Source organism: Branchiostoma belcheri, unplaced genomic scaffold, assembly GCF_001625305.1.
Source record: "Branchiostoma belcheri isolate BF01 breed outbred unplaced genomic scaffold, Haploidv18h27 scaffold3, whole genome shotgun sequence".
Classification (NCBI taxonomy): Eukaryota; Metazoa; Chordata; class Leptocardii; order Amphioxiformes; family Branchiostomatidae; genus Branchiostoma; species Branchiostoma belcheri.
The window spans coordinates 5695479-5764219 of NW_017803909.1; the positions used below are offsets into that span (position 1 = coordinate 5695479).

The window sequence follows — 68741 nt, forward strand, 5'->3', positions numbered from 1 at the left end:
ATCTTTCTCTCTAAAAGCTGTACTGAAAACTGATGACATGAATTGTAAAGTGAGGGTAACCTTGGATGACAGGACAGTACATAATTATAATGGAGTTATTTCAAGCACTTTGAACTGCAGGTTTGATCTGAAATTTGACAAAGTGGACATTGGTAAATATATAAAGCTGTGTTACTTTTGTCTGAGTTGCAGGGTAATGTGTAACAATTCAGTCTAACAGAAGAAAGTCTTCTCAGATGTTTTTATTGCTGAAACATGATAAATCATTATAATAAAAACCACACACAAGTTTCTAGGGAAGTATGGAAGGAATTCAGCATAGTGTAAAAATTTAAAAACAACAACTAACCCTTCAGTGTAACAAGCAAGGATGCTGGTCCTCATTGACCTTGACCCCCAAAGGCCAGCCTGACAAAACAAACCTTTCAATTCAATATATTTACATATAAAATGACTAGTGACACTAAGTACATAACATTGTATTTACATTGTACACAGGGTTTGCTTAGAAATTGTTTTTTTTATTCTTAACCTTCTTCCTGCTATAAAGGTAGTCTTTCGGTTCTAACTTAGGCCACACCAATTTAACTTGTTGCTTCTCGGATTTTTTCAGAAAAAATATGAAGCGACAGGGCGAAAAAAAAAAACCCAGGCCAAGGCACCCCATGATAGCCGGAAATGTTACAATATGAGCCGAAATGTTACAATATGAGCCATGAAGTGAACATACCAGGTTGGTTTATAATTAAAACAATAGATTTGGAACTTTTAATGAAACAAAATTGCAACAACTAGGAAGAAAAGGACCATTTGGGCCAAAATATGTCTTTCATTGAGCATTTTGCAGTTGATTTAGAACAAAAAATTTTTTTTTTTGCAAATCAGAAAAAAATGGACAGGGCAAATCCGAGAAACAACAAATCAAATTGGTGTGGCCTTAGCATTTATCACTATAGGGTTAAGCAGTAGTGAGAGGGTTATTACAAACAGTCCTGGTCATCGAATATTTGATCTCGATCTGCTTCTCCTCCCATGAGTAGCAGACGGCTGTCTGGAGTCAGGGAACGGGAAGGGAACCCCAAACCTCGTACACATCTGTCTCATGGTCATCTCATACTCCTTGTTGAGCTTGGCAGATTGCTGTAGTGCGTACTTCAAATCTTCTATCTCCTCAAAGAAACCCTATGTGGAAAAGAATATGCAGCAGTTCAAAAGAGAAAAAGACAAACACAGTAAAAACTAGAATTCCGAGATCTCATACCTCCATGAAATATGATCTTGATATGTAAATGTAAATTTCATCTTTAATTGTGCAATTGACCTCTGCATTAACATGATATATGCATCGTGATGTATGTTAACTTTTGGTTAACTTACAGATGTCCCAAGTATGACATTCTCATCATTCACCATTACGAAATCATAGAATTTTTGCATTAATTATGCAAATTAGGTCATCATTTGCATAATTAGTATCTGTTGAAGTTCCGCCTGCCATAGGTTACATACATTACATGTATGTAAGTAGTATAATGTAAAACACTGTAATTATAGAATTTCCTCATTAATTATGCAAATAAAGTCCTCATTTGCATTTAATTATGTACATCTCTCTCTCAGCTACCTGCACACCAAAAATAATGAAAATATGTTGTTCCTGTCTGGACTTATTGGCTATTAAACATTTCGCCAGAAAGTGCCCTGCAGTTCCAGAACAAGCTGCTAGGAAGCCCAAACTCATATGACTTCTTCCCAAGCACGAGAGCTACCTTCCATCAAAATTTCATGACCCTAGCATGTCCAGATCACGAGATATCAAAACCGGAAGTTGCGCTGCAGTACCAAGGGAAGCCACTAGGGGGACCAAAATTTAATCATTTCTAGTTTTCGTCACACCCTACCAACACACTAAGTATGAAACCAATCCATCCAGGCGATCTTGAGTTATCTTGTTGACCAACAGACAGACGGACAGATAAACGCAACTGAAAATATAACCTCCATGACACATTTCATGGAGGTAAATATTCATGCAGGTAACTAGAGAACATCCGCATATCTATATACAAGGTAAGCTTACGCATGCGCACTAGAAAATGGTAAACAAACTTTTCCAAATAAACAAGTAAACAAATACTGTACACTGGTATCAAGGTTTGCTGGCATCTTAAATTTACATGTTCTGCTTATTCAAATATACGAGAGATCAAAGTCCCCCTTTTTTACAAAAAACCATGACATTTTCTATGTTAGAATACCCATCATTCTTTTCGCGACTGTACTGGCGGACTGTCATGGCGGACGTCGGAGCGACACCTGAGATTGAAGAAATGTCCGAAGAAGACTCAGAGAGCGAATACATGAGCTGTAAGTTGCAAAACATTCTTACATACGCCATAAAAAATCTTTACTGGTGCTAATTGAAGTCCTGGAGGTAATAATAGCTGCGGGGAGGTAATCTCGGAGAAAACAACAGAGTCTACAGAATTTCTTGCGATCAATAACTTTCTGTTTGTAAATGGTCCTGCACAAGTATTTACAGAGCTTATTGGTAATGGGTGTGGCTTTCTTCAAACACAGCAATTGAAACACTCAATATTTGTTCACACATAGTCCCATGTACTGGCAGTCAACATTTCAAGTGTTTTTTTTTTCAAGTAGATTTTGCTTGTTTTTCCTACAGGTCCAGTCCGTCCAGAAAGTAATCCAGGCGGTCCCATCACTATTTACTGGCCTAATGTTCCTCAGCACCCTATAGCTGATGAAAACGGGCCTCCGACATATGAACAGAGCCAAGAATGGGATAGGATGACCGGTCAAAGAGGGACACAGCATGAGGGCTTTCCATTTACAGATCAACCTAGTGGAATCCAAGCACCCACCACAGCCCAAGACCCTGCCAGAGCTCAATCACCACCAGCTACTGCAACTAGTGGCCGAGCATTGCCTCCAGGAGGTAACCTGTTATACTTTTGGCCCCAATACGGTCCAATATCCCATAATGATTACATAAAATCCCTCCCTACTTTACATCATGGAAGTTCAGTTAGCCAGCCATTTGGTCAGTTCAGAGGAAGGTGTCATTTTCCAATAGATAAATAGGAAGTAAAAAAAACTAGAGTTCCTCGATCTCATACCTTTGCCAAATGATGTTAGCCTTTATGACTAAGAAATTATAGATTAAAATCCCCCTGATTGTGCAAATAGGATCCTATATCGCAATAATTATATCTGTTGATCATATTCTACACCAGAAGACAGTCTTATCTTATCAATGCATGCCATTATAGCATGTCCTCATAAATCATGCAAATGAGGTCCTTATTTGAATAAGTTATCTTTAATTATGTTCACCCTCACATAACTTTCAAATATCCCAAGTATGAAATTCCTCACATTACCAATATGTAATTCTAACATTTTCTCATTAATTATGCAAATTAAGTCTTCATTTGCATAATCGATATCTGCCTGTATTTCTGCCGTTCTGAATTACATATGTCACAAGCTTGAATAGTCCTATCATGGAATGCAGCTGATTTATAGAATTTCCTCATTAATTATGCAAATTACATTGATATTTGCATAATTGTAATATCATTATGTCAAGCATCACTTCAGCTACCTGCATGCCAAAAATCACGTCGATCCATTAATCGGTTCTTGAATTATCCGCCTTTAAACATTTTTAAACTAATGCCCCTGCAGTTCCAGAGCAAGCTGCTAGGGGCCCCAAACTCACGTCACTTGTTCCCCAGCACAAGAGCTACCTACCATCCAAATTTCGTCAGCCTAGCATGTCTAGATCACGAGATATCAAAACCGGAAGTTCAGCTACAGTACCATAACAAGCCGCTAGGGGGCCCAAAATCTAATCAGTTCCACGTCTCATCAAGACCTACACACCTACCAAATATCAAGACAGTCCATCCAGGCGTTCTTGAGTTATCGTGCTCACACACACAGACACATGAACGCCTCTGAAAACATAACCTTCTTGGCGAAGGTAATGAATACTACTTCACACAGTATACAATATTGGTCCTTCCCACTTGTTGCACATGCATACAAAGGCATCTCAGCACTCTTGAAAACTCTCCAAAAACCCTCTAAGCTCCCTGAATCACTGTGACAATAATACCCATAGTAGTGTTTAGGCCACACCAATTTAATTTGTTGGTTCTCGGATTCGCCTCTTCGTTTTTTTCTGATTTGCAAAAAAAATTAGATTCTGGTCCTGAATCAACTGAAAAATGATCATGTTTTGCCCCCCAACAGTTGAGGAAAGTCCTTTTCTTCCTAGTTGTTACAGTTTTCCCATCTATCATTGCAGTGGTTTGATTAAAAGTTCAAAATTCAATGTTTAAATTTTAACCCAGCCTTTTGTGTTGACTTCATGGCTCATTTTGCAGCATTTAAGCCTATAATAGGATGCCTAGACCTGTTTTTATTTTATTTTTTTTCGCCCTGTCGCTTCATATTTTTTCTGAAAAAATCCGAGAACCAACAAATTAAATTGGTGTGGCCTTAATGACCAAATCATAACAGTTACTGTCTATTTTCAGATGGCATAGATGACAACAGTCCATTGGTGAGCATCTTGAACAATCAGGACCTGCTCAGCAAAATCACAGAGATGCTGGACCAAGTCAGCAGTGGCAGGAGGAACTGGACAGCCATAGCTAGCAAATATGGCATTGAGTATAACAAGTGTAAGAACATCGATTATATTTGTCGCTATACCGGTGGTTGCACAGAGGTTGTGATCACACGTGTGGTTTCTTCCAACCCAGAAATCACTGTAGGAAACTTTGTTGAGAAGCTGGGGGAGATTGGAAGGAGTGATGTAGTAGATGCAGTGAAAGAATTTTATTCGCATGAATAAAATACTGTTGCTAATACTGAGTTTGCCATGGTAAATGTGCATCTTTGTTATGTATTTTGTATGAGAGCATTAGTCTATCATGTTGCTCCTGAAACTGCACTAAATGTGCATCTTTTGTTATGTTATTTTGTATGAGAGCATTAGTCTATCATGTTGCTCTTGAAACTGCACTAAATGTGCATCTTTTGTTATGTTATTTTGTATGAGAGCATTAGTCTATCATGTTGCTCCTGAAACTGCACTAAATGTGCATCTTTTGTTATGTTATTTTGTATGAGAGCATTAGTCTATCATGTTGCTCCTGAAACTGCACTAAATGTGCATCTTTTGTTATGTTATTTTGTATGAGAGCATTAGTCTATCATGTTGCTCTTGAAACTGCACTAAATGTGCATCTTTTGTTATGTTATTTTGTATGAGAGCATTAGTCTATCATGTTGCTCCTGAAACTGCACTAAATGTGCATATTTTGTTATGAGAACAAAGTATTTCATGTTACTCCTCAAAATGCAAAGAGATGTCATGAATTAAGCAAAAACAAGCAATAGCTACAGTAACTACTTACAGCATCTAAACCTTTCAGTTCACTCTTGAACTTCAGGTTTTCCTTGTTCAACTTGTCTCTCTCCCGCTTTAATTTCCTAATCTCCTGTAAAAGACCTGAAAAGGTGGTTAAAATAGTAAAACAATGACTTGGGGAATAAAAGAAAAACTTTGAAGTATGCAGAACCGTTTTCTTTTATTCTGCCTCCAGCACATTCATTCTGTATAGGTTATTCATTTTATATTCTGTTTCATTCGTGTTTCATTCATGTATCATATTGACTTTCTGTATTGTTTTTATGCATGTGCAAATGAAAATAAACAAATAAACTTTCAGCCTGCTAAGGTAGCCATTTGGTACCAAATTTGTATTGGTTATGGGATTAGCCAACAGGAAGAAGGTTAAACCAATGAATAGGAAGAAATGCCAATCACATCCCACATGTACAGGATAGATATCTGATAGAATGGTGGAAAAAATTGGCCTATAATAGCACAACTAACCAGTGTCAGTAGGTGATGGTGTTCTCCTATAGGGGGATCTACTTCTCTTCCCACGAGCCTTTGGGGCCTTGCCTGGTGGTGCATGCTGGGATTGCTGCAGCCTCTCCACCTGCTGGTTAGCCTTCTGTAGACTCTGCTCAAGTTCGTAGATTTTTAGCTGCATCCAAGAAAAGGAAAGAAATTTGATAAAAAAAATTTACAACGCAAAGTTCTTTTCTAAAAAATGCTGGCTCTTCTAATGTTCTATCTCGTATCTTTGCCTACAGATAGTTTCAGTAGTTCTTTTTACAGTATAACTTACTGTTGCATACTAGAACTTTTGAGGGATCAATGTTGAATACTCACATTCAGATTTGCTATGGCCTCCACATGTTCTGCATTTGTTTTCACCTCCTTCTCATATCTCCTCAGGAGGGTGTTGTGCATGGCAAGAAGTCTGCAAGAAGCACAAACACACAAATTAAACACACCTTGTTTTTTTGTTTATTCACAAAAAATGCCAAAACCCATTGTACTGTAACTTTACATGTACATGCACAGATCCCATATCATATACGCTTCAGTCTTCATTGTGTGGTCACTGCCTTAGTTTTAGTGGTCCTAAAGATATAATGAATGTACATGTAGTTTGACTCACTTGTTGACTTTGTCTTCATCACCCTTGGCCTGCTTTCCTGCAGGTCTGCTGGTAGTTGGTAGGGGTCTCTGTTCCCGCTTGGACTGCCATTGGGACTCTGTCTGGCTCTCTGCACTGTAGGAAACAACCCAAATCTTTTATATCTACCTAAGTCAGGTGACTGTGGATTTATGCGTGAAAACTCATCACACCTCAAGTCTAAAGTAAAGAACTCATCACATTTATCGACATTGAAGAATATAATGTAGGCAGTAGGCACCCATCCCAGTGTGAGTGGATAAACCTACGGTAATCAGTCCAGTCTTCACAAAACATAATTGTGCCTTCAAAGTAGGGAATGTATCTGTATCAGTATAGTCGGTATAACCGCCCTTCGGTGTAACACACCAGCTTCGCTGGCACTCGGCGTGGCGGCAGCTAGCTATACCACAACAAACGACTTGTTACACTCTATCTTCCTGTATCTGTATCAGAATGTAGAGAACTAACAGTTATAAAAAAACAAACAAGCAAACAAACAAACTATCTATTACTGCATACTTCACACACAGTGACACAGTTACAGACAGTTACATACAGTAACACGTACAAGTTACTAGTACTTAAGAACTTACTTCCTGGTAGTGACGTAGTCCCTGAGCAGGGTCTGAACTCTGACCTGGTCCTTCAGCTGTCCCAGCTCCTGCTCCAGGCCGCTGTTCTTCCTTCTCAACTTCCTCACCTGTCTGGTCAGGTGCTGGTTCTCTACTGTCAACTGTTCAAGATAGTCATCGTCATTATAGATGATGTTTTGCATTTCACCATATGACAACCAGTCATACTCAAAATTCTTTATTTCTGCAATATGCAACTGTTATTCTGTACTTGTTTGCTCAGTCTGCACTCGTTCACCTGCATACATTACATGATTACAATAAATTAGTGTAATTATTATATTTATTATTGTAATTACTTTTCTGCAACCCCAAACTTTTGCTCCAAGCAAGGAGCTTTCCCTATAACTTACTAGAATATGCTCCTTGCTCCAAGAAAAAGTATATAGGGACCCCAGAAATAAAACCATTCGAAACACATGAATGTAGCAGTGTAGTTTTACAGTTCCTACCATTCGTACAGTTTCAAACTGTACGAATGTTGGGAACTGTAATTACGTAGTCTAGCATAATTGTTGTTAAGGATCTCGTAAATCGTAAATCAAGTCATAAACACCTGTCCGTTCAAAAAAGTAACCGCTTTTGTTCTACTTGATATCGGTCCGACGTTACCTTGTTGCAGACGTGAATGCTTGGCATATCCATACTGGGGCACTTCTCTGCTAGCTCTGGCACTCTTGGGGTATAAGTTAATATCTTATTAGACTAGACAACACCTATGATACTACATAACCTTTCTAAACCGCGCGGTGGTTTCTCGATTTACTCTTTCCCCCAAAAATTGTTCTTTCTTCCGCCATTTTGAATTTGCCGCCCAAACGAGCTGCCCAGTGAAAACAACTTACTGCCATAAATTTGTCATCGTTACTTCGCCCTTTCCTGGTCAAAGTTTGTTAAAAAAAATATTTGTATCTCAGTAAATCAGTATTTTTATGTGTTTCTATCAACTTGATTTACGTGTCTGTATCGATCAGCATTGTCGATTTTTTTTAGGCAGAGCAGAAGAAAACCAAGGACAGCTTCTTGTATCACCTGTCCTGTTGGACGACAAAATGGCGACTCCAGTGAAAGTGGCGAAGACAGAGTCCTGGGATGTCTGCTTTGACGCCGCCGTGGAGGTGGCCAGAAAAGCTGGGGAGGTGAGATACGGTCTTTGAGAGAGATATGAATAAGTTGTTTTGCATATTTCGTTGCCTTTATTGTTGTAGCTCACCTTGAAAGTCATTTTATTGCCTGAGGGGTGGGAGGGCGTTTCGTAAATGCGGAACTTCTTTTTTTTTTCAGCATGATTGGGAAATCAAACTCATCATAATTCTATAATTCTATTGCCGTACCCTTACGAAGACTGACTTTGTTAACATGTAGTTTACAAAGATTTAGGATCAGGAGCTATCCGGGGCTATCAAAGATACAATTATTGGAATAATTCATCATTTTGTGCTTGTTATATAACGTTATAGGAGATCAGAAGTGCCTTCAGCAGTGAAAAGCGTATCGAGACCAAGTCGTGTGCTGTGGACCTGGTGACAGAGACGGACCAGAAGGTGGAGAAGATGATCATCTCCACACTGAGAGAGAAGTTTCCCACCCACAGGTGAAAATACAACTGTCAAATTATAAAGCAAGACATGATGATCCTTCTAACAATTTGCATGGGAAAAGTGTCAAAGATGATTTCTCCAGAAAGGCGATTCAGCATGTGATAGTACTTACTTGGCAGAGATGGCACAGTGATCATGCTGTCCACCTCTTCCAAGGTAGAGTGGTTTATTTATCGTTTTGTGTGCCCCTCTTTAGGGGCTACTATTTTTTGTTTGGTTTTGGCCAGACATGTTTTGTTAACGACTCACAGGGGCTTTTCCTTTGACATTGGGCAAGCATGTGTAGTCTTAATTATGATCCTCCTTATTGTTGTAAATGTGATGATGATGAGTGAATTGCATGTAACCTCTATTACCCCTTTTCTACCAAGCTGGCCCAGTGATCACAGAGAGACAGTACAGCAATAAAAGATTTAACTGATTGCTCAAGAAATTCGTTCCATGAATGAAAAACAATAAACACATTTGTTTGTTGTCATGTCTTTTAAATCATACTCTCACATCTTACAGATGATCATAATTCAGTGTCCAATTCTGAAACCAAGGGTCGCCATACGGTCACAGTTCAAGGGCCTTAGACTACATGTAACTTAGACTAGTTAGAGTGGCTCTTAAGGCTTGCTCGGCACTGACTAGTAGCATGCAAAGATGTTGTTGAGAAGACTGAAGAATCCCTGTCCTTTTGTATCAGTTTCATCGGTGAGGAGTCGGCAGCGGCAGGTGAGAAAGTTGAGCTGACAGACAACCCCACCTGGATCATCGACCCTGTGGATGGTACCACTAACTTTGTACACGGGTGGGTACAGCTGTGTTTGTTTGGATCAGTTCGACATTTGAGAACAAATATAGATCAGAAATTCTCTAACCCACAATGTTTAAAGTTTTCAAAACTTTCAAGTTTTAACCATATTTTTTTTACCAACTTCAGGTTCCCCTTTGTGGCTGTGTCTATTGCCTTGTCAGTCAACAAAGAGGTAAGGAACCTTTTGTCAAAGCACTAAAATGTTTAAAAGTTGAATCTCCAAGCAGATTTTTGAAAGAGAAAAAAATGAGTTTCTACTGGCCAGTAGTCAGGAAAACAGAGCATTCAATAACACCCTAATTGTTTCTCAAACATTATGTTGTACACATATGTATACTCTTAATGTCACTAAGTATGTTATATGGCAGAAGTACAAGTGGCAGTTCTCACTGTTTTTACAAGTATGTCATTGACTAGTTGGAGGTAAGTTTTTAGGGATCACTGCTAACAAGGTATTTTCTTTTTTTTTCTTTGCATGTTAGGTTGTGGTTGGTGTTGTTTACAATGCCATTCTGGACCAGATGTTCACAGGACAACTAGGGAAGGGCGCCTTCATGAATGGGAAACCTATCCATGTATCTGGACAAGAAGGTAACCTATGGCTCTCTTATTTCAGAGAAATAAATTTCAAATTTTTACTTCCAAATACTATAGTTATCACCAAGAATCCCACGTGTTGTATTTTGTCTAAAACTTTTAAAAGTAAAAATTCTCTGTTTTCCACAGAACTTAGCCAGTCCCTGCTTATCTCAGAATTTGGGTCCAGTAGAGACAAAGAAAAGATGGACCTTGTCTTCAGTAATCTGGGATCTTTTCTTAACGAGAACAACTCAGCTCATGGGTAAGTCTGTAGCATGGTTTTAGGAACATATTTTTAGATGAGACATTGTCTTCCTGTGTAACACTATGTATGTCCTATCTTTGTCTTGATACAGTATAACATGCCTAAGAAATACATCTCTTCTTGTATTGAATATTGAGCATAGCGTGTAAAATATGGTATTTCATCATTGATTCTAAACGCCTGGTCACATACATGTTTGTTGTACAATTCTTGTATGCTTGCAAACTGAATGAATTCTTTTGAAAGTCATGCATGTATCCTCTAAGATTTAGCTGTCTTGTTTTAGAGCCTTGCAAAGATAGCACCAAATTTCAAACAGATCCCCACTGTACTTCTCTCTACAATACATGTTGCACATAATAGCACCATCTGTTTTTCTGTTTCTGTTCACCACTTTTCCTCAATGTTAAAATCTCTCCTCTATTTTCTGTGTCCGGTACCACAGGGTACGGTCCATGGGTTCCGCTGCACTAAACATGTCACATGTCGCCTGCGGTGGCGGGGACGCTTATTTCGAGTTCGGAATCCACTGCTGGGATGTAGCGGCGGGGTACCTAGTAGTAAAAGAAGCAGGCGGGGTTACTTTAGACACCACAGGTGAGGATCATCTTTTTTGTACGTTTGTTTTAGGTGCAGATTTCTTGGCTCAGCGGCTCTGGATATGTGCCAGATAGCCATTGGTGGAGGAGACATGTACTTCCAGTTTGGAATCCACGTATGGGACATCGCAGCGGGGGCACTTATTATTAGGGAAGCTGGGGGAGTAGTGTGGGACACCTCAGGTAGGAGGAAGCTGGTGTAATAGCAGTATAACTTAAGCTGTGAATAGGAAACATTTACGTAATTTTTTTCACATTTTGATGATTTGTCATAGTCACTAGTATTCTTTTGACATCACCTAGCGTGTAGTTATGTTGCATCTTGCTAGAGGGCACATTTTCGTCCAAATATTAAATGAATGTGTAAAAATTGATGATAACTCATGATTACTCTCTTCATCATGTACCTGTTTGGTAGTTATTTTGTGAAAGCTTAGGAGCTTACTTTGATTTGGAGGAAAAGATTTTTAATAGATTCTAACCATGCTATTTTTCTGTGGACTATTTTGCAGCAAACCATGGAATAATGGAATATTGTCACTACAAAGTTTAAAAAAAACTAAGAAATAAAAGGCTTGAAATGTTTCAGATTGAATCTAATCCCATTTTTTTTCACCTGCAGGAGGACCATTTGACATGATGTCCAGACGTGTCCTGTGTGCCAGTAGTGTGAAACTGGCCAGGACGATAGCAGAAGGGCTGACACAGATGGAACTAGAACGAGATTAACTCAACTTTAATATAGCCGACTTTTGCCCTCTTTACTTGTATATGGTGTCGTAGGTATCTTAAGTTGCAATTCTCATGGGACATGCAGTTTTAATGGATTAATTTCTTGGACAAGTTAAGGAATTATTAAAACATACAGAATTATGGAGTGGTAGAGGTTCTTTATTATATATATATAATAACAATGTCATTGTGTAACAATATCATTGGTACAGTTATAAGAGAACACCTCAGGAGCAAAATATTTAGGTGCTGTATTGCAAAGCATCATTGATATCCTAGACTTCCACCTATACATGAAATATACTATAATAGTATGTTATAATAGTATATTAGCCCAAAATGGTAGGAAGTTTTACTTTTTACTATAGAGTTTCTTATAATATCATCCTCCTTACTTCTTTTATAAATGAAACTGGTAGGTAAAAGTTGAAAAAACAACTTCTATTATGATAGCACATAATATATGGAGTAATATGCACAGAAATTAAGTGAGACTATGTTGTATTGGTAATAGGTAATTGTATTGTGATTATTGTTGTCTTAACAATATTATATGCTATCCCCAAAGTGCATCATACATTATCAAAGAGTAGGAATGATTTGGGTAATAAACATCTTATGACACCATATCACACACATCGATTTGATTGGTGAATTCATGCCCGTAGCCAGGGGGGGTTCGGAAGAACCCCTCCACAAGGCTCAAAGGTCTACTTTTTGGTCCACTTTTTATGTAAAGGTCCACTCTTTGGTCCACTTTTATGTAAAGGTCCAAGATTTTTCTTGAAAAGTTGGACTGGAATCGTAGAAAAACTGCTCCCTTTGTCATTGAATAAAAATTTACCTCTGATTTTTTCTCGGAAATCCTCTCAAAAATGCACGAAATGCCTTTTTAGAAGGTTCATTTTTCAAAATTTTCCGGGGGAGCATGCCACCGGACCCCCCTAGGAACCTCGCGCCTTCAGCACTCGAGGTCCCCTCAAGCAGCGGGAAGAACCCCCCATTCAAAATCCTGGCTACGGGCATGCCTATACATGTATCTGAGCTGCACATTTGTAACACAATACATACTAGTAGTTAAGTTCCTGTTGAAAGGTAATTTGGCATGTGCAGAGTAAACTTTGGCTTCTACATGTAAAGGGACCTTTTCACATCAGCAAAACTATTTGTTTGAATGCTGAATCCTATACATGAGCTGCATATTTGTAATTATAGTACTGCTGCTTTTCCAATATAAGGTAATCATTTGGCATCTGAAATTTGGCTTGAATGTGTAATGGCATTTTTACATCAGAGGAACAGTAGGTAGAAATTCTACTTCTTTCTAGAAGGACTTCAAATTGAAAGCTAGATGAGTAAAAAAAATCCCAGTTCTGAAATAGATGTGTGAGTCAGAGGGGTTTTTATGATGTGCAGGCCTTGATTGGCCAGTATGAAAAGGGGATTCCCCTGATCCTGACGTCACTATAATTTAGTATAAAAGAGGTCAGACCAGCAGTCACCTGACTCTTTGCTGTTGGGCCAGTCTTCAGGGAGCTCACCTACGCACAACAGATTCAAGGTAAAGTCTCTTTACCTCTGCAAATAAGGTTGTGTTTTATAGGCATTGGTTTGTCAGTGAACAGGGTAACAAAAAAAAGATATTCGTATATGTAGCCTTGCCATAACAAATTAACTTCATGTGAGTCGACTTGGTGCTTTTGGTGCCCGATTGCCCACCTGCTACATTCATTTAAATGCTTGGAACAAGGTTGTTCTTAAGCACATTTGGCTTTTTCCAATCGTCTATTGGTTAAACGGTAGGCAGCAAGGAAAAGTTTAAGGGACAGAAAAGGAAGTGGGGAATCAATTTATGGGCAAAAAAACCCCAAAAAACTCACAGGCCCAGGTTAGGTATGTGATAAGTGTAAGAGGAAATTTCCATGACGTAATAAAAAGAACCTGATTCCTGATTGGTTACCATCGTTGGGGATTCCCCCGATTCAGACAATAAACATGTAATGAACCAACCTAGCTTCCTTCGCAGACTTGTGCAGTGGCGGCGTTAATTTATTCGGGGATCCGGATCGACGCGAGTAAGCCCCTGAGGGTGTTTTGTGCGTTGTTGTGCGGCGAGAAACTCCCTCGTCAGCAAAACTCCCTCTGCATCATAACTCGCGTCGCTCACGAAAAAATCTTAACGCCGCCGCCACCGCACAAATCTACAGAGGAGACTAGAGCCAACCGTCACTGCGCTGTTTCGCTTTCACTTTTGGGCTGTATTGTATATAAAGTTTGCAAAGCAGTATGGTTAATTATAAATAAGGGGAAGAAGTCTGTCATCTCCGATTGTCTTATTTTATGAGAGTATATAGATCTAATAAAACTTTCAAAGTGTATGATTCTATATTTTCCTCAAGTAGCTCATCATACCAAAACTCATACGTGTTATCCGCATATCTGTTGACAGGCCTAGGCATTGTTGGTCTTACTTAAGGAGACACATAGCCATCCCAGTCCTATCGTTCGACGATAACAACGCAGCTCCAGGAAACGTAGTGAAGATGGAGTGCCAGTGGGATGAATGCTTCGATGCTGCCGTGGAGGTGGCGAGGAAAGGAGGGGAGGTAAGAGGATAGCTCTGAGCGACTTTAGCCTTAGAAATTGATGTTTGTTGTTGTTGCTGTCCATGCCCTCTTGCCATCATAACTGCCAGTGCAATCTAGCCTGGGTGTCATCCTCCGTAGTGGTAGTTGCCGCCCGCTCCCTAAGGCTACCACCTCTGTTTTTAACGTACAACTCATTGAACGTAGAAACAGGCTCATACACTGACTGAAATGGCATGGGTCGTCTTAGGCCCAATTTAGACATAGGTTTCAAGGTGTCGGGACTGCCGACATCTGGTCAGCGACGCTTTTTTCGGTGTCTAAACACGAAATACATCAATGCGCTAGCAGTAACATCCAAATGTTTTGTACTACGCGTGGTAGGAAATCAAAAGTGCCTTCAGCGGTGAAAAAAGTATCCAGACCAAGTCCAGCGCCACTGATCTGGTCACAGAGACAGACGGAAAGGTGGAGAAGATGATCATCTCCACACTGAGTGGAAAATTTCCATCTCACAGGTCAGACTGTTGAACTTGTACTCTTACAACAGGAGATGACATTAGTGAACGAAACTGATGTTTTCCTATTGGTGCAAACAAATTAAAAATATGGTTCTTAGGTCATTGTTTATCCTAATTTGAATGCACCTATGTTATAACACGTACAAGAGAAGTATCTCAAGAAAAAAGAGGAGGAGAGTAAAAAATTCAAAATTTCTATTGACTATCAACAGAACTAACAAGGGTTGATAATTTCATACATGTAGTAAATGATGAATCGTAACTAGAATGGCGGTGTCATTATACTAACTTTATCCATTTAACAGTTGTTTTACTGTTGTGACGGTACGTTGTAAAGTCATTCTCAAGTATGCTTTCATTTATCAGTTTCATCGGTGAGGAGTCTGCAGGTAATAAAGTGGAGCTGACAGACAACCCCACCTGGATCATCGACCCTTTGGACGGTACCATGAACTTTGTACACGGGTGGGTACTGCTACATCATTAGCCCTATTCCCACTAGCTAGGATGATACTAGTATTGTCCGGATCGAGCCGAATTGACTCGTTTTGATCTGGCTCGATCCGGCTCAAGGCTGGATCTAAGCGAATCAATTTGGCTCGATCCAGACAAATTTATCCTAGAGGGAAAAGGGCCATAGTGTCTGCATCATTTGTCCGAGTGTTGATAATTTGCCTATTGATGGTAGAGTACTGCTACCACTAGCAATTAGAAAATTAACGGTTATCGCATGTTTCAGGTTCCCGTTTGTGGCAGTGTCAATAGCGCTGTCGGTAAAGAAGGAGGTAAGTATATACTGTAACCATGTCAGTAAACAAAGGCCTTGTTCACCCTAAATTGCCTGAACCGCGATTCGGGTAACTCGGATTCCTCACGTCTGGTCTACGGGCCACAGATCCCTTTCAAACCGTGCCCGATCACTAGTCCCCTAATCTACACTCATTGTTGTTTGATGAAAACACGCAAAGTAGCGTGTTATCAATGTCAGAGCGTACCTTGGCCAAATGCCGGCGTGGTCCCGCCATGTAATATCCATGTTCCCTATAATTTACTATGGCATTTCTACGAGAAAGGCTGTTGAAAGTCAGTGGCATTGAAGTTGTGTACTTTGTATTTCAGGTTGTGGTTGGTGTTGTTTACAATGCCATTCTGGACCAGATGTTCACAGCACAACCAGGGAAGGGCGCCTTCATGAATGGGAAACCTATCCATGTATCTGGACAAGAAGGTACTCAACGATCTCTTACGGGACATGAAACTTCTTTCAGAAAATATGGCATTCGTGTGTGAAAAAGAAGGAGCCATTTAGAGCGTAGCAGTATCAACATCAAATTTTGTGTTTGGATTTTCAATTTTTGGCAGGGAATATCCTGTTTGTTTTATAAGATTTTGTTTAAGTTTAAAAATGCAGAATTGAAGCTACATCATATTCTATGTTGTTAATTCGTGACGGTGGCGACTACCTCATATTCTGTGTTTATGTACATAGGCAGGAAGTGGTCTTCTCTTCGGAGCTTGCGAAGAAGAAAATATACCATTTTCCACATCACACTTTGCAGCTTGCACATACTGCTATGAAAGTTTCTTCAGTGTTGCTTTAACAAGGTGTATTTGTTTCTACTACAGATGTCAAGAAGTCCATGCTTATTGCAGAACTTGGGAAAAGTAGAGCTAAAGACAAGGTGGACAAGGTCTTCAGTAATCTGGGGGCGTTCTACAACGAGGACAAGTCGATCCATGCGTAAGTTTGCAAAGTACGCAAGAAAAAGTTATATAACTCAAGCAACTGGATAGATTTTGAAAACGGTCAGATGTTGCATTGGCTACTTTCGACAGTGACGGAATCTGTAGTTGAACAGGTATTTATCCAAAAGGTATGAATTGGTATGTTAAGTTTGCGAACTTCACAGTTTATGTTGGAAATTATCATCTTGATGTCACTAATGTGGCCCAGTGATAAAACCTTTTTTTTCTAATTCCAACATGTATCTGTATCTGTATCTGTATAGCCGGTATAACTGCTTTCGGCGTAACACACCAGCTTGTGATCACAAGACGTAGTGACGGCACACTCAAGTTTTTTTTTTAACTTATATTAATGCCGCCACCAACACAGGGGACCATACAATACTCATTTTCACATGAGCATAGTGAGGAAAGTCTTTCCCAAGGGCACAAGATCGGTGCCACGTCAGGACTCGAACCCGGGACCTCTTGGTTCCGCCGTGGTTGCGCCACACGACGCCACAAAACCATTGCACCGGGTATAAAGAGACAGTGCGCTTGTGATAACGTTACAGTCCGTAAAGGTTACTACAATTTTTGCCCTCAGGTGCAGAGTGCTTGGTTCTCCAGCTCTGGACATGTGCCAGGTAGCGAGCGGTGGTGGAGACGCGTGCTACTTATTTGGGGAGTACGGAATCCACGTGTGGGACATCGCGGCAGGAGCACTTATTGTTAGGGAAGCCGGGGGAGTGGTTTTGGACACCACAGGTAGGAAGGAGCAGAATAACCTTCTCCATTGGTACTGCATATGCCAAAAACTAATAGAGAATCGGTAGCCAAGGGGCTACTTCAATGTGCTTAAGGTTAATGTGTTAGAGGAATAAAACAACTATTTATGTAAGTTTTCTCAATATCTCATCTAATTATTGTGAACCATAGAACATTGTCACTACAAAATTAAAAAAAAAACACAGTAAGAAATAAAACGGCTTGAAATGTTTCAAACTGAATCTAATCTCATTTTTTCACCTGCAGGAGGACCATTTGACATGATGTCCAGACGTGTCCTGTGTGCCAGTAGTGAGAAACTGGCCAGGACGATAGCAGAAGGGCTGACACAGATGGACTAATTCAATAGTCACCGTTTCGAGTTGCCCATATCTTGAAAAAAATCTTCACATTGTAGTATTGTTCTCAGCAAATCTGGCAACTTTATCATTTTAGTTAAAGGTGGATGTGATGTGTTTGCTGTGCATATTTAGACACTCAAGATACACGTTATTTCTTTCACTAGCATACACGTTTATCTGGGTTGGTAGATCACGTTATGGAACAATCAAACTGTTGTATCGAAAATGCCTACGTCGCCAATTTTTTTTAGTTGGAGAACAGCTTTATTGTTCCATGAAATACAGGTGTATTTAGATGCCATGACTAACATGACAAAGATACAGAAATTTAGATGTTATTGTATGTGTGTGAGGGTGTTTTTGTGGGTGTGTGGTTGTGTTTAAAGCGACTTTTAGTATATACAGTCTTGGAGTTGACAAATTGCTGATAGCGCGTAAAAGTTTGTAGTACGTGCCTTAGTTTCTACTAAGTTCCACATGTAAGTGTTGTGTGCGATACTGTAGCTATAACGTTACGTGCATACTGACATGCATGAGTCGTCAGTAGCTGATTTTCTAGATTTCCAAGATGTATAAAGAAGTAAGTGACAATATTATATATCTGAATCTGTGAATTAGAAAAAGTGAATGCTGAAAGTATTTTGTTGTGAATTCTGTGCCAGAGGAAAGATCGGCTATTGTTAGAAATCTATTGTACGCTCGTATCGGTACGTTTCACTATCAGGAGACATTTTGCTTCCTCGTGTTCTATTGTGTCTATGAAATTAATGTCTGTATGGATACATGTATATAACTTCAGTAAGCAAGGTTTGTAACCGGTTTGTAGAAATAAAACTTGACGGAACTTCCTTACATGTTGTTGTTACTATCCATTGTAGTTGGGGATAATGGGATAGTCTACGTACCCATAACAATAGAGCCATTGAACCACCACCGCTGCCCCCTCCGCACTCATCCCCGGCCGATACACACACAACTTGTTGACGTACGATTGTTGGTGATGATATACGTCATACGCCGGGACAACCAAAAGAGTACAAAATATCTATACAACATTGATCACAAAGATATGAAAGAATCGTTCTGAAACGTTCCGGGGCAGTTAGTGGCGAAAACTACACCATACAATGAATGAATGAATAAATACAATGCGACGAGAATGCTCGGTCAAACTTAGACTAAGTTGTGTTGACCGTTGACGTGCCCTAAATGAACTTTGGTTTGCTTGCATAGTTTGAAAGTCCATCGACCGTCGTGCAAAACGTTAATCATCGGCAAGTCGATTTACTTCGGATTCACGACTATCTTGCTGAATGTTTTGCATGGATAAGAGCTTATTGTGACTGTTCCACTGCCAGGTATGTGTTGTGTGCGAACTCTTGTGTAAGCGCCATGCGCGAGCAGTGGCACAGAATGACGTCGACATATCTATGTCTATGATAGAAAGACTTTGGAGGAAATTCGCTTGTAGTACTATTTCAGGACAACTAATCTAGTCGTGGTGGCAATTCCTTGCAATTTGGTGCATTTCCAAATTTCAGTTGGTTCATTGTTATAAACAGCAGAACATTTTTGAAGTGAAGTGAAGGGAAGTGTGAAATATGTGCATGTGATGTGCACAGCAACATTGTCATAAGAAGCAATTCTAGCCTGGATAAACGTTTTCGTCTCTCACAATATCGTATGTTCTGAATATTTCTGTGGTACGGTCCCAATTGTTTCTTCTGTAGTAATAGTTACTGTAGTAGTACTAGTATATAGTAGAAATATACTGTGTTACCCCTGTTCTGGCCGGTAGTTTGATCACGGGTCCAAAGGTTTGTGTCTTAACCGCGTGACATGTACAAAATGTACATACGGGTTCACACGGGGCAAACCCAGCCTGATATCTAGGGTCAATTTTGATACTACTTGGTTTGAATTTACCACTCTGTGTAACAAGCATTCTGAACTGTTAATGCCACATCTAAATACTGGATGTTTTATAGTAATTAATATAGTAATTAGCTGTTCAAGATTTTTATTTAGCTTGTGTTGAGTCCACACAGATTAGGACACCGTTACGATGAGTGCTGGAACGGCCGAGGAGGGTTCTGCATCAAAGGTAAAGTTGCACCCAAACTATGGAAAGTTGAATATTTCGTTCTTATTGAGTACTTTTGGCTGGAATCTTAGATATTAAAAAACGTTAAAAGTGTACAAGACACCTGATATCGCAGATCATAATCGTGTGAGGTATAAAAACCCTGCTTGTATATTTATATTCTGAACAGGTATCCGGTACTGACAATACCGGTTTCACGCCACCATCAGATGACACAGAGCTGCACACTGCAGTTAACTCTGGGGACGCTGATCACGTCAGAGTAAGTCACAAACTACACATATCTAAAAACCCCATCATTCTTTTACTTAGACGCACTACTACAGTCGGAGACTCTCAATAAAGGAGGTTTGACATATCTTTGTACATACAGTTCTTACTCTCACGAATCTTTCACTGCCTCATTGATTTTGTATTGTATGTAGGCTAATTTCGTTGTACCCACGTATCTGTCTGTATGTCTACATGTAGTTTAAGACCTTACGAAAGTCGCTTTACTTTTGCTGTAATGTGTCAATAAAGTTCTATGTGTATGTATTTGTGTAGACGCTGTTGAGTCAGCCAGGGGTTGATGTGAACGCACAGGGAGATGGGAACTTCACACCCTTACACCTGGCAGTCATTAACAACGATGCCTCTATAGTCAAACTTCTGGTAGGCCCGTAAGGCCATGTTGATTTGGATGACATCCTCGCGCGCATGAATTTGTCGGCCATTTCCAAAAAATGTTTTCAACCATACTGTAAATCGTAGAAGACAGTTGCAAAATGAGCAAATATATCCCGTAAGTTGACAAAAAAAATATTGGAAAATGATACCAATGTCGTAGAATGTAAAAATCAAACGAAAAAGATGAAAATGTAAAGAAATGAATTTGAAGAGTAGATTTTTCGCCATACCATACTGTCGTGTTAGTTGTTCAACAAACTTTTTTTTATTCGCACCAATGTGGAGTTTTGGGATTCCCTGAGGATGTTATCCATAAAATCAAATCAAGGTGGCCTAACTGTGGATACAGATTTCTGATACTTAATATATTTATGGTAATGACCCATGATTCAATGTTTTATTGATTTAATACTGATGTAGGTTCTATTTGTTTGTTTGTTTACTTGTTTTTTTATAAGTCAACGTTTTGACATGATGACGCTCTTTGGCAGTTGGACAAGGATGCGGATATCTACGCTGAAGATGCGGATCACATGTCCCCCTGGCGGCTTGCACAGGCAGCGCACTGCTCGCTGCAAATCCTCCAAATGGTCCTGAAAGCAGCAGCCGACCTTCAGGGTGACGCTGTGTACGTTTCATGATTCTGATACGTCTAATATCACAGTGGTGTAATGTATGTGTGTTATCTAAATGAAATACATTCACATTTTAGTTTCCGTGACGTCACATGCAAGGATGTTTTTCTATTCAAATAAAATTTATAAATCTTACGTGCAAACTTATCTACCCCTCCGCTCTCAGTAAGATTAGAATCAGTGCCCATCCCTTGGAAATAAAAAAAGGGCAATATATGAAAATCATTTCATCTCTAATTGTTCATTTTATAATGATGTGAGAAACCGAATTTTTTACCGTCGTGTCCAAAATGCACCCCATACTTTCCCACTACCCCCCACCAAGAGAAAACAGTTTTACTACTAAAATAAAAGAACCCGCATATCATACACAATGTGTGTAAATTCGTCTCCCACTGCCTCAAAAGAAGAAGTCAAACCAAACCAAACAAAACTAGTACATTGTGTACCACTTTCATTATCTATCTCTGTTGTTCCAGTGATTCCAGCCTGGGAGCGACCTCGCCCAGGAAGGCGGTCCGGGCGACAGACTGCGGCTGGGCGGTGATGGAGGTCGCAAAGAGCGGCGGCAGGCAGTCGGTGGAGAAGCTCAAAAGTCTTCTCGAAACCGGCGGAGACGTCAGCCTGTCTCAGCGGGACTCCCGCGGCAGGACAGTGATGCACCACGCGGTGGCGAACCCAGGCGCGCTGCAGTTTCTACTAGAGGTGAACAGGATCTTAGTTTTTTTCTTGAAAGTTCATGTGTGTTGGTAGAAGTCATTAGGAAAGAAGTTTGAACTGCAACATTCAACACAAGAATTTGGACTCACCCAAATTGTCGACTGTACAACTCCAGTCTTTTCAAGGAATGAGCAATCCACTGCTTTTGTGACGTCACGCAGATAACACATGTGACTCCGTGAGCAGTGGAACATACGTTGCAGAAAGTCTGTGGCGCCCCCCGTCTCTGTTAAGGATCTTAGTTTGACCGAACGAGAATAACTGAACTCTGCGCATAAAGCAATAATACAAGAGACTACAAGTAAAGCACAAATGTAGACAATCGGCATCACTAATTTACATGTGCATGTAAAGAAAAGTCACAAAAAGTCATATTGTAGTACTGCGTAGGTGTTTTGGTGACAGAAATTGATTTGTTACAACAGAGCGGGAAAACAACGGATCTACTGGAGGCTCCAGACGAAGACGGCTGCACTGCTCTTCATCTAGCCGCTGAAGGAGGCTTTACCGATGTACCGTCAGGTTTCCTCATTATTTCAACTTCAGCTGATGATATTATCCTGATAACATTTATCTAAAGAACATTTTCATATTAGTGTACATTTCAAGTCGACGTTTATGAGGATTCTGTTTTCGTGCCGTTTCAAATTTTGCAGAGTGTGTCCCTCCTCCTGGCAGCCGGAGCCAATCGCGAGGCCGCTGACAGGGTGGGACAGACAGCGCTGCACAAGTCGGCTGGGTACGTAAGATGGGGTTACGTGCACGTGTATATGAAGTCAATGCCATGACTAACATGGCTGCATGTAGGTCTGACATGATCGCCAACGATTAAATGGCGTGTACTTGCCATGTACACTTACTTTTGGGACTGTCTGCTCAATTCAATTCTTTATTATTATACATGTATCAACATTGCAGACATACATGTAATGTTGCCTGAATGACATTGATTTTTACAATATCAAAATAAACACATAACATTACATTGCGTTACATACATATATACGTACATATATACATACTTCTAATATGAACTGTACGTCGATATCCCATTCTGATTATACAGTCTGATTGTAGAGTCTGATGGACTGATGTAGGAAGTTCTGACGTCTTTTGAGGGTCGACTTCAAGTTTGTTGGTACTTTTCGTGGCTTCGCAGGAAATGCTACGGTTGTTGGTTGAAAATAGACATTGTCAGATTGGTATTTTAAGACTGATTGTACTTTTTTGGTGTCCATATCAGGAAGGGGCATGACAACGTCGTGGAAACCATTCTGTCGTTTGGAGGCACGACGGAGGACGACACCGGGGACACTGATGACGTCACAAGACGTCTCGTCAACGCCCTGGACAGACAGGGGAGGAAACCCCTCCACATGGGAGCGGAGAGGGGTCATGAGAAGATAGTCCGCTTCTTGTTGGAGAAGAACACGTCTATCAACAAGTAGGTCTATCAACATGTGTGCATTTTAATACAGGACAAAAGATACAAAAACTGGAAGCTCTGCTGCAGTACCAAGGTCAGCCACCAGGAGGCCCAAAATTGACCTTGACCTTTGTTGCCTACCCAACACCTACCCACGTACCAAATATCATTACAATCCATCCAAAGGTTCAAAAGTTATGCTGGTCGCAAATGTCCGGAAACACAAACATACAGACACACATACAGACACGCCAGAAACAATACCTCCACTTTTCATGGAGGTAATAATCTTTCTTATATCCATTTTATCACTGAAAAATGCAGAACCATAGACGGCCGAAGCCCGCTTCACCTGGCGACAGAGAGCGGCAGTGCAGAGACCGTCGAAACCCTGATTGCTGCTCACAGACAGTCCCTAACTTGGACAGACAAGCAAGGCGTAAGTCTCAGTCACATGGCTAGAAACGAAAAAAATCTCTTTGGATCTTTCTATTCTTGCTCCTTTTCCACTATCCGTGACACAAGTATCATGAAGGCATTTTTAGGAATGAATGGGATACACATGCACGTACACGATAGATACGTTTTCAAAAGGTTCGTCGAAGATCACCAAGGCACAGCTTCAAGCTGAGTTTTTTTCAAGGGATATCAAGGCTACTTTTCCCAAACTGTCTGTTGACATGTTCTAAATAGGATCTAGCATATAGGCGGCTCCAGATGTCTTACTGGGGTTTGCGTTGATGGACCAAAGACGTCAGTTAGCTAGAAAACCAGTCTATCAACATACTGATACCGTGTACTGATATTTTGCTGCCGCAAGGTTTATTATCACATGCATGGTTTATTTTCACATGTTTTCCGGCCCTACTTGACAGGACACGCCTCTGCACGCCGCTGCCAGGAGGAACCACGCCCACCTCATCCCCCTCCTCCTTAAAGAAAAGGAAGGTCTGGCCAGTAAGGAGAACGCCCAGGGGCTGAACGCCTTGGACGTCGCCATCGACGAACGGTCTAAAGACGCGGCGGCAGAGATGGGGAAGCACAAACTGTAAGTGCTGATGGTGCGTGAATGGGATTAATATAGGTTTTTAAGAGCTACATACTATATCTAGTACTGTGCTATGGTCATTATCTGGTGTTAATGACCTGCCCTGAGGTGTATACATTGTGTTATAAGGCATTACTATAACCACCGAGTTCAAGAAACTAAAAGTGGTGAGTATGGAGAATAATCGCCGGTGAATAAAAATAATGCCAGTAAATTGAGCCTTCTCAACGGTACACTTCATCTTGCACTAGCTATTTCAGCTTTCGTACTTCAATGCCAATTGGAATTCTTGAAATTTGTGGGTAACATTTAGTAGGCATACTGCTTAATTATGTGTGGTTTGAACGACGCATGAAAAAACAAAACAGTAAGAAAATTAAATTGTGGAACTGTTGACTGCTGTTTAATAGTAACTTGACTCTCACACGCCGTGTTTACCCATATAGGTGGGACACGTTCCTGACTTACCCACAAACGAAACGGGGAAAAGACCAGAAGCCCCAGATGTACCGGATGATCAAGGACATGCCTGATGCAGCTATGGTGAGATGTGGTCTACGTGTACCGTCAAAGTTTGTTCTCTCTCTTGCTTCGAAAGTAGCCATGACATGATGTCTTCCTACTATTGAAGTAATGAAGAAATATCAAACTATGCAATATGTGGCATGTATTAATTTCGGGTAATGTGTGTTTAACATAGTATCTGTATTCCAGAGCTTCATTGATCGCATGGTGGTCGAACACAAGGAGGATTCTGAAGACAACAGTGACGCGGGAAGGGTAGGTTTGTTGTCTTACGATCTTGGACTACTGACGAAATAGTTTCAGGCTATTTAATAGCGAATGCATTATCCGTACATAGCCAGATTGGAAACATTGCGATGAGGAAAATTCACATGACACACATGGTTTTCTCGATTTTCATCGTACCACAATAATCGATCGCATTATTTTGTACTTGTCAATGTTTTGCAGGTGTGGAAGTACGACTTCATGTACCTGTACACACGGGACCCGCGAGATTCTCCGTTAGAGGTGAGATACTGACCCCAGAAAAACACAGTATCCTCATTTCCTTATATACAACGAGAACATTAACTGACTTCATGCAGTTTACATGCAATAGATAAATGAGAAGCCTGTGCCCAACATTTAATAAAGGCTTCACCCTTTAGGCGTTGTCAACATTGATATACCAGGCTAGTTAAGTGTTTTTTTTATTTCGTACTATACAGGCTATGATCTGGTACAAGCGATGGCAGTGTCTGGAGCATCATGTGGTGGTGAAGTTTCTCAAGTGTAACTGGTAAGGCCACACCAAGTAAATTTTATGGATGACGTCCTTTGGAGACCCTAAATCTAATGCGAGAGGGCGAAAGAAAAACAAGAAGGGCCCTAAAAAACAAGATGCCTAGATTAGAAATATACTATGAGACGACAAATGTTAGGACACGAATTGAATGAGGTGACACAGTGTAACAAGCAAGAAGTCTTTTAGTCATCATCAAAACAGCAATAAATCAGGTGGAACCGTGGGCAGTGAAAACAGGATGGTAATAGACACTTTCTTCTACGGGTTTCACGTCAATCTGACGACTTGCGGCACTGTCGTGACTCTTTGGTCATAGTTACAGGAAGCGGAATTTCTAGTTTTTTTTTCTAGGAACAGGCCAAAATCAATGCGCGCGCGGACGTCATCCATAAAATTTACTTGGTGTGGCCTAAACATAACATACTCTACTGATTTACATAAATGAAATTAATATGCATAATCATGCAAAGATTGATCATAAAAATGATGGCATACAATCGGCGTGGCCTAAGCTTGCCAAATAATCCAGGTAAATGTAAATGGGGTAACTAATTCTAGCAGCTTGTCCCTTGAAAAGTTTGATTGTACGTTGCTGTATGACGTTTTACTACGGCTGTAGTAGACAGCTTATCAGTATGAAGTCCACTTTGTTCAGGCAGAGGTTTGGAGTGTACACCTTTATGGCCTACCTGCTGCTGTATATGATCTTCATGGCGATCCTCACGGCTACCGTGGCCATCGATGCGTCAGACACGACGTATTTCGAGACGCACCCTTCTCTGACGGTCACGTTCGACGGAACCTGTCACGTAAGTGTCTTCACCGTTGCCAGTGGTCACTGAACTAGAAAGGTAACATTTGCAAAGCAAATGCGTAATGTTCACCTTCGCATATGGTCTACTCTGTTAATTCGTACTCAAACACATATGGTGACAGGAATCTAAGTCCCTCCTGTTATAAAATTGCAACATGATATAACCCAACACTACTTACCATGGTGACAGACGTCTGGTTCAGGTCATTGACCATACTGGTTTGGAGAAGAAGAAGAAACTGAGCAACAACAAAACGTTTTCCTTCGGTAAACATGATAAGTTAAGCGTAGCTATAAACGCCAATGGTTTGAGTGACCAACGTTAAAGAAGAAAGTTTGTTTTTCAATTTCCTACTTTCTACAAATACTTAATACGAGTACCTAAATCATGGTTTATTCTCATTCCTACTTCTGACACAGATTGTCTGTTTCAATACGATCGCCGTCCTGCTGATGAGTATGGGATACATGGTCAAGGAAATGTATCAGATCTACCAGAAGGTTGGATACTACATTCGTATCACACCGATCTTACACAAATGTAGTAAAGATTGATTTTGTTTCTTTCCAAAAACCCAATAAAAGACAAGACAATTGTGTTGACTGCGTTAACAAGACTCTTATAAAGACTTTACCACAAACACAGTAAGGCATGACATGCCCGCACAGAAATAATGTCATTCTGGTGTGGTGTTGTATGGTGCATTCGTTATGCATACAACGGCGTCTGTCCAAGGTGCTGAACTGGTTATCAGCTAAGATGTCCTTCCATACTCAGCGGTTTGTTCACACAAGTCAGTACCAAGGACAGGTCTACCCATGTTACGGGTAGAAGAGTACATTGCATTGCCTATTTTAGTGTGCGAAGGAGAAACAGGCTTGGAGTCACATTTCCTGTATTGTTTATTTATCCCGAAATGACCATCTCTAATGAAACCGCTTCTCCATTTTTTTCTCAGAGACTGCACTACCTAGGCTGGAGGAACGTTCTCCAGTGGGTCCTGTACCTGAGCGCCTTCCTGTACAGCCTCCCCGTGTCCACTCCGCTGGACAGCTGGAAGACCGAGGCAGCCACGGTCGCTACCATGTTCGGTTGGCTCAACTTCGCCATGTATCTTCAAAGGTACATGATTCAGCAATAAATTTAGTTGTTGGATCTTACCCACATTTGACGAAATTGTGAAGACCACGCGAATACAGGTATGGTGTATGAGGTCGTGTGGCGTAACGGCAGAGCGTGCGGATCGGAACCAAGAGGTCCCGGGTTCAAGCCCTGCCATGTCACCGACCTTGTGCCCTTGGGAAAGGCATTAGCCACAAGAAAAGGCAGCAGAATCAGCTAGTTGAAGATATTTCCCTCAAAATGAAAGAAGAAAGGAAGAAGAAAAAGAAGAACACAGTGCACATACGAGTTTCAGTAGCGAAAAAGTCACACAACAAAAGTAACAAAACCTGTTCTACCGTCCTAAAAGTTTGCATCTGATGAAGTTTACGTACCACTTTGTATATATTATTCTACAAGGGTGCCAGTGTTTGAGACCGATGTGTACATCTACATCCTGCTGATCGGGAGGATCTTTAAGTCCCTGCGGAGGGTGATCCTGGTGTTCCTGTTGTACACGCTGGCCTTCGCCACGTGCTTCTACTACGTCGCCTCGAAGGCTGACCTGCCAGACTCCACGGTAAGTATTTTTTGTGGTCCACATACGACTTTGACTTTTTAACGCAACTTGGACGATTGCTTCTTAAAGAATTCCCGAAGTGCAAGCTAGTCTAAGCTGACGCGATATGCTTGAATTTAGCGTGTGATGTCAAGAGGACATCATGTATTTTTTTAGGCCATGACCTAGGCCTCTCGGTATCACAGCCACCTGGTTAGCATGGAATAAGATCAACCACCACAGCGTAAACAGTGTTTAAACGCGTGCTGATTATGTTTACCGAAGGAAAACATATTGTTTTTGCTCTGTTTCTTTTTCTTCTGCCAAATAAGGTCAATGACCTGAACCAGACGTCTGTCACCACTGGTAACTAGTGTTGGGTTACATCATGTTGCAATTTTATAGCAGGAGGGATTTAGACACATGTCACCATATATATGAATATGTTTGAGTAAGAATTAACAGAGAAGACCATATGCGAAGGTAAACATTACGCATTTGCTTTGCAAATGTTACATTTCTAGTTAGTATGCTGTATTCCCGTGGAAGGAGGCACACATGTTGTTCAACATCTCTCTTGGTGCCCGTTTTATCGTGACACTACGAAAATGTCGTCAAAGATGATAACTCCTCAAACGTTTTCCTTGGTTTAGGCTGCTGGTTTCTCCGGGTTTACCTCCTTCTCTCACTCGTTCTTCACGACCCTGGGGATGGTGATGGGAGAACTCAACATCCAGTTCTTCCTGGACAGACAGAAGCACTCCGGAGTCACCCGGGTCCTCATCGTCTTCTTCATCTTCCTCATGAACATTGTCATCGTCAATCTTCTGGTAAGATAATGTCACAAATCTACATCAAATTGATACAACATTCTGCACGAACAAGAATGCGAAAATGAAAGGGGTGCTAGTGTAACGAAAATAAAAAGACACTGCTACAATGTCGCTGGAAGACAGACGAAAAATGTCCAGACTATGCGCGATGTACAAAATGACTAATATTAATGAACTGGTGGATGTATCAACCAATAACTATCTGATACCAGCCCAGAAATGAACAAGAAAAATCATTCCCCGACTTTTTCTATATTTTAGATCGCCTTGACTTTGGACGCTGTAGACATCCGTGACGTCAGAGCCAGAGCTGCATTCAATCGGCGAATCCACCAGGTTATATTTTTAAGTCCTGACTGGTAGAATATGCCTTCATTCCTAGTTAGCCCCGATCGGTTTTGAATTAATCAATTGCTCAACATTTGCCGAAGACTGTCGGAGAGACGTTTATGCAGTCATATTTTGATATATCAATTTCTTTAACCGTGCGCAAAATCTAATACTGCCTTTCGTAGTTTAATACTCCGTGACCCGTGTTAAGTGTATTAAAATAAGACTGAAACTAAACGGAAAATATATAAACTACCACCAGTTGACACACAGCAAGAAAACGATTTCCTTGCAAATTGTATAAATATTCAGACACTTAACACAATACATTTGTACCACCTCCAGGCAGAACACATGCTGGACAAGGCGTCCGGGTTCTGGTCAGCCTTTGCTGACCGCGCCAGAGTGCTGACATGGATGGACACCAACCAACCCTCCTGTATGGACAAGGTAATGCTTGGACAAATAAGCGGGGCAGGGTGTGCTTTAGCTATAGGATTATAAGGGCATCCATTGTTTGCAGGTCATGCAGTATATTCAAACGTTCTAGCATAACTTTTTGTAAAAGAATGTATATAAATAGATTTAGATAACCCCCCAAATTTTTACCAATGAGAAACACGATAGCACTGAGCCTTGGGGGCTGGGTAAAATTGCCAGTACGTGGCCAGACCGCATATCATGTAACGTAACATGTAACGCTTTTTCTTTCCTCAGACGAGACAGTTTTTGGACATAGCCGATGATGAAGGACAGATGGAAGGAATTGAGCAAAGGTAATACTAAATGTGGATTGTCCTTTGTATGATAGTGAAAGAATCATTCTTTTCGATTATGTGTTTAAATTTTCTCATTTTAGGTATTTCAATAGTATAGGAATTTTATATTCTTTACAGTCTATAACTAATTATACAGCCACCTACATTTATACAATTACCACGAAGCGACAGTACATGTGTATACTGGACGTTTGTATATACATCCAGATACTAGTACATTGTATATGATTGTTAACATGTGACCTTTGCTTCATTCTCTAACTTTATGCTATGAATGTATTCAAACATGAGAAACATGCTGACAAAGAAAATAAAACACACAACACATGAATATATTATGTATATTCATACCCTTATGAAATGTAGAGTTGTTTTTATCGCTAAATTAACATCTCTTTGATATTGCAATGTATTCCAAAGCCCCTCGGGAGAACAAGAGGACGTCCGGCGGAGGTTGGAGGACTTGGAGGCCGCTCTGAAGGCCGTCTCAGTACAGCTGACGTCTATGGGGGAGATGCTGGCCCAGCAGACTAAAGCGCCACCTGTTGTAAAGTCTGAGTAGTGCACGAAATAGTGAGAGATACTAGTACATGTGTAGTGTAGTTAAAAGTAGCACACGTCAAAAATCAACACAGGAAATAGATTTATTTCTAGTACAGGGGTGCCAGAGTATACAGTACAATTTTACGGAATACAGTACAATCGTATTATACACGGTGCAATTTTGCGGAATACAGTGCAATCGTATTAGTACAGTCCTAGTGCAGTTTTACTAGTAAAAATTGCACTGTATACTAGTAAAATTGCACTGTATACTAATACGATTGCACTGTATTCCGTAAAATTGCACTGTATACTAATACCATTGTACTGTATTCCGTAAAATTGCACTGTATACTAATAAAATTGCACTGTATTCCGTAAAATTGCACTGTATACTCTGGCACCCCTGTAGTAGTTTACCCTGGCCTGGCAGAAAAGGACCCCCTAACCACACTGATTACTATGTTAGCATACATGATTTGGGTTGCGTTTAAAATGTTGGAAATCCGAATAACCAAAACGTCTAATGTATTATGGTGCAGTTTTGACCGTGGCGTCTAGGGGGCACAAATCTGAACATGTTTGCGTAGGTAAGCTTACCTGTCTGCTGTTTTGCTGTTTTATAAACGTTCATTTTGTGTTAAAATTAAGAAATGACGATTGTATGACAGATTTCTATTGGAAGTAGAATTTTCCGGATGTATTTCTACTTAAGAAGGACGAAACGAACATCTGTTTTATTCAACATTGCCTAGACTTTGACAGAAAACGCGAGATGTATCATTTGTAAAACTATTAATAAATGTATCATTAGATCAATAAAAATCAATAAAAACGTCAGCAAATCCGTGAAACAATAATCAGTAGATGTTGTTTTCGTAAACGCCTTCCTTTATTTCTCTGATTACAGCATTTATTATTTTACAATCACGTCATGTGCATATTTGATGCACATGACGTCGTGTATATCCTTTCATTTTTCTTAGTTTACACACACAAAAATGCACAAGGTACATCTCAAGTTGTGCTGTGCGCCCACAACACACACAAAAGGCGGGGACATTTCCTTTCATTCTTTTGTATCGAGCACGTGCGGGGGAAAGGGCACAGCGTCACTGTCTAGACCATTAACCCGACCCGCGTACCCATAAACGTGAACGTGTGACTAGTAATATCGAACTCTGAGTTTGCCCCGCCCACTTCCAGGTACTAGTAAACAACCGAAGGGAGAGCGTATGTGTCATGACGTAATTTTAGCTCCGCCCACTACCAGGCATCAACCAATGGGAGACCGTAGAGTATAATAATATTAACACAGTCAGTGGTTTTGACTATATTAAACTCAGACTTGCACAGCAAGAGTCTCCATAAGTCAGCCACGGTAGAGAGGGGTTTTAGGGGAGCTTTTGTATGTTCTGTTCGTCAGAGTTGATTTAAATTTTCCCCGGAAGCTGGACGCTATGACGGCCCCCTGGCACCACCCGGGGATCACTAAGGACCAGGCGGAGGGGCTGCTCGTGGCCGCGGGCATGCAGACGGGCAGCTTCCTGGTGAGAGACAGCGAGAAAAGGGAGGGGGCCTACGCACTGTGCATTTGGTAAGTCATCAGTCTGTGTGCAGTTATTGACCCCCTAGCATCGACTCCTCTTATATAAACATGTAACGTTTACTATATCATATCGCGGGAATGTCAATGTAAAAGTTTATCCCACTGCATAACGATTCTATAACCTGCGCAACAGAAACAAAGCATTCAAAGTAGGGTTTCAGGTCACTTCCGGGTTGAGTCAGGAACTCAGCTCTAGAAATTCTGATAGAGGAGGAAAATTTTGATACTCCAGACATTCATGTAGTCACGTTGGAGACTAGACACTCCTTTAGTTGGCATTTTGTGGGCCCTGCCCTGGGTAGAATATTGTCATTGTTTTGTAGACAATTCAACTTTCAAGGAGGTCATTGGACTCAGAGCTCTTTGAGTACACGTGATATATATTCATAATTACAACCCACATAACTGTTACACTCTAATTATTTGCATGTAAGGGATTAGATGCAGTAAAAGTATACATATTTGGACATTGTAAAATGGGCTATAAAATTATTTTAATTTGTATTTACATTCCTGCTAGCACAGTAAACAGCATATGAACTCTAGAATGTTGATAGATTGTTGTTATGATATTTGGTTGTGGGTAGGTGTCAACAACAGAAGGGAATTTTAAGTTTGATCATGGGCCTCCTAGTCACTTCATATTGATACTGCAGTAGAACTTCTCGTATCTCGAGTTTGCATGATCATGATTTAATGTCAATATGCAAATTAGGTACATTTCCATAGTTAATGAGATGATAATACTAGTAGTTTGCATGGAGCTGTTTTTGTATGTATGTGTGTGTGTGTGTGTGTGTGTCTGTGTATGTTCACATGTACATGCAAATGCCTTATGAAAGTTGCTGTACTTTTGTTGTGTCAATAAAGTTCTGTTATGTCAATAGGCTAGCCTGGTGACCAAACCTACTTAGTACTTTAGCTTCCAAGCCTCATTAGTTCTCTCCATAAGTAAGGAAAGAGACTCGGCAGCTAAAAAAGGCTTTCAACAGACATAATAAATAATAATCTTAGCCTCATCCCAATTCTATATTCATCCAAGAAAATGACAACAGACAGAGGATTCTTGACAGGTTATAACAGGTTTTTTGATCTTTGAACCAAATTGTTGTTTGGTGATCATGTGATGACCTTTATCTCACCTTCCCAGGGACGAAGGTCGTGTGAGGCAGTACCGTATCCTGCCAACGGGCAATGGTTATTTGCAGATCCAGGTGAGACACACCTCTTCTTATCAAGTTTAACCACATTAATGTTTGGGTTGGTGGAAAAAGCAGTCCGGTCCGATTGGCGGAAAAAGCAGTTCAGTCCGATTTGGGGGTGGAAAAAGCAGTCAACGCCCCCTAATTACAAATATCTGCCACGCCGTCTATTATTGTTTATGTTAAGTATTGCTCGCATTCACACAGTTGTCTGCATTTGCATAGCTGTATCCAATGAGCGCACTTCACGCCATGACATGCGGTAACACATCAGCCATGACATGTGGTGCACTTTTATCATATTTCACAAGGGGGCGCTACTATATGCTACAACAGGACTGCTTTTTCCACTCCCCAATTGGACGACGCTTTTTCCGCCGATCTGACTGGACTGCTTTTTCCACCAACCCATTAATGTTTGGGTTATAAACAAATTGAGCCATGGTTCTTTTATATAATTTTATCATCTCAATCTGACCATATGAATGATATGAAAATACCAGCTTAGAGTCAATGCCATCAATTATTTCAGGCATCTGGACAGAACATCGAAAGAGTTAAACATTGAAACAGAAAACTGTTAAATGGTACTTTCAAAGAGGTTATACCTCATTGGTACTTTCGAGTGAGTACAGTATTGCAGCGGCCACAATATTGTCACATTATTGGCCATGTGGTCACTTGTACAGGTTTGACAGTGCTGACTTCCATTTTACCCCAACTGTTGCAGGGTCATGCCAACAGACAGTACCCCAGTCTGATGGACCTGATGGAGTCCTACAGAACAGACCCCCAGGGTCTGGCCTGCCCTCTCCTGTATCCGGTTAAAACCGGCCAGGAGGCAAGCAGACCAGCTGGAAGGTCGCCAAATCCAGTCATCAAGCAACCACCCAACATCAGAAAAGGTGCTAATTTGAATAACTAATTTATTTTATTGCAAATACTGTTTAATAGACGTCTCATCTCTGCTACTCAAACTCTGGAGCCACAAGTGTGGTCTAGATAGATACAAGAGTTTATAGCAAATATGCCTGAGGGCTAATTGCAAGTACAAACAGCACTTTCTTATCCCATTGTACATTTCATACAGGTGATGATGATTCCACAATGTACTTCCCAATCATCATCATTCCCACCCGAGGCTCTGAACAGTGTGGTCTTGAAGGCCGATTTGTTCTCAAAGTCTCTGCCATTGGTCTGTCGTTGCTTGATCCGAGCACCGACCACGTCCTGTACCTGTGGCCCTTCCGACACATTCGCAGGTACGGACGCAACGCGGGCGCTTTTCTGTTCGAGTGTGGGAGAAAATGTGGGTCTGGGGAGGGGGACTTTGCTTTCCGCACCCCCTGCCCTAACGACGTGTTCCACGCCGCGGATAACCTGCGGAAGAAAGTGTTTCTGATGAGGACAACTGTCACGGTGAGCCCTACCGAGGCGGCGAAGCGCTGTAAGCTCAAGGGCGAGTACACGCTTCAGGTGTGCTCCGAGGGCATCGTCCTCCTGAACTGTGTCACAGAACAGCTTCTGTATGATTGGCCGTACATAATGATCCGTCGGTATGGGCGGAGTAAAACAGACTTCACCATAGAAGCTGGCAGTAGGTGTGCGTCAGGGGAGGGCACGTTCACCTTCAAGTCCAGTGTACCAGAGGAAATCTTCCAGCACGTGGACCACGTGAGAGCCCACCTGTCGCGGGCGAGGGGCAACGAGGCTACGACTCATGCGCCCAAGGCCAGGGTAAATTGAGTTTTAAAAAAGTCTTTGAGATTGAAATCTTAAAAGGCCACACCAATTTGATCAGTTGGTTTTGGGATTTACGATAGAATATGAAGCAACAAAAAAAATTAAAGACCATTTTGTGATAGACTGTCTTAAATGTAGAGCTAGTACCAACTTGTATTAAAAAAGAGGAATAGTATTCATGTGCACTTAGTTTAAAAATGCTTTATTTATCACAATGTTTTAAATAATGACTATTTGATGCATGTACTGAATTTTTTCCCATTGAATTTCCATATTAGCAGCCAACAAGCCTCTACCAGGCATCAAAAGTGACTGGGACGAGTAGCTAGAAATTGGCCAAATAGACAGATTACACGGTAGAGCTGCAAATGTACTCCTTTTGTCTGTTTGGCCAATTTCTACTGTTTCCAGCCACTTTGAAAGCCTGGCAGAGGCTTGTACATGTAGCGAACAACTTAGGGCATCTTCCAGAATGTTTGCTATCAAAACTAACCCATCTCCGACTGTTTTTACAGAGTAATGAGTATGTGGATGTTCCGGGGATAACCTACGCAGAGTTGGCCAGCTTTGGCTCCCAGCCCAGGGCTGTTGGTGCATCGCGTACCCAGGGGCTGTCCTACGCAGACCAACCTACAGAGTACTCCACTATTGTATTTGACTAGAACATCGTTTCACACAATTTTGTATACTGTAATTCACTTTATGTTCACTGAGAAAAATGGACATGTTCACAGAACTATATATTCACGGTGGCGACAGGTGCAGGAAAAGGAAAGTATTTGTTAACTGTAATGATAAGTTCACGGTACAGAAGTGACAGTGAAAACAGTGAACATAACAGTACAGTGAATAAATCAGGATTTACAGTATTCATTAATCAAATATCAAGGACTTCTGTGCAATCAGAGAATAGTTGTTGCTATCACCAAGTGTCTAAGTATTGATACATTTTTGAAACTTACACATAATAGTTATATTATTACTAGAATTTTGTATTTTTACTCCAGACAAAAAGTTGCAATTCAACAAATAATCAAATTAGATGTAGGATGACAAACACAAAATTGCACAAATTTGCGCAAACATGTTTTTGAAATGATAAATATGATTGCACCTAAAAAACAAAACATTGGTAATGTCAGTATGTTGATAGTTTGTGCTGTCAAAGCTTATTCTGTGACATTTAACACCTATTTGGTACCATAAAGGAGTTTTTACTTTGAAGTTTACTTTTAGGAGGCTTTACATACGCAAGTATCTACATATAATATGCATAGTATTAAACATGTGACTGTGTTTCTTATTACATGACCCAAGGCTGTTTTAGCCAAGAATTGATCAGTTTTGTACAATGTGTATTGTTGCATTTCCACAGCAGATTTGATGCTGTACTCTAATGACAACAAGAGGTCTATTTCACTTTCATCATGAGTCATAACTGTGTATTGGTGATCTTTGACATTGAACATGCATCTACAACAATGTAGTTGGCAAATGCAAATTCTCTACACCAAATGTTGAAGTTGGGTGCAGTAGAATTGAATTTTGTCCAGATTACAGATTTCTGTAAATTTTAGTCAAGTTTTCTCAAATACTGCAAGGCTCTTCCACTTTTCTCTTTATAGCCTTGCACATGCATCCTCTCCCTATATGCAATTTTTGAATGTAATAACCCTCAAATGCATAGTGCTTATGCCTGTACATGTTGAAGACATGGCTTACAAGTATATATACAGTATCTGTATGTTGAAATATAAACTTTTATGTCCATTAAAATGGGGAACCATCTTGAATTGTCTGAATCCCTGTCTATCAATGACTTTCTTTGTTTGCAACAATTCTTTGTACTCTCCAAGCAGAGGTTTGGGTTTTTAAAAAGAAAGACTGATAAAAAATCTAAAAACACATAAGTCAAAACCCCAAACCTCTGCGTGGAGAGTAAATTCTTTGCTTTTAATTGAAGAAGCTAAGTCAACTTAGTTGTTTTCACTGATACCTTCATTCAAAATTGCTGTTTAGGAAAGTAAATATCTTATTTGCAAGCGCTGTCCGTCTCCGGCAAGTAAACTTCAAAAGCGGTGGATAGATAGAACCCGCCGGGAAAGGGCGTCAGGCCCTGGACCCATGTCTCTGTGTCAGTTATGTAACTGGCGGTGTCCTCATGGTTTAAGACATAGATAACTCCGTCTTTGACCCCGCATCCTTTGTCGTAAGAGATGGATTCAGTCGCTGGATGTTCTTCAAGCATGAACCACTGCTTCGTGCTGACGTCGTAGCAGTCTACTCCGGGAACGTGCCCACCTAAGATGTAGACTACGTCATTCACGCAGGCCATGCAATGACGGTCTCGTTCCCTAGGTAACTCTGACACAACCTCCCACTCGTCCCACACCGGGCTGTATTTTAACAGAGAGAACGTGGACGTGTCAAAGTCCTCAGAACTGATGTAGATCTCGTCTTTACAGACCACCGCCATCCCGTAGTCGGTCGCAAAGTTAGGGAGCGGTTCTAGAAACGTCCACTTGTCCTGCAAAGGGTCGTAACGCTCTACACTCTGTACTCCGTAGTCAAAGTGGAAGCCACCGATGGCGTAAAGTCGTCCCTTGTATTCGACGAAGCCGAAGAAAGCCCTAGCCTCGCCCATGGAGCACACTTCGGCCCATTCAGCAGTGAGTGGGTTGTAGGTGTAGACGGTGATTTGAGGGTCCCCCAGACCTGAAGCATGCCCGGAGCGAGGCTTGCCGTGCCCGCCTGCGATGTAGATGTAGTTGTGTATAGTGGCCACGGAGAAACCTCGACTGGGGATGTCGTCAGGTTTACAGGCAAACGTGCTCCAGCTATCCTGCGCATAGGGAACCGATACAAGCAAACTTTTACATCACTGAGCAAAGTCAATAAGGAAAAGCGTTTTTTTTATTAATTGCTGGCTTTGGTATCCTAAAAAGGATGCTAAGAGTGAATGAATCTATGACGACGCTATCTATGTACTTGGCAGCTATAGGGTGACATGTATTCATTAAACTTTTATCATTGACTTAACTTGTGACTTAGCAACAGCACACATATTTGACATATAACGGAGACAATGGGAGCATAGAAAATCCAGCCTTACCTTATTCTCGTCGTACTTCATAAGCTCTCTAGGCCCTGGCTCTGGCCAGAACACGTATCCGTTGTTGACGGCTCCAAGATACTTCCGATGTTTAAATCTCTCCCGCAGTACCTCTTCCTGCTGTTCCGGTAGCAGCCGCTTGAAGTCCTCAGTGCGCAGGAACTTGTAATAGTTTCTACTGATGATGTCTCCCGCCACTTCCTTGAGCTCTATGGCATTGTAAGCGTCGGCAAGGATGTACAGGTGTATGCAGTTTCCCTTATTCACCTTTCCCTTCATATACTGTAGCAATGGGTGGACTTGGAGGAAGTTAGCCAACTCTAGAATGTAGTCTAAATTCTCGTCTATAATGACTGGCTCGGGGGAGTAGAGAAAGTCTAGAATGATTTCAAAAGCGTCGGCGTCGAAGCCCTGAAGATCGACGTAGTTTTCGAGGCTCTCTCTCATGCCGCACTCCAACATGGCGTCGAAGTAGCCACAGGTATGAATGAGGACGACCTTGTGCACGCGGAAGGTGCGTGATTCGACCTTGACCTCAAGGTCAGGGTCACCGTGAACGACGTGCCCGTACGTGACTTCGTTGCTTCCGCGCCTGCGCAAGTACCTTTGGGACTTTGTCGCCATGCCGACGTAAGACTTTTCCTCGAAAACAAAAAACGTCAGATCTTCGTTGAAGCGATTCTTAAGAGCTTCGTAGTTTTCTTAGGTAAATTTGGTTTGCTTCAATGACATCTCATGAAAGAACTAAAGTAAAACCATGCCTGGAATTTGAAGCCAAGTACTTGAAACTTTTCTGAGGCTCGTCGCTAGTCGATTTCTTAACGTAGACGCCAGTTGCCCACAGGGTTGTCTTTCTGAAAAGAAATACAATCATTATGATGCAAGTCTCCATGTAGTTCCCTTGGTCAATAATATTTGGCGCGTGTACGTATTCTGCCAATGTCGGATCAAAGATGGGGTTAGCCTTGTTAACCGTGGTTAGTACGCCAGCATGAGAGAGAGCGAACAAAGTCATGAAGATGATACCCCGGCTCATAAGTTTTCATAATAGCCATAACTTAGGAAGTGAGAGGAAGTTGAAGTTATACATATGAGTAAACGTTAACCATTGTAGATGTAGTAAGATATAACACTATTACGTACTCTTATACCACTGTAAGTTGCAAAGCTTAAGCTTTATCACTATTTCCTGTACCTATCTTGTTTTGTTTGTTTGTTTGTTTGTTTGTTTGTTTGTTTGTTTCAAGCATTTAATTTATTCATGAGAAGCTTATAGCAGCAGTGCTAGCCCTTGTTGTTGTTGGAGTAATTAGGATCTATATTAGGTCTTCTATACTTTTTTTTTACTTTGCCATACATTGTACCATGTGCAATTGTCATGCAATTAAGTTCTTCTACAATATAAGTCTTTCATTCTTAATATTCTCATCAATTCAGTGCGCTGGTCTAAGTGTCAATGTACTGGTTACAGAAAAAACGTCCAGTAAGGCTTTCCTCTGCAGCTGTCTGCTCTACACTTGTAACACGACTCCTGGCTTCCGTAAATAGTAGGTTCTACAATATGTTATGTCATGTCGAGACTTGTTTACACAGGATAGCGTTTGTTAGAACGACTTACTTTCGTTTGAGGGAGCTCTGGAATGTCAATTCTGTCAAGCTGGGAGTTAATTTGTGGACGGGAAGGACAACATCTGGAACGGAAAATGTAAAAATCCACTCTGATCATGAGCTGTATCAATCGAGCTATGTCTATGAACATGCATTTATTTACAATACAAGGATCCTTCAATGAACGTTTCTGTTCAATGACTGCAGTGCTACTGCTTAAAATGATATTTCATCCAAGGTATGGTGTAAAAACTTGATTTTGTAGAGGTATTATTTGAGACTGTGTCAAGCTAGGTAGATATAGGGTTCTTCCAAGATGTACGTGTAAATATTTGTACAGGGGGCAGGCAATTCCTTATCCGCAGTCAACGTTAAACCACATGCTTATACATTCGTATCAATGTTTAAATATCTAGCCTCCATACTGGCATGCCAAAAACTGGGGTTTGGGGGTCTTTAGGGTCTTTGGGAGCTTTTATGTGCTATTTTCTGATTGCATATAGACAACATAGCCGGCCTGATTGAATTGGAACTGGGCTAATCAGAAAACAGCCGAAGACCACCAAATCCCCAGTTCAATAAGCCTGCTACGGAGGCTATTAAATATCCGTGTTGGGGCACTGTATAGTTGGTTTGTGCTCACAGAGCGACCAAAGTAGACTTCTAACCATGTCGTCCATTACAAGATATTCGTTAAAATTGAACAAGACAGTTTATATATATGGACGTACCTAATGGTGACTTGGCCCCGGGGTTTCTTTCTGCATTGCAGGCCGTCGATTGATACGTGAGCTTTATTGGGACCACCAGGAATGTGACGCAGGGCTACAGGCATCTCTCACCAGCGCCACATAGCGATACTATGTAGTCTTGCATGTAAGACTGTTTGGGTATACGTACTAGTAAGTTGACTGGCTTCACTTGAAGAGCTCGGTCAACAAAAAACTGTAGCTTATTTCTGGGCCAATATCAAGTTTCTACAAGATCTTTACCCTAAACTAAAAAATATAAATTACCATATAGACATCGACATCAGACCATTAGTTTAGATGCCATTGTATATATACATAAAATATAAACAGAAATTCTCTAACGATTGGAGAAAAAAATGTTGTTTTATGAAGCTGAGCGGAGCGAAATAAATTGACAGACACCAAATCTGATGCGATAGGGCAAAAAAAAGGAGCCCCCCCCCAAAAAGAGTTTTAAAATTCTGTATTTGCAAATTTTGAGATCATTCACCTTGTTAAACAAGAATTTGATTCAGAAGCAACATCACATATAAAGGAATTAAATACATCACTGCAACAAAGTAATGATAAAAGACAAAACAATAAATAAATCAGAGCCTTGTCATGTCTCCTCTTTTCATATATATATGTCATCCAAGTTTCAGCATGAAAACAGACATATTTGCCAATTTTCGGCATGTTTACCACTGTCAAAGGGAAAAAAATCCGAAATAAGGTGAAATGTAATGCGCGTGTTGATGTCATCCATAAAAATTACTTGCTGCGGCCTAATGCACATTCTTTGATAAAGAAAATGAGCCTTAAAGCACTGCTTAAAAATGACTGGCAAAAAACATTTGTGTTTCCTGAGATGAAAAGTACTATTTACGAATTTGTAAAGGAAGCGTAAAAGTATTAATTGTATTTACGTCGTATTTAAGCACACTGAAAGGTGACGGAAAGGCGGAATTTGCCCTTCAGCGGCCTTTACGAAGTCGTTAAGTCTACTGAAATATTTCCCCACCTTTAATAATTCTTTACGTATTGCGTAAAGTTTGCTTAAATATTGGTTTTCGTGCTGTGAGTACTGCGAGTCTCCACAGGCATCAGCACGACAAGAACTCTATCAACCAGCCCCCGATTGGCCTCTCCAAGCAAGTCGTTTGCGAAGACCCTGACATGGCAAATTGACGGCAAACTATGGACAGGGCATCCCGATAGTAGTTTGTCTGGCGGGCATGCGCATGTTCTACATACACATGATGGTGACCTCCTTGCACTTAATTACAACCTCTGGGTGTGTCAGCGGGCCGTAATGGGACCCGGCCTGCCTCCAGTCGACTCAGATACAATCGTGGCCCGGAGCGGGCCATTCTGTATGGGGAGGCCATGTTTTTTGTCTTCCCACTTCCTGACGTCCTTATACCTCTGTGATGTGTTATTGCAGCAGAGAGAGAAGTTGTAAAACAACGCTGACGTTTTGGCGTGCATTTTTGTAACGTTACTGTATGTGAATAAGTAGGGGGGAAAAGTACTCATATTAGGCCATGTTAACACTGTTGAATGCTTCAATATTTCGTAGATCCGGATTCAAAGCCATATAGAAGTTGTTGATGATTGATAATTCCCTTTTTTTAGCAGCTTAAGGTGTAAGAAGGCAGTGTTTTCAGTACAATTGACCATATAACCACTAACGAATGTGTGGATTTGTCGCTTGAAGGAAGGAAGGAAAGAAGGGAGGAAGGATGGATTGATGGAGACCTAGCGTCAGGATAGGATGATAACGCGTAGCTTCAATTGAAAATGAACCAGTCATAATTGCCTTGATGAAGATGAAAGACGGCCATCAAAACGTGGGCTCTTGTAAACAAGTGGTTGTGAATAAAGATTTAAGTATTCATCAATCTGATGAAATCATTCAAATATATGGACGGAAGTTTGCTACATTGTATTATTATTCCCCGTTGTTGCAGATGACACACTACTCCTACAAGTCCTTTAACATGTCCCACAAGACGTATAGCCCATGCTGGGGATGGTTGAGAGACGTGTCAGTGGGCATCCGTACAATGTGACAGTTTTCCTTTTTATGAGAGGTAAAGTCTTTAGATTTGAGCCCCGAACATAACGCGGTAACGGGTGTGTGGTGCCCTCCGACCTCCACAACAATCCGTGCCTCTCATACAGACATAAGCCCGCTATTCACCGCCGACAGATCAACCGAGTAATGTCTTTTAGCATTATAGGGTCTTCAAACCGGGGTAAGATATATTAATGTCAAGTTTGGAGAAATAATGACTGACACATAAATAGCTTTGCTATCAGCAGCTGCAGTTCAAGGATGGGGCTCTAGAGGGTGCGTGAGGAATGAATAAAGAATTGTGATATTTTGAGGCCTATTTTAGTCACCAGGAGACCATCCGGGATGTGTATTCCACGAAATACAGTTCTGAGTGATAAAGAACGATAAATCATTAGGTTATATACCCCAACACCGTCTCATGTAACGAGAAGAAATAAATATACGTGTGCTACTTAGATGTTAACAAAGAGGTCTACACTACAGGAGCTATTTTTTTGCTGTGAAGTATGTTCACTTCACGCACATGCACCCCAAACGTTTCTACTCGATATGTCATATGAACATCACAATGTACGTCAGATGTCATAGCCCACAGAGAAGCAGATTTTTGTTATTCTAATGTCACGCTTCAGCTAGCTTTACAGACTTTGATCAGCACTTCACACGTCTCTGCCTCTTGATTCGAAGCAAAGGCCTACTGTATATGATAAGCTAAGCTTAATTCAATACGAATGTCTTGCTACTGAAAATTCGTTTTTTATAGCCCCTTGTACGTAAATCACATTCGTGTTAACCCAATTAAATCCCAACAGCCAACCACATTCGTGATTTACCCTGGTTTGTATTTAGGGTCCGGTCATGTTTAGACGTACGTACGATCGCAGTACGATCGCAACATGAACTGAGAACAGTCTTGGGAGTGGGTATGTCGAACAAAACGAAACTCTTATTACAGACGAGGCCGGTCTTGGATCAGTCTCGTCGGCGGTTAGTTCTGTCACAACCTGTTTGAAAATTAGACATCAACATCTTCGGACGGTCAATGACCGGAATGTGACCGCGCGTTGTACTTGTTTTTCTAAACTTTTATTTGTGTTATCGATGCAGCTGTTTCTGTGCCTGTAAGATTTTGGAGACATGCTCGCCGTTGAACGTAACATTAACAGTAAGCAGGAAAGAATATATCGCTGAAACAAGTACGAGTAAACCCATTGAAATGTCCACAGTAATACAGCACTGATGCTCGAAGACTGTCGTTCATGTCTGCGAGAGAGTTTTGTGCCGATATCGGACATGTGACAAACATCGTGCCGCCACTATAGTTGTCGCTCGACGATCGAGAAAAGTCGTTACGGGGTGAAAAATTGCAGTTCCCAATAAAATCTGAAGGCTTGCACTCTCCTCTGGGACAAGTGCACAAGGTGTGGTACTTGCACTTTTACCGCGCCGCGTTGGCGCCAACGGTTTCTCGGGGCTTAAATTTCGCTGCTTTCGCGCCTTTTCTCGATCGCGTTCCCCCCAGGCTAGAATCAAGAGACTACAGCTTGAGATATTTAACGCGAACATTCCGTCCCCTTCAGGGGATCTACCCTGATGTAATAAATGCCCTATTTTTCAAACATAAGCAGGACTAATTCTGCACCTTTCTAGAAGTGACCGTTGCTGTTTAAAGTGGGCGGTTTTGGAGGATGAATGCTCCATTAAAAAACCGCCGGTATGAAGAGGTGGTAGAATGGAGGCCCGGGATGTTTATACCCGTTCCAAATGACGATTAAAGTCGTCTGAAACACTTCCTACACTAGCCGGGAGGCTTGACCAATGGCGCTGCGCTAACGTCGCCATAACTCCCGGCTATAATATAAAACTTTTAGTCGCATATTTCCGACGCCATCGGAACAAGCCACATTTTTCATGAGAAGTTGGGGAACAGATGGAGATGGGGAAATACACCTTTGTGTGATGGGGGAGGCAGTACGGTTCAATGACGTCTGTACAAAAACAAGTTTATGGAACATCGCAGTCTTCCACATGCTACACGACTATAAATTCTTGGTTCTCGAATTCTCCCACTTATTTTTTGTTCTGATAAATTTGAAACAAAACTGGAGAAGTAACATTTGCAAAGCAAATGCACAATGTTTACCTTCGGAATTGGCCTGCTCTGTTAATTCTTACTAAACACATTCACATACATGTACTACTAGTATATGGTGACAGGAGTAGTGCAGACCATGAAATTGCAACATTATGTAACCCAACACCAGTCACGATGGTGACAGACGTCAACAAATCAGATCAGTGGTCATGTCAGAGGTCACTGTTTGGAGAAGAAGAAGAGGAAGAAACTGAGCAAAAACAATGTTTTCCTTCGGTAAACATAAATATCCAGCGTTCATAACACGAATGTTGACCTTGCTGCATGTATATATATTGACTTTGTGGGCCCCGTGGGCCTAGATCTATCCTAGTCATTTCAGGTCCTTTTCATTTCGCATGCCCGCTCCATTAATTTCCTGCAAAAAATCCAAGAAGCAAGAAATCCATTTGTCGTGGCCTAATGACTATTACATGCCGTACACAGTTAGGCCACAGCAAGTAAATTTTATGGATGACATCCTCCGCAGACTCCAAATATAATGCGACAGGGTGAAAAAAACAAGGCGCCCCCCCAAAAAAAGATTCCTACATTTTCAAATTTTGACATCATAAACCTTGTTATAAACAAGAAACGATACATATTGTGCTAAGTTTATTGCCAACTATTGCAACATCCAATTGTCAACTTTTAAAAATAAGACCAGAAATAATTCAGACCTAAAAGTAAAACCCGTTGCGTTGTGTTGCGGTTGACTTGTAAAACTGCCTATTAGAACACCTGTACTTACCTCTCGAGGCGATGTCTGCCAAATTACGGTTGTCCTTGCTCGAAAACTAGTTCGCCTGGGGGCGGGCTTCTCAACTCAACTGATCGGAATGACAGGGAGGTTGGCCAATCAACAAAGCAAACACACGTCATAATTACATAATTTGGTCATTAACGGTGGTTGATAGCATGTGTAGTACCCACAGGAACAAAGTAGGACAAAGAAAAGTGCCAAACCACCACTGCAAATCGTCCAGGTCACGCACCTAATTTTAAGTTGCTAATTGCGAACCGATCCGACAGGTGTCACAAGAATAGCTCTGCTATTTTTGCAGTTCGCTTGTTATCGCCAGGTACAGCTGCTGTCCTGTCAGTACCGTCCTCACAGTTGGCGGGAAGATGGTACTCAAGTGCCGCATCGCACGCCTTCTTATCGTAGAATAAGGTGTTTGAACTTACTTTACTCTGACGTAACTATTATATCCGCCATGTTGGATGGTTACTCTGAGCCTGACGTAACTATTATATCCGCCATGTTGGATGGTTACTCTGAAAGTGACGTAACTATTATATCCGCCATGTTGGATGGTTAAACCAGCAAGTTGTCAACTAATGTTAATTTCGAGTACGTGACCACAGAGATAGCTGTTATCTCATTCATTTAGTACATAAATTTATTTTCATTGGAAAACGTGATAATTGAAAAGTCGTGACAACTCTTTCTCTGTGGTTACCCCCCTGTTTTGCTAGTTGACATGTCATTTTTTCGTTCCCTATTCAAATCACAGTCACGTAATTCTGACGTCATGGACACGCACGTTCATTGGCCACACAGTTCCAGGTTCAACCAACCATATGGCGACTGTGACGTCACGTGACTATTGACTGTGACCGGCGAAAGACACACACGGGAACTTTGGGCAGTGACACTTTTACCTCCCAAGTTGATAAGTGTCCCCGATACTCCAGATGATTCTCACAAATATCTTTTTATTCTCGCCCCCTTGGTGACCAGATGGAAGTCGTTGATAACACGGGAAAGCACGGGGCGTGAACGTGAACGAGTCAAACGAGCGGAGATTTGACTTTTATAAAATTGTTTGGAAGCCCCACTGGCGGGCGTTCGTACGAAATAAAAACACGATGGGGAACTGTCTCTTGAGGTTTGAAGTGTTTTTTTCTAGCGAGGGGTCAGTGTCGTAAGTACAGGTATTTGATAGCGATATGTCCTGGTTCAAACAAGTCCTTTGACGAAAGTACTCAGTAATCATTATAAGAATACATCGGCCTACTTTAAAGACTGAACTCACACTGCCCTGTACGGCAGGTCATTTACGGCAGCAAATGTGTGGAAGGGTTGCCGTACGAAGATCCTTGTCGATGTTCGGTTATGTTACAGCTTCGCTGAATGTGAACATTCGATGTCACAACTTTGTACGGCGAATCTTTGAACGAGCCGGTGTGTAACTTGATAAGGCACATGGAGGATTTCTAAATGAGACCCCATGAAAGCTATAGTACTCCCCCCTCCCAAGTTACAACAACTTGAAGAAGCATTTTAAACCAAGATCACTTTTGCTTTTCGTGTCGCCAGTTCGTATCACTGTACACGAACGCATCATTGGTTTTACAGCGACATTTCTTCCAGCCTCCATACTCACCGGGCGACTCGAGTAAGAAAGATGATAGAGTAGACTTATGTCTGTCAAAAGCCCACAAGCAGACGCACTTTCTCTGCGATTAAATCTCTTCCCGGTGAAGTTAAAAAAGCAGGACGTCTAAGATGTATGTATCTACCATGGCGCACCCAGCTTGCCCCGACACCTTACCGCAAAGCTGAGGGATAGAGCCACAGCTAACACCCTGGGCTAAATGTCCAGACTCCGCGGCACGCCGCAGGGGAGGTTTACTGCAAACGTCTAAACTCCTTTTCTTCTTCGGAAAGATCTTTTCTTAATGTAGCCCCCAGGGAAAGACGTGCGATTTGGCGTGCCGCCATTTGAAGACATCCGCTACCAAGATAGCAGGGTTGGAGAAAACATAATTTTTCAGTTACTGCAGCGAATTAAGTATTCAGATTTAGGCAGTTGTTGTAGAGAGAGAGAGAGAATTGTGTGTGTTTCTGTAGGCACACAGTGAATTTAGGCATTTACTTTTCCTATTTTCGATGTCGGAAACAAAAAATTCACAAGTTATTCTAAAACTATGAAATAATTTTATATATTCTAGTGTATAATGTGGTAGTGATATTGATACACATTCGATATAAGCCGAGCGTAATTGTGTGTAGTTATTAATATTTACGTTCGTAATACAACGTATGGCTTTAAAGATATGTTATTAATGACGATATGCACTGTGTCTTCAACGTTAAAATTCAATCATCTAAGATATTATGATGGTGGTACAGTGTTTTGTTTGTCCACCTACAATCAAAAGAAGTTGATTTTCAGATCGTGTTTGAATGAATAACTGAATACAAATTCAAGAAAGAGATATTACAGTACTGACGCAAGAGAAAACTAAATGGCAGAAAATCATCTCATATATAGAAAAATCGATACGATACATTTTCACAGTAGTGCATTATCTGAAAGTGGGACAAATAGGAAAATCCTGTCGCTAAAAACAAGAGGTCAGCTTGTTTTTAAAGGGAGGACTGAGAGATCTAGAAAAGTAAAGATGCGCGGATATTCAGACGAAACCATCGCCCGTCGCTTCTGTGTGAACCAAGGCATACAAACGACCACATCAATCGCTCTGCCCTTTTTGATGTTCCACACAAAGCTATCCGGTCCCTTCCAGCTATGTAGACGCCTAGTTTTCCCCAGGTCCATCCGAGCATCTTATCTCTGCAGTATGATCTATGGCCCTACAGTATTGACAGACCTACAATAATGGCGATTTTATCCACCCTTCTTGACAGGCGATACAATTGATTGGCGGGAAAACCACGACGGGCGATCTAACTTCCAAAATTAGAGGGGGTGTAAAAAAAATTAGGAACTATATACGATTAGACAAGAGATATCAGCTCAACTGACGTAAAATTATAGACGTTTCTTCAAAATCAAACCGTGGAAAGGGAGCAGTAATGTTTACAATGTGACAGTCCACAATAATGTCGTCTCAGTATGTCTATCTGTTGATAGAGGGGTCTTGATACGCACGAGTTTAGGACATGTTTTTGGTCGAAACGTCGTCCATACATACATGTACACGTCACCAGAAAGAAAATACGGGTCTAATCAGATGAGGATCTTGCAGACAGAAGAGGATAGTCATTGGCAAGCGTGATCAACAACACTCCATTCCTCCAGGCACTATGATAATAGCTTTGGCGTCGGCCTGCTTCTCCTAAGGGCATGTCTCTTGTACTTGAATTCACGGGCGCTTAACAATCAACTTGGTTTTTCCGAGAAAATGTATATACACGACGGATAGGTCACGCTCAAGTCACCACGACTCTTCTCTATCCGGTTTATCCATGCCTTTCTGTGATGTGTACAGCACAGCGTTGCTCACTTTTTTAAAAAAGTAATATCCCGTACTAACTTTTCTGCGCAATGTAACTTGAGAAGGTCGCCAAGAGATAGCGTAGCTCCTACGTAGAACACAATATCATACTGGGCTTGATAACATCGTCTTTCAGTCACAGTAGTCGTTTTTTTTTACATTCTGAGCCTTTCCTGTTGGCACGCTGTGCCATTGTCAAAATTACTTTGATACACCGTTACATAAACATAATGTATTGGCTAGGCACGCACGATTTTTTACAGAACTGTAATATTACCTGAAAGGCAAGCCCACAAGTCAAATGCCTAACGAAGCATGTTGCAGTAGTTTACAGTCCTATTAAATGGTACCTTTCAATGCTAGTCCTGGCGGGGAAAGTTGACTGTTGAAAGGGCGTGGTCGTCACCGGTTGCCATGGTAGCGGCCGTTGCCTATGACCTGACGTAGTTGGGCTCATCTTTGTCTTATCCGTCTCTGTTTCCGAAAACAGGATTTTTGTCATGACGAGAGATGAGATATCGGCGCCGAATGAGCGCACACAGAGCGGCTTAGAAATGCGCGTCGCCCGGAGCCATAATATTGTATTTCGCCCGCAGCCAAAATTCTTTCCGCTCTACCATTAGCGGCGGCTCAGCCCCAAGTAAACGCGCACGAATTTTCGCCACAGCCACGTTGCAGGGTTTTTGGCCATTTCTTTGCAGAGTTTCCCGATTTCTTCGTGTTCAGGTAAGTGCTGTTCACTCAAGGACCACACTTGTGAGTCGGTTTGCTCCGTAAGGTGTCTGAAATGGTAGAAATCGTGTCGGTTGTGTCGCATTTCTGTCGTGTTTCCTGGGCTCTGGGTCTATGCCTCCGGGCGATGATTCCGCATTCTGCCTCCGCGGAACGGTTTTGCCTCCGCGATCTCGGCACAGCTGTTTTCAAAACATGTTTTCCTGGCTACTTCACCGCGAAGTTACTGAAAATCGTTGACGTTAGGATGTGGTGTTTACCGGGTGCAGGCATGTCGGTGGGTATGGAAGGGGAGCCCGCTAAGTACGGGTGGTATTGTCTTACCTGTGCGCCCAAAGTCAAAGGTGTGCGGCTATGTTTCAGCGAGCGGGTCAACCGGATACGCCCTGTTACCGCATTTATCAAAGCCGACAACTTCCCCCCACAGTTCCGTACCGTTGTCTTAGTGATTGAGCCAATTCTAAGCTGGAGGTTCAAACGGTTCTCTCTTTCTTCTCTTTCTCCGGCGCTGAATGGTTCGCTCCAGCGTCGTGAGTTACGGGTTTCCATTTTCCCTATAGATAATCGCAGCCGCGGGTTGCTTTCCCCAACTGATCTTGAATACAGACATCTGTTATTTATTCAGAGAGATGGCCCCGGGCGACCAATTTTCTTTTAGCCCTGACAGGCGTAATGCCTTATACGAAATCAAACTACTGGGGCAAATCGCGGGGACCGTCGGGCTATGCTTGTGTGCTGCGCCACGAAATTGAGTTCTAAGCGTCGCTAGGACGGTGTCCGCGGGCAGAATTTAATACCCCGGTCGCTTTCTACTTGAAATTAGCGTCGGGGACCAAACAGATGAGCAAGAAGTTAAATCTTCTGAAATCTGCGTTGGCGTGCATCCATCTCAACACGCAGACGACTTGACTACGGTGTACAGCCGGCAGGGGCAGCCACCTCCGGGCGATATTGGGGCGAAACCTCATAAGATGTTGTTTTCCTCCAAAGGTCGGATGCCTTGAGGCGGGGTTGCCCCTGCTGGCGCGAGCTGCACGTTAAAAGTCTGGAAAGCTCCTAAGAAGGCGCTGCCATTGGCTCAAACGGGAGGAAATATCCCTGGGACAGGCTGGCGGCCGTGGCAGTTGCCAGGCCGCGGTAATTCGATTTAGGGGGAATGGCGGGGCTCGCAGGCAACAAGCGCGCCATGGCCGCAGGGGGGGTTACACAGGGCGCAGCAAGGAGAGGAGAGATAAAGACGCAGAGACGAATCATTACAGCGGGCACCCGTAACCTTTGCTAGGGTTGGCCCGCCAAATTGTACATCCCAAGTTTTCAGTCGCCACTTTAAAGACGGCACTGAGCTGTGACTCGCGGGCTTGTGGGGGTTTGTCATCAGATGATCTCTTAATAGCATGATAGAAATTCAGATGTGGCACCCGGTGTGGCAGCCAGGTTATGTCACCCAGCAGGGGACTTTCTATTGTGTAGCACCAGGTACGGACAAAGGCTGGGATACAGTGGGAGTTGGACAGAGTTCATACAGCAAGAACATATAAATTCTAGTGACATTCCTTTTAGTGCAGCTTGAATAACCGTCCATATTCGAGATTCCTAAAAAGGGGGGAAACGTGTATGAAAAAATAAAACAAGTCTTGCTATGTGTGTGAATTATCATCGATGCCCTCAATAAGAAAAGTGATGAACAGGTAGATTTAATCGCCCACTCATTCCCTCAGTTTTAGCGGTCCACAGAAGTAAAAGTTACCCCGTATAATCCCTTGAAAACACATAACGGCTATCCTGAAACGACGCCGTGGAATATTCGCCATGAATCATACGCGCCAGTCAAAAGTGCTTCACTGCGAGTTACGCTAGACTACCAAACTTTATACCACCCAATGCCGCCCGGGGGCCCGGACTGCGGGCGCGTTCCTACCCAGGACTCGGGATGATATTACAGGCATGTCTGTCTCGCCATTGACGGCGTCACTGGAATGGTGAAGTCCCATTGATGGATGACATTTTGATGCTTGGAGATATGAAAGAAGAAATAAACCGAGGGGAAAGAAAGCTCGCTGTATACACTCTAAGGTGTTGTGCGCGCGGGGGAACGAGGATCTCTTTCACAGCGAGAAACAGGTGGGCTCGTGTGTTCTCTTTGGTGCAGTTCTTCTTAAAACAAAGATGAAAATTGTGATACGGAGTTTCCTACGTTCTTAGTAAATATTCTGTCGGTGATTTTGGCTTGCATGGTTGTGTCGTATCAGGTTGGTCGTGGTCCAAGTCGATGTCTGTCGGTAGCGGTCGTCATCAAAAGTGGCTCTTCTTGTAGCGATGGCGTTTAGATAGAGCCAGATAATTTTGCAGAGGAGTCATTTCCGCTCATATTACATTGTATTCTTTATCTGTGGTACTTTTGCCTTGCTGTCCACACCCCGCAATATGCCGCCTACTGGCATATCACATGTTGATTTAGATAGAACGTGACAGGCGATTTTTTTGTCGCACTGTTTTCAGTGATGCTATGACAGATAACACCGTCGACAAGAATCCCCGACATTTTTCGTCACAAGGCAATTATAAATATATATAGAGAGAGTGATTTTGTACGACAAAGACAAAGTGTCCTCAATCTGTTGCCGTCGCGAACCGTCCTACAAAGTATGTGACAGGTACTCTCCAAGCAGAGGTTGTGAGGGAATGATCGTTAGCTTTCAGTTATATAAGGCCGTTTTTTTGTCGGTACCTCCACCAACCCGTCGGTGGCCGGCGACCTTCTCTGGCTAATGGATACTGTCTTGCCACCAAAAGGGATCTGCTTGGAGAGTATGTGACAAGGGCTTGATATAATGAATGGCAGAACGGAAATGCTAAGTTTAAACCTAGTTGCCACCGCACATGTTGTACTGTATTTTTGCCCTTTGTTGGTTTGTCAACAGGATGCCAGAAGATCTAGATATCGATGCTATGAACAGATTGTAATGTCTTTTCACGCAGATAAGCTTCGTCAAAAACAGGCCGGTCTCTCGGACCACTTTTTTTGCCACTCGTGCTTGTCTACGGTTCATGCTACTCTGAAACTAACTGCGGTTACCCCGTCCCCCACCCACCCACTCTTAAATGTAAATAGTGAACAGTAATGGGTTTGTATGGCTTTGGTATGTAGGTAGCTCTTTATGTAAAGAGTGGATTAATTTTTAGGTGCTCTTGAATTTTGAATTTTTCAAACTGCAGAAATTAATTTTGATATTCAAGGTAAGCGTGCACTGCCTAAGGCTACAGCTCACCTCTGCCCCTCCCCCCGAGGCCAAATGTAGTACTGTATGAAAAGAAAAAATCCACCTGCTGAGAATGTTGATTATCATAATAACTGATTACCAGGCTTGCAGTGTCAATGCCTCGTACAAAACATCGTGTACCCTTGATCTTGTGCTCTTGGGAAAGGCACTTAACACGACTTTCCCCACTAGACTCAAGTGAAAATGAGTATTGTCTGTCCAGTATGCGTTTCTATGTGCGGGACACAACACCAGCAACAGCTGCCTCTGTTCCGCGTGTATTGCACTGTTGCACTTTTTCAATAAAATAAATCAAATAAATCAGATCAAAACGTCGACGCGAAGGCAGTTCAAAGTTGTAGATCTGGTTCCCCCTCCCTTTGCCCCTTCCTCCATTTTCAGAAAGTGTTGAACCTGATTGAAGTCAAAGACCCCCACAACTCGATTAGGGCATCCCGGGGCGTTTGGCAAGCGTATAAGAACATTGTCGTTTGATCTAAATCGCATGCTTTACATGGCCAATTATTCGAATCTTGCGCCCCTTTGGATCAAAGATAGTTTAAGCCGCGTCTTAAGGTTTACTGTCTGAGACGATAGTGTGAGACAAAATGTCTGATTTAAAAGAAAGGTTCTTCAGTGTCAAGTATGGGGATGAGTCAGCATAGACATGATTAAAGATGTCTTCATCCTCCCTTAACACCCTTCCCCTCCCGACCGTCTTTCTTGGAACAGCCCGGTGTAACTGGCCAGAATGTACCCCTGGTCTGTATGTACCCTGTCCACTATGACCGGGGCTTATATTTTGCCTTGTTACACCGGCATGTTCCCAAGACACAGCACCCAAGTACGTTTTCTATTCGTCTTCAATAGGTGAAGACATGGTGGACCCCATATTTATATATATAATATTCAAATGCAGCAACTCGTTCAGTGCAAAGATAGATAAATACACAAAAGACTGTTTTTATCAGAAAAAAATGCGAAACTAATGAATAGTCATACTTGATTGTATACTATATTAGCTCTTGATGTTTAGTAATTAAGGTGTTCGTTCTCATTAGATATACCCTTTTCTTTTTTGTACTCTGTTCAGTAGTCGTTGCCATACATTGTACCATGTATAACTGTCGTGCAATAAAGTTCTTCTTTTAAGAAGTGCGTGCGCCAAAATCATACACATTCCAAGTTTTAATAATATAAGACCGGACAAACGCTATAATATTACCAGGTCTTCGGAAACTTCAGTAAGAAGATAGATGAACTTATAGTATCATTTACTCAAAGCAGCGGAAACTGTTATTCGTTCAAATTGCGCCAGACAAATAGGACACACAAAGCGGATTTTGTATCATGCCTTGATCCGATTCCTAACTCTCAGAAACTGGGTTTAGACTTTAGAAGACGCCCCAAAGTCTATGGGACATTTTCCTGTAATAAGTGTATTAAGAAACTTAATAAGGCAATCGGATGGCAGACTTCGCCTTCTTGCCCATACTGCCCTGTGACGCCTCCCATTGTCACAGATCACAAAACTAGCAACGCAGCCCTGGGAATATCAGGGAATCGGAAATCCAGAGAGCGGAGGTTCGAACCCTGCTTGGGCACAGTGTAAGTAGTTGCGCTAGTCCATTCAGATGGGGTCTTATTAGCCTCCACCAGCCTTTCTACGGGAGTACGGATCGTAGAATGCGGGAAAAAAGAGAGTAGAATGGGCCAAGGGAGTCCGGCCGCGGGGAGGTAGTTTCTTTCCCTCCGAAGGCCTGTGGAAAGTCGTGGCCATTCAAACCTACAAGGGGGCCAAACTCCCAATTATTCTCCTATATATATCCAGCGTAGTTAGTCTGGTAGAGACAAGGGTCTTATAGAGTCGGTGGCTATGTGCGAGTTTCAGGCGTTAGCCTGGGTAGTCAAACTTCTGTACCTTAAAAAACCCAGCACACTTATCGAGAAGGGTAAGGGTGACCGGTGTGCTTGGCTGAAAAAAATGGAGCTGTGACGAGGCCGCATTGCGCTCCGAGCTATCGACAAAGCGTCACGCGTCTACCCTGGTTACAAACTTAATTTAGCTGTTTGTATATCCGGTATAACTGCCCCTTGGCGTAGCAACACACCAGGCTATCGCGCTTCGGCTCAGTCTGATGTTGATTGTTTTACCGCTTGCTTCCACTACTAAACTACATGTTTTTTTAAATGTAACCTCCAGGTCTGTTTGAGCCGTCACCACGGAGACCAACGGGGTTCAGGTGGTGATGTCGGGGATCCCCAGGGTGGCGTCCCCCTGCCGGGAGAAGGCGCCCGTGCACATCGACGTGGGCGGGCACATCTACACCTCTTCTCTCTCGACACTTGCCAAGGTACGCTCACCTACACCTCTTCTCTCTCCACACTCGCCAAGGTACGCACATCTACACTTCTTCTCTCTCCACACTCGCCAAGGTACGTACGCACATCTACACCTCTTCTCTCTCTACACTCACATCCACTGCCACATCTACACCTCCTCTCTCAACACTCACATCTACACTGGCCTCTTCTCTCTCCACACTCACATCTACACCTCTTCTCTCTCTACACTCACCAAGGTACGCTCATCTACACCTCTTCTCTCTCCACACTCGCCAAGGTACTCACATCTACACCTCTTCTCTCTCCACACTCACCAAGGCACGCACATCTACACCTCTTCTCTCTCCACACTCGCCAAGGTACTCACATCTACACCTCTTCTCTCTCCACACTCGCATCTACACCTCTTCTCTCTCCACACTCACATCTACACCTCTTCTCTCTCCACACTCACATCTACACCTCTTCTCTCTCCACACTCGCCAAGGTACGCTCATCTACACTTCTTCTCTCTCCACACTCGCCAAGGTACGCACATCTACACCTCTTCTCTCCCCACACTCGCCAAGGTACGCTCATCTACACCTCTTCTCTCTCCACACTCGCCAAGGTGCGCTCATCTACACCTCTTCTCTCTCCACACTCGCCAAGGTACTCACATCTACACCTCTTCTCTGTCCACACTCGCATCTACACCTCTTCTCTCTCCACACTTACATCTACACTCGCAAAGCTACAACGACTTACACCTCCTCTTTTACACACTCGCTGGACGCCTTCTTTCGAGTCTGTCCAGGGGCAGACTTTGAAAGGAATATAAGAAAGGCGGGAAGAAAGAAAGAGGATAAAAAAGGAAGAATGACGGAAAAAGAACACATGATCATGATCAAGTTTCTGTTGAGCTCCTTCAATTTCATCTGTGACTGACTTAACGATGTGTGCACATTTTCAGTACCCAGAGTCCCGTCTGGGTCGCCTGTTTAACGGCAGCGAGCCCATCGTGCTGGACAGCCTGAAACAGCACTACTTCATCGACCGGGACGGCGAGATGTTCGGCTTCATCCTCAACTACCTCCGCACGGGCAAACTCCTGCTGCCGGACAACTTCGGCACGTTCGACAACCTGTACGAGGTACGGAAAAAATCTGTATCTAAGTCATCACCAATATGCAAATTATCTTGCAAATCCACCAATCCCTTCTTGAGTTATCCAATTTCCAACAACAGAAACACAACCCTGCAGTTTCTGAGAAAGTCGTTAGGGGGCCCAAAACGATATCATTGTTTCCCAAAACTAAAAGCTACCCACAATTGTGTTGCAGGTATTGTAAGATATTACTACTACTAATAAAAATATAAATTCTAAGCGTGTTTCAAGGAAGCTCACTATAGCTACATGTCTAATTTCAGATCTTAAAATTTCTAATATCGAAACGAAATACAACCTCACCCTTCAGACATCCTCACATAAATTCTTATCACACTAGAAAGGTGTGTTAGCTCATGAGTATGCGGACCGTGATTCCGGGGACGTCTATAGACGTTTGGACAAGAAGTCAGCCGGGGTTTACCCCAGAGTGCACGGGCTGTCTGCACAGGAAGGGATGATCAATATTTGGTGACGTCTTGTCGATAGCTTTCCGCGTAGAATGATTTCTGGCACAGTTGTTATGTAGGTCTTTCCATGTCCATTTGAATGCTATGTATAGTCGGAACCTTTTTTGTTTGTGAATGAAATAATTCAGTTTCCAATGGGATTTTAATCATTTGAGGTTTATGAATAGACATTAGCCTCTACCAGGCACCGCGGATCGCTGGAAAAATAGTAGAAATTGGCCGAAACAAAGGGATAGTATACCAGAGAAGATCCCGGGCCATAGAAGATCCGTGGGTCGCGAATTGGATCTTCTATGGCCGGGGATCTTCTCTGGTATACTATCCCTTTATTTCGGCCAATTTCTACTATATTTTTCTAGTGATCCGCGGTGCCTGGTAGAGGCTATGTTTAGACCATTCGTGGTGTGCAGTTAAGGTCCAATTGTTCTTATCTTTCTTCAGGTTTATTCTGTTATTTTCTTGATTTGTGAACATTATAGGTGTGACTAGCTCTTAGGTCGTATAAAATGACTAGCTCTTGGGTCGCAGATATTGTCTACCGTACCAAGAGGCTGTACCGCACTGTTGTTGTGAACTGATCTTTCCGGTACCTTTCCGTAGGAGGCACGGTTTTTCGAGATCCATCCCCTGGTCGCCGACTTGGAGAAATGGCGGGAGGGGAAATACTACAACAAGATTTGTGACGTCATCGTGATACACGTCAGTCCGGAGCTCGGTGAAAGGGTGAGTAGTGTCATCAGTTTGTATGTTTATTCGCATGTAATCAAAGAAGTACAATAAACAATAAACAACATAATCATAAGCGAGGAAGGAAGGAAAACACATTGTTTTTGCTCTGCTTCATCCTCTTCTTCTTCTCCAAACCAATGATCTGAACCAGAAGTCTGTCACCATGGTAACTAGTGTTGGGTTACATCATGTTGCAATTTCATAGCAGGAGGGATTTAGACTTCTGTCTGACCATTTATATGAATGTGTTTAAGTAAGAATTAACAGAGTAGACAATATGCGAAGGTAAACATTTACTTTGCAAATGTTACCTTTCTAATTACGTTATATGGTCCTGCCAATCACAGGTGTGTGTGAGCGGGGAGAGAGCGCTGATCGAAGAACTGTTTCCGGAGGTCAGTGGTGCCGTGTGCAACTCGGCGCATGCGGGGTGGAACCACGACGCGCACCAGGTCATCAGGTTTCCGCTGAACGGGTTTTGCAGTCTCAATTTCGTGCAAGTGAGTCGTCATAAACCCATGCCACTTTTTCTAACATACTCTATGAACGTGGATTTTCTACACATTGTTCTTGTTCCAAAATACGAGTGATTGCCATGACTTCACAGTACGTAGGCAAAAAGCGGGTGGCGGTTGGCCTACCAATTATTTGCATATGTCTATAATATGCATATATATCATGTAAAAAATCAGCGATCGCTCGTATACCGACTACAGTGAGGAGACCAATTGCTGAAAGTTGCTACTCTTTTCGTGTATCCCCAAAGTTGGTCTACCGTCCTTGTACACTGAACAAAACATAGGGACCTTCTCATTAAACATATCGACGTTGACAATTCTAATCCTAGTAGAAATCTAAGCAGCAATATCAGGTTAGCTAAGAAGTTGCCGTTCCGTTTAATGCATTTAGGGAAAGACTTAGGCCACACCAATTTAATCTGTTGGTTGTCGGATTTAATTTTTTCAGAAAAACTATCAAGTGACAGGGCGAAAAAAACAGGTCAAGGCATCCTAATATAGCCCCAAATACTACAATAGGAGCCATGAAGTCAACACACCAGGCTGGGTTAACATCTAAACAATGAATTTTGAACTTTTAATCAAACCGCTGCATTGATAGATGGAACAAATGTAACAACTAGGAATGAAAGGACTTTCCTTTCATTCTCTTGGGGGCAAAATATGAGCATTTTTGAGTTGGTGCAGAACCAGAATCGTTTTTTTTTGTTGCAAATCAGAACAAAATGAAGAGGCGAATCCGAGAACCAACAAATAAAATTGCTTTGGCCTTAGTGAAGAGATTTGAGGGATAGTGTTTTAAAGACGAGGTGCATTGGCAGAAAAGTGGAGCTGAAATCCAGACGTGTTGGCATTGTTGCCCGCAGCGGTTGTCAAGTGTCGGTGACAGGGTACAGATGATGAGAGAGGGCCCGCTGCCAAACCTGCCTGCTTCGGGGGGAACCTTGCCCCCAACTATCCGGTTATTTACCACGGAAACTTCCCTGTCTTTCGCAGCGCCATTGACGAAAATATGACGAGAAATGGTCGTAGATTCCAGAAATTTGTGTTGCTTAAAGGCAACCAAAGCAATCTCACAATTTCAGCACATTAAAACTTGATTTTTTCAAAGTCAATTTTCTGGTTCTTTTTAAATGTAGTAAGTTAAACCCTACCCCCATAGCATACTGATATCTGTGAGGCAAAATGCGATGTCGCTAACGGTTGCTTGTTTCCTGTCGTAAGCTGGTTCTAGCTATTTATTGGTGGTACCAAAAAATAAAGGGACTCTTCATGTAGCATGCTTTGGGGCTATTTCAAATGCTTAATGTATGAAATGACTATAAATATCAATATCAGACAGATTTCCTCTTTCTTTCTTCCTGAAATTTTATTTGAAGCCTTTTAAGGTGATCAGTTGATTTAAGAGGCCTGCTCCAGCATGAAATAAAGTTCATCTGTGTTGGTATACTTCATTATGACGAAAAGGATATAAACGTTATGTATGTCCAACACTAAGTAAATTGGGACTTACCCAAATTTTCGGCTATCTTCACGAGATGGACCCGTCTACTGCAGCTTCCGGGACGTGACGTCGGAAACACGTGATTGCAGCAGAGGGTCATACGTGTCAGATAACCTGTGTCGCCCCCCGTCTCTAGCAGGGCCTGCTCAAGTTTTCACCTTACTGTATTTTCTTCAGGTGTTGCAGAGGATGTTGCAGAACGGACTGAGGATCCGCGCCTCGTGTGGAGGCGGCGTGGAGAACTCCCAGTTCAGCGAGTACGTGCTGTGCCGTGAACGGAGAGTCCCCCCTGTCAAAATAAAGGAAGAGCCCATTGAAGACTGATACAGATCACCTAAACGTGAGAAGATCCGTGGGGAGTGACAACCCCATTCTCAAAATTCCCGTCTCAAAACAGCTTGGTCACTCTCAAAATTTCAAAATTTAGATCGATGAATTGCTATGTATTCCTTTTAAAACTTCTGCAGAAACGAAATTGACCAAAAAATCGGAAACTACTCTTTTTTGTCTGTTGTCTAGTGCTGTACCTACAAAATCGTTAGTTTTCTCTATTCACAGACATTGATATAGCTAAATTTTTGGAGAGGCTTCTTTAGTACAAACTAGTACTCAATCGTATCGTAGACATATATTTATGTTCCACATGTATTATGTATAAACTTAGTCTGTACAGAAAATGAAGTCAATGTTCTATAACGATGATGTCCCAGGTTATATTCTCAATCTGTATATCTAAAAACAAGGTCATCCTTGTCATAACAATGATGTTTTCTGTGATAACGCACCATACGTTGCATCAATTTGCAAAGTTTCGCAGTATTTTATGACTAACCCGTAAAAATAATTCTAAAAGAATATATAATGGCAATATTTGTATATGTACATATGTAAGCCAGTAGTGTTATACATCTATGTATGTTGCTTGTTGGGCTATTCCATCTCGAAGATTTGTGGGAGGGATGCAACAAAAAATTTCAGACCAATACGTTGCGCTTTTGGTTGCACCAACACTATTCATGGGATTCGTTTACGCGAATATTTCGACCCATTTTACACCCATACACACATTGAGTTTTTTTTCGTAACTCTCAGAAATATCGCCCCTTAATTTTACGTCAGGTGGAGTAGCCCATACGGATAAAGCTTCCCAAGTGCATGGTCTCTCCGTATTTGTGGAGACACGGTGTGTATGTGAAGTTATTTGTAAGGCGATCAGACTCTTCGCCAGCGGGTAACATCGCGCGAGGTTCCACCACAGTGCCAAGAAGTCGAGCTCGTACGAAAAAGCTCACTGAACCAGAATAACCCTAGATCCTCCGAATCGCCGTGTATTTTGTCATGTGTGGAAAAATACAAATTAAAGAGAAATAAGCCTGCCTGGGAGCGCCTGTTCTTCACAATTCATACCCGTATTATTGACGTGTGTACTAGATTGAAGTTTGCGCTGAATATATAGATCTGAATGTTTGACGTATTTCTTTTCATTACGTTTATTTGAGATCCCTTTGGTTCTTCCGGCTGGGCCTGGGGGTGCAGGGATTCCTCCAGAGAAAATCCTGGACTTTGATTTGATGCCAAGCAAAAGTAATAATGAGAACGCGGGATGAGTGCCGCTCGCACAGCCAGGCTTGGCGGGCCTGGGGGCGACACCGCGCTACCCCCACAGAGAATGAACGCCCCCATGGCGCCGGCTCAACTTTTCTTCGTCGATCATTGCCAAGAAGCCGACCAGAAACTTCTTGAAATACGCTCCAAACTTCCAACAAAGAACGGAAATCCCCCCGTTATGACATGGTTTGATAAAGAGGCATCAGACGTCCATATTTCATTGTTTCCTTTAAACTTTCGTCGTCAATGGCAACAGCCGTGACTCTCAAGGGACGACGACAGCTCAAAGCAACCGAGTTTTAACTTCATCTGCTGTATGGGACCTCCACAGTAACTACAGAATGATTGTACCATCTTGCATAGTACTGACTATCCACAATACTGCATTTAAAAACGGATTTGCATTGTTATAACTAATGACCATGCGTCATATTTACGAAATTTCAGAGAAATAATCATGTGGAAATAATAACTGTGATAATTTGATAATTGATAATATCTAACTTCCTTCTCCCTATTATGCATTGACAAAATGTGACTCTACTATAAAAAGGAATCATCTTTAATGCACCATTATTTCATCCTGTAAAGGAAGCAGAGAGATGAAACCATGCATGTGTATCCACGTTACAATGTGTGTAAAATACCGGCATATCTACGGCATATCTTCACGCCGTAAGCTGCCAAAGGAAGTGTAGTCATTTAGATCGTCTTCTGCGTACAAATTTTCTCATATCCTGTCGCGCACCGACACATGTCAATAATGTTGCCCAGGAGGGGTACAATCACCGCTGTCACTCTCATCAACACTGTAGGAATCTATAGAAAATCCTTTTCTTTTGCATAGTGTTGTCTGTGGGCCTTTTATCTATTCATATGTGCCGAAAACGACCACAGTCACAGGCGAGATAAGATGGCGTTTTCCATACAATCTGAAATTCCAGCCCCGGGGCTGCCCCACTGGCAAAGATTTAGACCCGAGATTGTACTAGCACGAAATTGGCCACACGTACATTCGTTTCCGTTATCGCAGGCTACGATTTTCACAATAAACCCTTGTCAGGATTATCCCATTGACGGGGGAGGTACGTTATAGTGGCAGGGAGAAGAAGGAGAGGGAATGACAAGATGTCTCAGAGGCATCTTGTCGGGCATGTTGACAGTTTTTGTATAAAGCCCCCGCCTGTCATATACGTTACACGATAGGTTTATGACATGGGAAACAGTCTTAGGACAGAAGTGGGTGTGTCGTACAGAATTCTCGTCAAGTAAGACGTTGTCGTATATCTAGATCTGTGTCAACATTACGAAAAAAAGATACAATAAGTTTATACCACTGAGTCACGTTCGTAACTCTGCTAACGTTGGTTTTAGATTTAAACTATATCCTAATAATATCATCATGAAAGTTACATGTTTAAAGTTAAAAGTTAAAACTTTTGATCCAACACAAAAACGGTATAGGTGAGAGATTTTTTTTTGTGTTGGATCAAAAGTTTTAACTTTAAGCATCCTAATGATATCGTATATGGTGATCATTTTGTGGTATATCCTACGGACTGAGCGATACAACAATCAACATGCCAATAGTATCCCTAATTTGAACTTATGGTTAAATTCAGGAGGCGTAGCTAAGTTGCTATTTGGCTTGCTTCAAAACTTTCCAACCGCTGTCTTATTGGTATGACTTATTCGGGTGACATTTTGACAACGACAACGTCAACTGCAGTGTTAGTTGACGAATACGAAGAACACCACCTGTCGGAAAAGCTGGCAACTGCAAAACATTTTCAAATGAAGCCTTCAGCATAACGTTGATAAAATGCAAATTACGTACTTGATATTAGCAAATATTTTCTCACACGAATTTCGAACACCGTAAATAGTGCCTGTATCACCATTTCACGGTTCCCTAATAGTATTGTTTAATGTGTGTTAGGCTTACTATTAAACTGTTTTAGTGCCTGATGATTCATTCCGACCCTACAACAGTCCTTGTCGTTCGGGTGGCAGATGCACAACGATAGCTTTGTTAGCATTACACCCTCCCGGAAAGGCTGACAACCCCTGAACCCAAGTCTGCGCTTCCAGGATATAACACGCCATGTCCTCGCTATTCAACACGTAGATCGTCCCGTCCATTTCCGTACAGCCCTTCTCGTAGTGAATAGCTTCTGTGGCCGGGTCGTCTTCAAGTACAAACCACTGTTTCGTTGTGACGTTGAAGCAGTCTACACCGGGAACAAGTCCACCGAGAAGGTAGATGGTTTCTCCCACCGCCACCATACTGTTCTTGTCCCGTTTTCTGGGCAGGGGAGAGAGAATCTCCCACTCATTGGAGTTTGACACATACTTCAGAAGCGCAAACTTCTCGGTCTCTTCGTCTTCCGAGTTGATGTAAATGTCTCCCTTGCAGACGACAGCTAGATCGTAGTTAGTCCAGTCTCCGGGTAAGGACCGTCTGAACTCCCACCTGTCCTGTTCAGGGATGTATCTCTCCACAGATTTTACCGTATAGTCGTACTGGAATCCACCGATGGCGTAAACAGACCTGTCGTGAACCACGGCTCCGAAGTAAGCCCTGGCTTCGCCAAGGGAACGTATCTGGAACCATTTGTTCTTGACAGGATCGTAGCAGAAGGACACAGACAGCACGTCTCCGAGGCCAGACGGATGGCCGAACCGCGGTTTTCCGTAACCACCTATGACGTAAATGTAGTTGTCCAGGACGGCCACGCCCCATCCCCGTCTGCAGGCCTGTTCCGGCTTTTCTGTGAATGTTTTCCAAACATCCTGCCGAATACAAACATAGACGAGTGTTGCATGTAGTAACATATTGATAGATCATTCAATATTATCACTCTCAACACAGCTGGACCGGCAGCACTGTACGAAAAGTTGACTTTAACAATGGTAGCAAATGCTACTAAAGTAGAGTGATGCTTATCCCGTAAACACTACCGGACTAAATGAAATTACAGGACATAACTGTCATTTACTACCATGCACTATCCGACTTTACTGGCATTAACTAACATTGGTAAATCCAACTTTTCGTGTAATATAGTCGGTGACCGCGGGTTGAAACATCAGTACCAAGGACAGGACCACTCTATAACACAGCTAGACCAATGGTAGTCCAGGATTGCAACATCAGCACCAAGGACAGGACCACTCTATAACACAGTTAGATCAATGGTAGCCCGGGATTAAAACATCAGCACCAAGGACAGGACCTCTCTATAACACAGCTAGACCAATGGTAGCCCGGGATTGAAACATCAGCCCCAAGGACAGGACCTCTCTATAACACAGCTAGACCAATGGTAGCCCAGGATTGAAACATCAGCACCAAGGACAGGACCACTCTATAACACAGCTAGACCAATGGTAGCCCAGGATTGAAACATCAGCACCAAGGACAGGACCACTCTATAACACAGCAAGACCAATGGTAGCCCGGAATTGAAACATCAGCACCTAGGACAAGGCCACTGCATAACACAGCTAGACCAATGGTAGCCCAGGATTGAAACATCAGCACCAAGGACAGGGCCAATGCTGTTGCTGACAGCATATCAAAAGCAAGCAAGCTTAGAAACTTTTTTTCTTCATTTTTCATTTTACCAAACGTCGTCTATTCTTAGTATGTTTGTGATACCAGCAAAGGTTACAAACATCGATAAAAACTGTGCACCAGCCAAGCTATGTACATCCACTTGCTTCCAGCTACACTTTATTGGTACCTTACCTTACAGTGGTCGTAATACATGAATTCTCTCGGACCTGGCTCGGGCCACGTCACATACCCCGTGTTCACACCACACAAGAACTTCTGGTGTCTGACGCGCGTCTTCCGAACCTCTTCTCGCTGTTCCTCCCTCAGCTCTTCGAAAACTTCCGAGCGAAGAAACTTGAGATAATTGTCCCCCATGAGCTGTGCTGCAGCTTCCTTCAGATCGCTGATCACATAGGTATCAGCCAGCATGTACAGATGGACACAGTTCTCACAGCTGAGTTTACTCTTGATATAGTCCAGAACTGGCCGCATCTGGAGAAACTGTGCCATCTCAAGAACACCGTGTAGTTTATCGTCCATTTTGACTGGCTTGGATTCGTACAGAAAGTCCAGAACGATCTGAAAGGCTTCGGCCGTGAAACCTTGAAGTTGGACGGAGTTTTCCCGACTTTCTCTCATGCCACTTTCCAACATGGCGCGGAAGTAGTCGGACGTCTCCATCAGGACCGTCTTGTGGACGTGGAAGGTGCAGTCTTGAACTTTGACCTGGAGTCGGGGTCACCGTCAACGTGACTGTACGAGATCTCGTCGCCATTTTCTCTGCAGCCGGACTCTGTCTGTGTCAACGCCATGGGTTTTATCCTATTGATTTAGACATTAGGCAATCAATTGAAATGTATCTAAATCAACGAAACCGTCCACAAATAGTTCATTTCGTACTCTGCATAGAAGAAGAAGGCAGTTACGAAGTAACGTTATATCTGAAAGCTTGCCAAGCGATACTATTTCACATACGTCATCTGTCAGGCTGCTCTATTTTTGGAAGGCCGGCCGTCCGAACCAGCAAGGGAATACAAACCTTCATGCGGCTTAAGAGAGAATAAACACAGCAGACAAGAATATTTCAGGTTTGTGCAGAATAGGTAGGAGGAACTTCAAATTCACACACAATATGACATTGCCTTTACAAGCTAAGGCGGTCATTGAACGTTTCGAAAACTGTTGCTATGTTCAGAATTTTGGAATGTGATACTTGATGCAGACACTGTCATAATGGCACGGCAGAGCACGTTGAGTCTACTGTTGATGTTTTTCAAATCAAGCAGTTTGCTGTATACTACGTAAGACAAAATCAAACCTCTGTTCATGCTTGAACGATGGAGGAGGGGTGACATAGGTCTACTTTTAGAAGAGGAGGTCAGAGGGCAGCACCAATACGGGAGTTAAAATAGACTAATGTGTAATGGGGTCACAGCCGGGCGCATGTTGACATTCAGTGGAGGTACATACGCAGTTGTATTTCATTTAAGTGAGTACCGCCCTATTACTATCAAGATTGTGTTTGCCACAGTAAAGTCATCAGCCTATAAAGGGATTGTCATCATTGCTACAACCTGAACCATCATTGAAGAGTAATTCGTGTTCAATCCATCAATATTGTCACCTCATTTTGTTTAACAGCGAAAAATAAAGTTACAAATAATCACGCAATTACAATATTCCCCAAAACGTTATGGTGAGTATACTGACGTTCTTCCTTGAATTTGCAGGATAGGAAAAGTGAAATGGCGAAGACTAATGCGATATCCGAGATCTCGTACAGTCACGTTCACGGTGACCCCGACCTCCAGGTCAGAGTTCAAGACTGCACCTTCCACGTCCACAAGACGGTCCTGATGGAGACGTCCGACTACTTCCGCGCCATGTTGGAAAGTGGCATGAGAGAAAGTCGGGAAAACTCCGTCCAACTTCAAGGTTTCACGGCCGAAGCCTTTCAGATCGTTCTGGACTTTCTGTACGAATCCAAGCCGGTCAAAATGGACGATAAACTACACGGTGTTCTTGAGATGGCACAGTTTCTCCAGATGCGGCCAGTTCTGGACTATATCAAGAGTAAACTCAGCTGTGAGAACTGTGTCCATCTGTACATGCTGGCTGATACCTATGTGATCAGCGATCTGAAGGAAGCTGCAGCACAGCTCATGGGGGACAATTATCTCAAGTTTCTTCGCTCGGAAGTTTTCGAAGAGCTGAGGGAGGACCAGCGAGAAGAGGTTCGGAAGACGCGCTTCAGACACCAGAAGTTCTTGTGTGGTGTGAACACGGGGTATGTGACGTGGCCCGAGCCAGGTCCGAGAGAATTCATGTATTACGACAGCTCAAAGGTAACAACATTGCTGTACACGACACGTCTTATTCCAGTATTTCAGTTTCAATAGGCCTATATATATATATATAATTATAAATGATACTGGTGGAAATGAAACAATACATACTGGAATAAAGTAAATATTTCCTGTCTTTTTGTTTACATTTACAGGACTCCTGGAAAACATTTGCGCAAAAGCCAGAGGAGGCTGGCAGAAGGAGGTGGAGCGTGGCCTTTCTGGACAACTACATTTACGTCATGGGAGGGTACAGCAAACACTTTCTCGGACACCCCTCCGGCGATGGTGCAGTCCTAGGAGATTCATTCTGCTATGACCCTGTTAAGAACAACTGGCTAGAAATTCGCTCTATGAGCGACGCCAGAGCTTATTTTGGAGCAGTAGCTTACAATGAGTCTGTTTACGCTATCGGTGGGTTCCAGTATCATTTCCCTGTCAAATCTGTGGAGAGATACATCCCTGAACAGGACAGGTGGGAGTTCAGACGGCCCTTACCCGGAGACTGGACTAACTACGATCTAGCCGTCTTCTGCAAGGGGGACATTTACATCAACTCGGAAGACGAAGATTCGGGAAAGTTTGCGCTTTTGAAATACACGGCTCGTAGCAACCAATGGGACGTGGTCTCGTTTTTACCTCGTGCAAGAGACAAGAACAGCATGGCGGTGTCTGGGGAAACCATCTACCTTCTTGGTGGGTTCGTTCCCGGTGTAGACTGCTTCAACGTCACGACAAAACAATGGTTCTTACTGGAAGTCCACACAGCTACAGAAGGTATAGCGTACGAGAGGGGCTGTACGGAAATGGACGGGACGATTTACGTGTTGAATAGCGAGGACATGGCGCGTTATATCCTGGAAGCGCAGGCTTGGGTGCAGGGGTTGTCAGCCTTTCCGGGAGGGTGTAATGCTAACAAGGCTATCGTAGTGCATCTGCCCCCTGGACGACAGAACATTTGAAACTGTTAGTTCGCCATCGTTTTGAAATTTGGTTGTGAGACTATGTTTGTAAGTCAAAAGCGACATCTGGTGATACACTTTTGCATTGCCATCTTTTTTGCCCACGCACAACACTGACCCTCCAAGCATTTACCGATTCCTTTTTGGCCTTGGTAAAAAGTGAATGAAATATGAATGAAGCGAAAGACACCACCATCTCTAGCTATTTTAGTTTGAAGGATACACTAAAAACTTGAGACAACCCACCCACATTCCCAGAGTTATGATTCAATTGTAGAAACCGATGCCAATGACGTTGAAAATTGTCGGATTGCTCATCGTCGTCTGCATATTATTGCATGTGGATACTATTAAAGAAACATAGAGATCTGGAATCCACGATTTCATTTTTATTTCTTCGCATATCGTAGGTTTAGTATGTGTGAAGTATGCCATATGAGCGCAGATTATTGCGTCTTT

General features: G+C 42.2%; 8 protein-coding genes and 1 pseudogene across 9 annotated transcripts; 6 read left to right on the forward strand and 3 right to left on the reverse strand.

Annotated features, from left to right (window-relative positions):
- Window positions 1-884: 884 nt before the first annotated feature.
- Window positions 885-7878, reverse strand: LOC109473457 (centrosomal protein of 290 kDa-like). The gene is made up of 7 exons (XM_019773321.1): window positions 7835-7878; window positions 7184-7323; window positions 6570-6683; window positions 6278-6368; window positions 5933-6089; window positions 5451-5545; window positions 885-1182 (listed from the first exon to the last, which is right to left on the reverse strand). Exons 1-7 carry the CDS (start codon window positions 7865-7867, stop codon window positions 997-999), a joined length of 816 nt encoding a protein of 271 aa, XP_019628880.1. The 5' UTR covers window positions 7868-7878; the 3' UTR covers window positions 885-996.
- Window positions 7879-8255: 377 nt separating this feature from the next.
- LOC109473972 (inositol monophosphatase 1-like) lies at window positions 8256-12430 on the forward strand. Of its 2 annotated transcripts, none has more exons than XM_019774163.1 (8): window positions 8256-8361; window positions 8683-8816; window positions 9515-9619; window positions 9752-9797; window positions 10108-10216; window positions 10352-10466; window positions 11100-11251; window positions 11691-12430. In XM_019774163.1, exons 1-8 carry the CDS (start codon window positions 8275-8277, stop codon window positions 11795-11797), a joined length of 855 nt encoding a protein of 284 aa, XP_019629722.1. In that variant the 5' UTR covers window positions 8256-8274; the 3' UTR covers window positions 11798-12430. The 2 variants fall into 2 exon arrangements, with proteins under 2 accessions (XP_019629722.1, XP_019629721.1); XM_019774162.1 differs by lacking the exon at window positions 11100-11251 and adding an exon at window positions 10915-11066 and having other exon boundaries at window positions 11691-12428.
- An 821-nt stretch (window positions 12431-13251) lies between these two features.
- LOC109473973 (inositol monophosphatase 1-like) lies at window positions 13252-18609 on the forward strand. Its single transcript, XM_019774164.1, has 9 exons — window positions 13252-13361; window positions 14250-14406; window positions 14770-14903; window positions 15273-15371; window positions 15646-15691; window positions 16026-16134; window positions 16533-16647; window positions 17239-17399; window positions 17667-18609. The coding sequence occupies exons 2-9, from the start codon at window positions 14344-14346 to the stop codon at window positions 17759-17761; spliced, it is 822 nt and encodes a 273-aa protein (XP_019629723.1). The 5' UTR covers window positions 13252-13361; window positions 14250-14343; the 3' UTR covers window positions 17762-18609.
- Window positions 18610-21420: 2811 nt separating this feature from the next.
- Window positions 21421-30789, forward strand: LOC109473393 (transient receptor potential cation channel subfamily A member 1-like). The gene is made up of 20 exons (XM_019773252.1): window positions 21421-21425; window positions 21649-21874; window positions 22315-22401; window positions 22546-22628; window positions 23133-23333; window positions 23640-23754; window positions 24191-24363; window positions 24810-24906; window positions 25078-25143; window positions 25339-25398; window positions 25599-25669; window positions 26331-26484; window positions 26910-26990; window positions 27449-27612; window positions 28012-28171; window positions 28804-28980; window positions 29245-29319; window positions 29659-29763; window positions 30031-30089; window positions 30513-30789. The coding sequence occupies exons 1-20, from the start codon at window positions 21421-21423 to the stop codon at window positions 30652-30654; spliced, it is 2301 nt and encodes a 766-aa protein (XP_019628811.1). The 3' UTR covers window positions 30655-30789.
- Window positions 30790-31965: 1176 nt separating this feature from the next.
- LOC109474026 lies at window positions 31966-37019 on the forward strand. Its single transcript, XM_019774232.1, has 5 exons — window positions 31966-32232; window positions 33395-33458; window positions 34177-34351; window positions 34537-35183; window positions 35705-37019. Exons 1-5 carry the CDS (start codon window positions 32096-32098, stop codon window positions 35849-35851), a joined length of 1170 nt encoding a protein of 389 aa, XP_019629791.1. The 5' UTR covers window positions 31966-32095; the 3' UTR covers window positions 35852-37019.
- Window positions 37020-37177: 158 nt separating this feature from the next.
- On the reverse strand, window positions 37178-39034 carry LOC109473460 (kelch-like protein 42). The gene is made up of 2 exons (XM_019773323.1): window positions 38302-39034; window positions 37178-38031 (listed from the first exon to the last, which is right to left on the reverse strand). Exons 1-2 carry the CDS (start codon window positions 38923-38925, stop codon window positions 37222-37224), a joined length of 1434 nt encoding a protein of 477 aa, XP_019628882.1. The 5' UTR covers window positions 38926-39034; the 3' UTR covers window positions 37178-37221.
- A 10509-nt stretch (window positions 39035-49543) lies between these two features.
- Window positions 49544-60231, forward strand: LOC109474066 (BTB/POZ domain-containing protein kctd15-like). Its single transcript, XM_019774285.1, has 6 exons — window positions 49544-49828; window positions 55298-55448; window positions 56393-56572; window positions 57658-57780; window positions 58134-58286; window positions 59986-60231. The coding sequence occupies exons 2-6, from the start codon at window positions 55344-55346 to the stop codon at window positions 60130-60132; spliced, it is 708 nt and encodes a 235-aa protein (XP_019629844.1). The 5' UTR covers window positions 49544-49828; window positions 55298-55343; the 3' UTR covers window positions 60133-60231.
- A 3168-nt stretch (window positions 60232-63399) lies between these two features.
- Window positions 63400-65787, reverse strand: LOC109473394 (annotated as a pseudogene).
- Window positions 65788-66720: 933 nt separating this feature from the next.
- On the forward strand, window positions 66721-68282 carry LOC109473395 (kelch-like protein 26). Its single transcript, XM_019773254.1, has 2 exons — window positions 66721-67320; window positions 67476-68282. Exons 1-2 carry the CDS (start codon window positions 66721-66723, stop codon window positions 68280-68282), a joined length of 1407 nt encoding a protein of 468 aa, XP_019628813.1.
- Window positions 68283-68741: the final 459 nt, after the last annotated feature.

What these genes read in the sequence shown, in the direction of transcription:
- LOC109473457 (XM_019773321.1), bottom strand. Translation starts at nt 7,867, where the DNA reads ATGGATATGCCAAGCATTCACGTCTGCAACAAG. An exon ending in GCATTCACGTCTGCAACAAG is followed by an intron (nt 7,324 to 7,834) that starts GTAACGTCGGAC and finishes TATCTTGAACAG; the next exon opens with TTGACAGTAGAGAACCAGCA. An exon ending in GATGAAGACAAAGTCAACAA is followed by an intron (nt 6,369 to 6,569) that starts GTGAGTCAAACT and finishes TGCTTCTTGCAG; the next exon opens with ACTTCTTGCCATGCACAACA.
- LOC109473972 (XM_019774163.1), top strand. Translation starts at nt 8,275, where the DNA reads ATGGCGACTCCAGTGAAAGTGGCGAAGACAGAGTCCTGGGATGTCTGC. An exon ending in TGGCCAGAAAAGCTGGGGAG is followed by an intron (nt 8,362 to 8,682) that starts GTGAGATACGGT and finishes ATAACGTTATAG; the next exon opens with GAGATCAGAAGTGCCTTCAG. An exon ending in ACCACTAACTTTGTACACGG is followed by an intron (nt 9,620 to 9,751) that starts GTGGGTACAGCT and finishes TACCAACTTCAG; the next exon opens with GTTCCCCTTTGTGGCTGTGT.
- LOC109473973 (XM_019774164.1), top strand. Translation starts at nt 14,344, where the DNA reads ATGGAGTGCCAGTGGGATGAATGCTTCGATGCTGCCGTGGAGGTGGCG. An exon ending in TGGCGAGGAAAGGAGGGGAG is followed by an intron (nt 14,407 to 14,769) that starts GTAAGAGGATAG and finishes TACGCGTGGTAG; the next exon opens with GAAATCAAAAGTGCCTTCAG. An exon ending in GAGGACAAGTCGATCCATGC is followed by an intron (nt 16,648 to 17,238) that starts GTAAGTTTGCAA and finishes TTTTGCCCTCAG; the next exon opens with GTGCAGAGTGCTTGGTTCTC.
- LOC109473393 (XM_019773252.1), top strand. An exon ending in GAGATGGGGAAGCACAAACT is followed by an intron (nt 24,364 to 24,809) that starts GTAAGTGCTGAT and finishes TTACCCATATAG; the next exon opens with GTGGGACACGTTCCTGACTT. An exon ending in ACATGCCTGATGCAGCTATG is followed by an intron (nt 24,907 to 25,077) that starts GTGAGATGTGGT and finishes TCTGTATTCCAG; the next exon opens with AGCTTCATTGATCGCATGGT.
- LOC109474026 (XM_019774232.1), top strand. Translation starts at nt 32,096, where the DNA reads ATGACGGCCCCCTGGCACCACCCGGGGATCACTAAGGACCAGGCGGAG. An exon ending in ATGGTTATTTGCAGATCCAG is followed by an intron (nt 33,459 to 34,176) that starts GTGAGACACACC and finishes CAACTGTTGCAG; the next exon opens with GGTCATGCCAACAGACAGTA. An exon ending in CTCATGCGCCCAAGGCCAGG is followed by an intron (nt 35,184 to 35,704) that starts GTAAATTGAGTT and finishes CTGTTTTTACAG; the next exon opens with AGTAATGAGTATGTGGATGT.
- LOC109473460 (XM_019773323.1), bottom strand. Translation starts at nt 38,925, where the DNA reads ATGGCGACAAAGTCCCAAAGGTACTTGCGCAGGCGCGGAAGCAACGAA. An exon ending in TGAAGTACGACGAGAATAAG is followed by an intron (nt 38,032 to 38,301) that starts GTAAGGCTGGAT and finishes CCCTATGCGCAG; the next exon opens with GATAGCTGGAGCACGTTTGC.
- LOC109474066 (XM_019774285.1), top strand. Translation starts at nt 55,344, where the DNA reads ATGTCGGGGATCCCCAGGGTGGCGTCCCCCTGCCGGGAGAAGGCGCCC. An exon ending in CTCTCTCGACACTTGCCAAG is followed by an intron (nt 55,449 to 56,392) that starts GTACGCTCACCT and finishes GCACATTTTCAG; the next exon opens with TACCCAGAGTCCCGTCTGGG. An exon ending in GCAGTCTCAATTTCGTGCAA is followed by an intron (nt 58,287 to 59,985) that starts GTGAGTCGTCAT and finishes TATTTTCTTCAG; the next exon opens with GTGTTGCAGAGGATGTTGCA.
- LOC109473395 (XM_019773254.1), top strand. Translation starts at nt 66,721, where the DNA reads ATGGCGAAGACTAATGCGATATCCGAGATCTCGTACAGTCACGTTCAC. An exon ending in TGTATTACGACAGCTCAAAG is followed by an intron (nt 67,321 to 67,475) that starts GTAACAACATTG and finishes TTACATTTACAG; the next exon opens with GACTCCTGGAAAACATTTGC.